This window comes from Lutra lutra, chromosome 4, assembly GCF_902655055.1.
Source record: "Lutra lutra chromosome 4, mLutLut1.2, whole genome shotgun sequence".
NCBI classification, from domain to species: domain Eukaryota; kingdom Metazoa; phylum Chordata; class Mammalia; order Carnivora; family Mustelidae; genus Lutra; species Lutra lutra.
This window is the reverse complement of record NC_062281.1, coordinates 124,438,451-124,492,694: the sequence shown is the minus strand read 5'-3', so window position 1 is coordinate 124,492,694 and position 54,244 is coordinate 124,438,451. Positions and strand designations below refer to the sequence as shown.

Sequence of the window (54,244 nt, the reverse complement as noted above, 5' to 3'; positions counted from 1 at the left end):
TGCCCATTTTGCAAATGAGAAATATTCTATACCTTTTCTCCCGTGTTCTTTATTAGGTTATCATTAAAAGTAGTTCTTGTTTTCCATTCATTTTGGCAAATTTTAGAGTTTTTTTTTTGTTTTTTTCAGGCATGAAATCATCTGCAGGGTTCTTGGCACAGTGAGGATGGGGAGGAGGCTTAACAGCAAGCCTAGGGGTGAAAGACTGCATCATGAGAATTAAAAGAAGTAGAAGTATAAGTGCTTCAAGTTCTGACACGGTGGTGACTCAGCAAAACTCCAGTGACTTCCCGGACTCTATCTGGACCACCCACTTCACTCATTTGCTTTGAAAATGAATGTAAGTTTGAAGAAAATGGGATAAGGGAGCCATGAAATGTGCCATCCGAGTCCTTGGCAAACTGTGCTTTATTCAATTTCTTACTCTTTACAATTTGTCTCACTTCCATTTTGATTTATCCCATAAATGTTGCAAAACTAAAGTGATCCACGGGCTTTGTAGCCCTGCCCCATCGTGAGCTTTCCTGTTCTAAACAGGATTGCTAAAGAGACAAAACAAAAGCCTGAGAAGAAATCACTCAAAACTTCTTTGGACTCTTCAAGACGTCAGATCTCCTGACTTCTCTGATACCAACTGCATGTTTTGCTCACTCTGTGGGTCTCTGCCTGCAGACTCCTGAAAACAGAGAGGCCTTTTGGGGCCAGGAAGAGCTGCAAATTCAGACAATGAACAAAGATGTGCTCTAGATTCTTCAGTTACTGAAATGGAATAACTCTTATTTTCTTGAAAGCAGATAAAAGCAGAGCAGATTCCTAGAATTGCTACAACTTGAAATAAATGCCTGAACATTGAATTCCCATTTTTCTTCACTTTGGGAATATTTCATTTTTTAGATAAGGTATGCGTGGTAAATATTTGGGGAATGAAAGGATAAATTGTGGGATTTGGGGTTACAAAGTCACACTTTATCAGAAACGGACATTCACCTCAGGAATGGCTTTTAAGTCCCTCAGCCAAGTCAATTTTAAGAGCTTTTTACTTTTGTCTCCTGTCAGGTTGGCCGGGTCAAAGCAGAAGGCAGAAAGAGGAGACCTTTAGCTGGCCTAGCCCCAGGCCTAGTTGCTGAGGGCAAAACAGAAGGGGGAGAAAAGGCTTTCGGGAGTGAATGTGACACCCCAGACAGGGTCAGAGAACGGGTCAGTGACTAGAATCCGCTAGGGACAGATGATGAAAGTGGATGCCAGTCGAGTGGCCAGATCCAGGCACTGGGTTCTAAACCCAAAACGCAAAAAGCAGGTAGACAACAATGGACATAGCTCGACCTTCAGTCTAGGAGGAGCAAAACCTGAGCGCACTTGTTCAGATGAAATGGGACAAGATTGCTCCCTGTAGCCGCTCTTTATAAAGCAGCATGCCATCCCAAGCCAACATTCCGCTCCTCGTGCTATAGTGGTCATTGTAACTATTGTCACGAACAAGTGGAGAGAGGGCTCTGTGCCAGTCCTCAGCAGCCCCTCAGCCAGAGAACGACTCACACAAGTGTGCACGGTGGCAAGAAGAAACTCTTCTCTCATCGTTGATGGAAAGCTACTCTCTGTACTGCTTCCGGCTTTCATTTTTGAGCATATTTTTACTGATGCCAATAATGTTTTTCTGAAAAGCACAAGAGACTGGCATAAGAAAATAAACTGTCAAGAAAAGTTGGAAATAAAGTTCATTTGTCTGCTCAACAAATCACAGTTACAGGCAGAGCCTTCAGCGTCCCCACACCTCTAGGCTTCTGCTCTGTCACATGGTGAGAGAGGGAAAGAACCCCCAGGGCTGGGAACCAGCCCCCAGAGATGAGAAAGCTAAGCTGACCTGCGAGCTGACAGAGTGAGTGCCGATGGCAGTCACGTGGTTACCAGAGACGGTTCATTCTCCTACACACCCAGGGGGACCACCAATACCCCAGGGCCTTCTGACAGGACAGAGCAAGAAGAAAACTGCTTCGGAACAGAAGAGATGCCTTCTAGAAGAGATACTTTGAAAGCTGGGGGGAGCAGGGACACCTGGCTGGCTCAGTCGGTTAAGCATCTGCTTTTGGCTCAGGTCATGATCCCAGGATTCTGGGATCCAGCCCTCCATCGTGCTCCCTGCTCATCATGGAGTCTGCTTCTCCCTCTGCCTCTCCTCTCCACCCCCACTTGTGCTCTCTGTCACTCACTCACTCTCTCTCTCACAAATTTAAAAAAAAAAAAATCTTAAAAAAATAAAGTTGGGGGGAGCATTTCCATACTATAATCCAGGGTTCTTCCGTAACTAGCTTTTATTTCCTTCTCCTCACTTCTTTCATTCATTCATTCAACAAATATTTATTGAGAGTTTCCCGAGCTAGGTGCTAAGGAGGTAGTGATAAAAACACACAGGGTAGAGTCCCTCGTCTCATATGCCTTTCATGGGAAGCAGAAAACCAATCACACAAAATGAATGTGAAACCATAACCATGATCATAGTTCAAAGGAGAGGTATGCGATGCTATGAAAGCATGAAAGAGGGGATTTGACCTAGTTAGGAAGCTCAGCTCAGGCTCCAGACCAGAACTGGAATTTGAAGGAAAAACAAGTGAAAAGAAGTCAGAGGAGAGGTTCCAAGCAGAGGGATAGCAAGAGGAAAATTTCCATCACTGTCCCTCAACGTTGAAGCTCTATATTTCTAATAAAGCTCACTTTATTTCCAGTTCCCTGGGAAAACAAGACAATGTGATATCGTGAAAAACAATGGAAATGGGAACCTATGGGTCTCATTCTAGCATTATGATGATGCTCATACAACCTTGAACAAGTCACTTAGATTTTCTGAGCCTTAGTTTTGTCACCCATAAAATAAGCATGATAAAAGTCATCACACAATAGTTTCTTTCACTGTTGGCTCATTTTCAGTCTTCCTGAGACTCAGTGGCTTCACTGAAAAAGAGAAGAGTTATGCCCACATCATAGAATTGACATTTAAATGGGGTCCTTTGTAAACTCTAAAGCATTAGGTAGTTATCAGGTAGTATTATCACTCCTAAAATATTTGTGACGCCTACTGTGTACCAGACCCTGTGATAGGTCCTTGGAAAATGGAAGGTAGACTGAGACAACAGCCTTGCCCTCAGGAGAGAGGTGCTGAAAGAGAAATGTATTCTTTCCCCTGGTCCAGCAAGAAGAGGCAGCAAGAGCAGAGGGAAAGGCGTCTGTGGTCTGCCCAGGCATCTAAGTTCCTGGCACTTGGCCCTTCCTGGGGGACATGTGATACCTTCCCCTCCGCCATCAGCTGAGAATTTGCCCAGATGACCTGACCCAAGGGCCCTAGGGACAGGGCTGCAGGATAGATTTCCAAATATTCCGAAGAAGCAGACAAGGGAATCTTACAACAAACAAAAAATGATGTGAGTGAAGTAGAAAAGCAGTAGAAGTCAGAGTGCAGCTGACGGATGGAGGAGGTTGTCAAGGATGAGGAGAGAAGAGTCACGACAGATTTCTCTCTTTCTGCTGGAAGTGGAGTGAACAACCCAGATCCTCTGATTTTTCAGCCCAGCCAGCCAGGCTTCCCTCTTTCAAGCTCCTTTTGTCTTATTTCCCCCTTCATTCTGAAAAGATATACTGAATAAGGAGTAATTTCTTGACCAACCGTGATTCAAAAGGAAGCTCAGCCACAGAACAGGCAAGTGTGGTGTTGCCTAGAGGAAAAGGACATGTAGAGGCAGGTCTCAGAGAGATCCACCCAGGTTTTGCAAAAAAAGGCACCTCCTTCACCACAAGGTCTAAGACCTTCCAAGTTCAGGAAGAAAGTATCAGCTCCCCCATGAACAAACTGGTGCAATGTACCCAGTAGGACCAGTGTGAGTGAACTGGAGGCTTCTCTACAACATGACCCATATGGACAACATGGGTCCCCTTGGCAGCCTGAAGTTTGTGACTCTCCTGGTGGCCCTAATTCCAGAACTCGTATTCCTGGGAGCCGGAGTGCAGCTTCAAGAAAATGGGTATGATGGATTACTCGTTGCAATCAATCCTCAGGTATCCGAGGATCAGAACCTCATCCCAAACATTAAGGTAAGTGACAGGTGTGAAATCAATACCATTATCCCATTAGAACAGGATTGTAGCCTTCTTTAAAGAGCTAACAACCTTACCTGGTCTGTATTGGGATAGTAAAGAGATCAGCATTTCTTTTAAGCACCAAAAATTATAATTATGGTCCAGCCAGTTTGTTCACTTAATTATGCGTAGTCTTGGCTCGGAGTGTTGAGCTAGCCCTCCTTGATTTGTTCTTGCCGGTTACTACCGCTTTTAGCTTTTTTTGTTTTCCTAACATGACTGTTTTTGGGGTAGCAACTTAAAAAAAAATAACCTATTGTGGTAACAAAGACCAGATGTTTGACTGATGAATAAGCACAATTGTGCTTATTAAAATCAAGTTGTTGAATTCCATCCTGAGGCTGAGAATTCTCAGACAGAAAGAGAGTCTGGGTGGAGTGCCGAAGAGCAAAATTCTTTTCACCTGAATGTTCTGTAAAATAATTGACTATTTTCCTCAGTGTGGTGGAGGAGGGTCATAGCTCCCTTACTTAAGATCCTCCTGTTGGGGGGCACCTGGGTGGCTCAGTGGGTTAAGGCTCTGCTTTCGGCCAGGGTTATGATCTCAGGGTCCTGGGATCGAGCCCCACATCGGGCTCTCTGCTCAGCAGGAAGCCTGCTTCCCCCTCTCTCTCTGCCTGCCTCTCTGCCTACTTGTGATCTCTCTCTCTCTGTCAAAATAAAATATTAAAAAAAAAAAAGATCCTCCTGTTGGCATTGCTTTAGAGAAAGCAGTGTGATCATAAGGTGTGGTCTTGAACATGCCCACAGGAGTGATATGAAAGGGATTTGTTTGGTAAAAGCTTAAAAGTCTTTCACAAAACTGGGAAAAATTACATAGGCAAACCCAGACTCACTGTTAGTGTCCTAAAATCTCTTACTGTTAACCATTTGAGGTTTATTTTACTCCCAAGTTTTCCCATAGTCTAAGGCCATCTCTGAAAGAAATGGGCTGCTTTAAAATATTTTCATTATTCTTTACTGCTGCTTACTTAAGTATAATCAGAAAACCAAAACATGAAAGATATACAAGTGCCAAGATAAGCTTTTCTTCTATTTGATTATAGGAAATGATAACTGAAGCTTCTTTTTACCTATTCAATGCTACCAAGAGAAGAGTGTTTTTCAGAAATGTAAAGATTTTAATACCTGCCACATGGAAAGCTAATAATTACAGCAAAGTAAAACAAGAATTATATGAAAAGGTAAGAATTCAGGGTTTTCTTAAATGAGCTTAACTCCAGAAAAAAAACAACCAAGATATGCTCTGTTTAAACTTTAACTGTGAAAACTTAAGCAAAAACAAGTCATTGATATTAACATACAACTAGTATTGGGAAGATTGTTATCACAAGATACATGGAAATATAATAAATGAGTACAGATTATGGAACAAAAAATAAGCGAAATGCCATTGTCTAAGTAGCCTCTCAGAAGGCCTCTTTCCTTTTAAGTCCTTTCTGAAATGTTTCCTTAACAACCAAAAGCTGGTTTTACTGTATATAAACTGTGCAGGGAACAATTCCAATTATGACTACCTTCTTCTCCCATCCTGTCAGGCAGGGGCAGTAGACATGCATGTCCAGACAGAAACGTAAGCTATAAAATATGACTGACTTCTCCCGCCAGAGTGTAAATTAGCAGATTTTCACAGGAGCCCACGTCCAGGACATGGTTTTTGAGGAGTATGGTGATTAGAAGGAAGGCAGAAAGGGGGAAGGGGAGGAGTGGCTGCTTTTTCTTTTCCAATCAAAAAGAACTTAACCTTCGAAGGACTCTCATAAGCTGCAGGTCATAGTTAAGCATCCATGATTATGTCTGCATGCTATAAACAAATGTCAAATACATTCAGCAAATGACTGTTTGAAGTTTCTGTGAACAAGTATCTGGGCAGCTAGCAGAAGGGGCAGGAACAGACTGGAGTCTCCACGTGGGAACTTAGTCTCAGACCCTGAGATCATGACCTGAGGCGAGTCAGATGTTTAGTGGACTGAGCCACCTTGGCGCCCCTAGAGAGAGCCAGTGTTTAAGCTTTCACTTAGCACCAGGCAGTCTACATATATTGTTTAGTTCTTACACACCTTAAAATTAGTGGCTATCACAAATTATTACCATAAGTTAGGAAACAGAAGCTCAAATAAAGTAAGGATTTTGTCCCAAACAGTTAGTAAATTACAGAGCCACAATTTTGATCTACGCATATTTCCTTCCCAAACCCATGCTCTTTGCACCAAGCTATGCCGTCTCTAGTTATCTATGTAGATAGTATTAATCAATTTGACCTCCCATGAAACAAAGATGTATTGGAGACAACTAGCATCAAAACCAGGTCATACTCCTGATCCTAATGGAGGGCTGAGAAATGAATAATTAAAATAAAAATGAGAATATTACTGAACTGAAAGATTAAAAGAAAGAATAATCATTTAGTGATATTTTTATACCTGTTGGATACTGATTTCTTTAGCCTCAAATGTCAATTAAGCAAACAGTGAACTATCATTATCTACAGGGGCCATGCTAGGCACTATAGAGGACCCAAGGACAAGCAAGGTGGCTCCTGTCCCTGTGAATCCACAGTCAAATGCAGGTAGGAAGCAGGAGAGGGGAGGGAGAGATAGAAAAACTGGGTAAGAGCTGTATTATGGTCTATATATGGTCTATAATAGAATGAAGCCCCAAACAGCCTCTGAGTACTCCATGCCCAGCAAAGCTCTCCTTGCTTTTAGCTTCAGGACAAATTTCCAGACATAGAAATGAGGTTTTGTCCATGTGAAAACTATCCAAGGGCATGACATTTGTAGCCCTTTTGTAGGTGTTGCTTTGCAAAGCTCCAGACTTGAATTCTTATCTTTCGAAAACTAATTATTTATTATAATTAATAAATTATAATTTATAAAACTAATTAATTATTATAAAAGTAATTCATGCTCATTGCAAAAACAAATCAAACACTGTAGAAATAATGGAAAATAAATATGAGAACATTTCCTTCCTCTACTCTGGGGTGTGCACATACACACACATAAAACAGTACACATATGGTACAGATAGTGATCATGTGATGTGTATTTATAGGATCATATTAGATCTATAATTCTAAAATCAGCTTTGCTTAAAAAAAGTTAAGGACATAACTTCTAATGGTAAGTCTTGAAACAATATGTTTGTTTCTTCCTAGAAATAAAAGAAACAATGTTGTATATAAAATTGTATTCTCTAGATGGTTATTTGAATAGATATTTTCTTTGGTTTTGGCAATAATTGTTGAAATGGTCAGGGTACAAGATGAAATATAACTTCATTCCAATGATTGTACTGCTGATCTAATTGATAATGGGAATGAAAGGATATGGCTTAAAACAAACACAACTTATTGTCCCATACTGGTGAAGTAACCTACAGAAAGCTGTTCACAACAGGCTGTGACACTTTACAGAACAGTCTGAATGACATTCATTGCTCTTAACATTTACTCAAATATTTTTATTATATTTTATAGGGTTTTATAATGTCAGAATTTCACAGTGTGGACTTTTGAGAAAATCCTAATCTGGAAAATGGGAAGGTCAAATGGAAACAATCAAACTCCATGGAAAGTTGCCAAGCTTTTAAAATATAGATATATATATATATATATTAAAGATTTTATTTATTTATTTGACAGAGATCACAAGCAGGCAGAGAGGCAGGCAGAGAGAGAGAAGGGAAAGCAGGCTCCCTGCCGAGCAGAGAGCCCTTTTATGCGGGGCTCGATCCCAGGACCCTGAGATCATGACCTGAGCCGAGGGCAGAGGCTTTAACCCACTGAGCCACCCAGGCGCCCCTAAAATATAGATATTTTTGAAAGTGCCAAATAATTTTACCGATATTTAGTTGTGCATGCATTTTAAACCCCACTTATAAGACATACCTTTTAAAAGATGTCATCAAATTGGAATACAATTCATACAGTAAAATGCACAGATCATAAGAGTACAGTTTAAAGTGTTTTAACAAATGTGTATGTTTATGTCACCAGCATCACAGTTGGGATATAGAGTATTATAAAGCCTTTCTTTTCATTTAGGCAAATGTCATAGTGACTGGCCGGTATGGGGCACATGGAGATGACCCATACACACTACAATACAGAGGTTGTGGAGAAGAGGGAAAATACATTCATTTCACATCTAACTTTCTCCTAAATGATGACTTAATAGCTGGCTATGGACCACGAGGTAAGTGTGATCAATCCAGAAACAGACATAGGACAAAACTATTTACAATATTCTGTGCTTGGTGCTGAAAAGCAACTCAAAGAACCTGAAACTTGCTCAGGACTTACCATCTGGATGGGGAGAGATAGGATACGTGTCCTTGAAAAGATAAGAAACAAAGTGAGCCAGAAAAAAGTTGGACACCAGCGTAGTGGCCCAGATGGTGAGTGCTATAGGAATTCAGCAGAAGGAGAGAACCTTTTGCCCTAAGGGTGCTCAGAAAGGGCCTCACAAAGGGGAGACTCTCCAAGGTTAACGTCATGTTGGTAAATGGAACCATGAGAGAGAACAGGGCAAAGAGTATGAATAAACAGTGGCAGCAGAAGAATTCAGAGCATGTTTGAGGGACAGGAGCAGTAGCCACTCTAATGGTGCAAAGTGACTGTGAGTAGTGAAGTAGTGGAAGAAACGGCTGAAATGCATGGGGGGATAGGGGATAGGGGATGTGGAGCCTCAACTGCACAAGTTAGCCCCACACCACTGAAGGTTTATGAGCACAGGAGTGAAATCAACATAAAAGTGTTTTCAGAAGATGAATCTGGCTGTATAATAATGATAATCTGGCTCCCTCAAATCAATGAGAGGGAAAGTGAGTATCAGGAGAATAATTGGAAGTCCAGGCAGGAAACGAAGACTTGAATAAGAATAGGAGAAGTGAGGTGAGGATAGGAAAGAGTATTAAGAACAACAAGAACTTTCTTTTTTTTTTTTTTAAGATTTTATTTATTTATTTGACAGAGAGATCACAAGCAGGCAGAGAGGCAGGCAGAGAGAGAGGAGGAAGCAGGCTCCCCGCTGAGCAGAGAGCCCGATGGGGTGGGGGGAGGGGGGGCTCGATCCCAGGACTCTGAGATCATGACCTGAGCCGAAGGCAGCGGCTTAACCCACTGAGCCACCCAGGCGCCCCAAGAACAACAAGAACTTTCTATGTGCCTGGTGCTGTGCTATTTGTTTTTCAAATGTTGTTTTATTTAATCCTAACAACTCTAAGTGACGGGAGATATTCCAGAGGGGAAAAAAGAGAAATAGAGGTCTGACTGCTACAGAGTGAAAGGCAAGTTGATTGAGAGGAGCAGCAGATTGTCCTGGTGGAAAGACCCAGCTTGCGGTGGGTTTGGATGGCTGGAGTTTTTTTTTTTTTTTTTTTTTTTTTTTTTTTACAGCTTTATAAACATATATTTTTATCCCCAGGGGTACAGGTCTGCGAATCGCCAGGTTTACACACTTCACAGCACTCACCATAGCACATACCCTCCCCAATATCCATAACCCCACCCCCCTCTCCCAACCCCCTCCCCCCATCAACCCTCAGTTTGTTTTGTGAGATTAAGAGTCACTTATGGTTTGTCTCCCTCCCAATCCCATCTTGTTTCATTTACTCTTCTCTTACCCCCTCAACCCCCCATGTTGCATCTCCTCTCCCTCATATCAGGGAGATCATATGATAGTTGTCTTTCTCCGATTGACTTATTTCGCTAAGCATGATACCCTCTAGTTCCATCCACGTCGTGGCTGGAGTTTTGAAGAGAATGCAGGGTTGTAGATTTAGGGACTGGTGTTTAGTGGATGAGATCTGAGGGGAAAACTGTCCAGAGAACAGATCAATAGGTCCAGGGCTAACTATCCCATGCTTAATTTTTTGTTTCTGATTTTAACAGAAGTAATGCCTTTCAAATGATGTTTTCACTTAACTCCATTTAAATCTAAATAGATGTTATTATCCTCTGTATGACTGGCGGGAACTGGGGCAACACTCTGTATAAAACACACTTAAAAAAAATCTTTTCCTCGTAACTATGAGGTGCTGATAATCTCTCTTCACCAGCACTTATAAATTCCCTGAGTAGGCACAAACTTGCCCTTAATACCTTCCCTTAGCTCCCTCCCTTCCTTTGTTCCCAAACTTGCGCAACACCTGCAGCCCCAGTCAGCTCTTCAAACACTTCCTGGTTCCCTAGAACTTAAAAGAATTCAGAAAAAAGGAAAAATGCACTTCTGGCAGAGAGTTAGTCCCAAAAGCTTCTCCTGGGGAGTAGTTTTGATTGGAACACTGAAGGAAATCCGAGATTTAGAGAAGTAGAGATAAAGAAATAAAGGATTTGATGCTGAGGATGGGGGTTTCCGTGAGCCAAGAGTTGGAGACAAATACAGTCATGGAGAATCAGAGATAAAATAAAAGAGAGCTGACTGTCCAGGCTGGAGTGGAGGCTTATGATCTTTTTTACTCCTTCATCCTTCTCTGGCCCCAGGGTTTCGATCATTGCTCTAAGAGGAGGATTACTTACAAGGAAAAAGTAGGTATGCTTGGATAACACAGACTAAAGAAGAGGAAAACTTTGTTTGTTTGGTATTTTAGTCTGTTTGGGCTGCTATAACAATACCGCAGATTGAGTGCCTTATCCACCACAGAAATGTATTTCACACAGTTCTGGAGGTTGGGAAGTCCAAGATTGAGGTACTGGCAGATTTGGGGTCTAGTACCTACTTCCTGGTACATAGACAACCATCTCCTCTCTGCGTCCTTACTTGATAGGAAGAGGATGGAGCTCTCTGGGGTCTTTTTATAAGGACACTAATCCCGTTCATGAGGGCTACACCTTTGTGACCTAATCTCTTCTCAAAGGCCCCATTTCCTAATACTATCACATAAGGCATTAGGATTTCAACATAGGAATTTGGGCGGGGGAGGCGGGTAATAAGCATTCAGTTCACTGTACTTCGATAACTTCTTTGTCTTCCTACAGTCCTGAAACGGTAGGCCTGTAAGAAGCTAAACAGAAATGTGTTAGGCAGCTTCACTGGGGAAATGAGACAATGTGGGGCTCATCACTAGTTTCAGGTATTTACATTTACAGGACTAAATATATTTTCAGAGTGCCTCATTTATGAGGGTAGAGGGTAAAGCAGGAGATGGGAATGGAAGGTGGGGAAGTGAAAAGTCGGAGAGAATTATACCTCGAGCCTTTGTAGTGAGGATATATAGTCAAGTGATGTTACATCTTCACTAGTTAGCAAAGCCCACTGCTGAGATTTCAGGAACACAAAACCAAAGCTCTCTCTTCCACAGGTAGAGTATTTGTCCATGAATGGGCCCATCTCCGTTGGGGTGTGTTCGATGAATACAATGATGAGAAACCTTTCTACATAAATGGGCAAAATCAAATTAAAGTAACAAGGTTGGTACTTTTCCTCATGTTTAAAATTCATTGTTTTTTTAACTCTAAAATGAAGTTGATAATGGTAGCTAAAACCTATCTCACAAGGAAGAGATCCTTTCATTTTTAAACTTTTAAATTTTATTTCATTTTTTTAAAAGTTGGTAAATATTTGTGGTTCAAATATGAGAACAATATAAAAAGTTATACTCTAAGATATTTTTTCCCACTGTTGTCTTTACCCTATTTCTCTCGTGCCCTCTAGGTTACCATTTTTATTAGTTTCTTGTTTATTTTTTAAGTATTTCTTCAGGCAAATCCAAATAAATATGAATATATAGTTTTTTCATTCTTTTTTTCTTAAAAATATTTGCTTAGTGTCCCACTGTGTGGATGTACCATCTCACTCATTTTCAACCAGTCTCCTATTGTTGGACAATGGGTTGTTACCAGTTTTTTTATTACCAATAACACTGCAGGTCATAATGCTATATATTATTTTTCATGTATGCAGGCAGATCTATATATCTATTGAATAACTTCTAAGAATTACTGGATCAAAATGTACCCACAGCTGTAATTTTGGTAGATACTGAGCAATTATCAGTTGATCCTCAATTGGAAGATACTTCTTTTCTAAAGGTTGTATAGTCCTTCACTCTCATTAGTAGGATTTGAGTTTGCTTATTTAGGAAGGAAACCTTTTAAATATCATCATTACATGTTCATTCTCTTCTGCTCTGATGTCAAATGGCAATGAGCTCAAAGAAGCTGTGACTCAGCATACTGTCACTTGTGCTCCTCCTGGGGACTCCAAAAGTTCCTGCTGATTTCCTGGCATCTTTTCCTTTGACCCTGTTTAGCTGGCAAAATCCTTGGCAATAGAGAATTCCTCATCGAGATCAAATGCTTTAAAACACAATGGAGTGCATATCTAAATTAATGAACTTTCTTAACAGAGCAGTTTTTAAAATGTTTTAATGTGTATCTAGCAAGCTACAAGCCTTGAAACAAATTATTATATGAGCCAATGAAGAAGAAACATAAGTATTTCTGAAATAGACCCAATTTCTCTTTTTATTTTTAGGTGTTCTTCTGACATCGCAGGCATTTTTGTATGTGAAAAAGGCCCTTGCCCCCAAGAAAACTGTATTATTAGTAAACTTTTCAAAGAAGGATGTATGTTCATATACAACAGCACCCAAAATTCAACTGCATCAATAATGTTCATGCAAAGTTTATCTTCTGTAAGTATGGCCTTGGAATGACAAACTCCTACAACATGCCATCTCTTCCCTAGATGGACTGATATATTTGAAGTATTTAAACAAAAAGGCAATTAAGATTCACTAAATTTTAGATCTTGGGGAACTTAGAGTTCATCTAGTTTTTATTTCACAGATAAAGCAAAGAAAGCCCCAAAAGATCATCACCCCCCCCCAAAAAAAAAATTCCTTTAGAAAAATGATTATTTGCTTTCTAGGGAAGGTGATTTAACAAGACAGCTCTGGAGACTTCAAAATAAATTGCTCATCTGGTAGTATTGAGGAAAAATGTATTGAGTCACTAAGAGTGATATAATACATGATTATATTTCTCTCATTTGAAGTAGCAAACCATTTCCCAGCATCTCCACCAAAAAGAAAAAAGAAGAACAAGTAGCAAACCACTTTTATTTTAATTGTGTTTCCTAATTCTCTTTCCCTTGTTTTGCATAGTACAGAAATTAAAAAGGAAAACCAGGTCTTACCAAGAGAAATCAACTAACCCTTAGCTTTGCAGGTTCAGAAATTCAACCTTGGCAAGAGACCAGTGTATGGATCTAGAATACCACTTTTTACATTATTACTTAAAAATCGTACTCTGTCATGGGGATCCAATACTTGCATTCTCTAGCCAGTTCATTTTTTCTCTGAAGGAAGCACCATGGAAAAGCCAAATTCTCACCAGAAGCCTGCTTGGAGGGAATGGAATCAGAGAGGAGGGAGACTGATGCAGAGACTTACTGGCATCACTCTTCATGACCTGATCTATCCATCCATTCTCACAAAGACCTAAAACTCATGTCTGTGCGTCATCTCCCCTCCACGGTGCCGGGAGCACATGAACACATGCCTCTGAGGTTTTCTGTTTCCATGGCTGACCAACGTCCATTAGATTGATGCATTCTTTTCTTTAAATACCTTTTTTTCTTCAGTCTGGTTTAGTCAAGGCTACAAGTCATTCTGTCACTTTAAAGTGATTTTTCATATTTGTCTGATCCATTATGTTTTTAATTTCTAGCTTTAATATTGGAAGCCAACTTAATTCCATGTATTTCATCCACACTGTGCATGATCCTTTGAAAGACCTAATCATTAATATCCCGTCAAAAAAATTTCACAGTCCTCTAACCATAGTCACAAAAGAGAGAAAAGAGTCAAAAACAAATAACAAAACCCAAAATGGGTTATATTCTCATCTCCCCATGCTACTGAGAAAACCATGTCCTTGAGCAAGTATCAACCTTCTGGAGCTTTAGCTTCCTTTTCTGTGAAGTTAGAGATGGGACAGGCAAGGTTTGTTCTGGCTCTAACTCCCATGGCTCTGCTAGCAGGAAGTACCTACTCTGCAGGAATACAGCCACTGGGAATAGGCGGTAACTTATTACTTTGCAATGCAAACCATACTTTTAAAAAGGGTGGCATATGTTTGGTATTATTAATTGAGTTATATCTCTATTTCCAAATGGGGAGAAAGATCAGGAAGTAGGTTTAAGTTGGGGTTTTTTTTTCCTTATCCTATTCTTACAGGGATCAATATTTGAACTAGATAGATTTATGTTGACTGATCAATAAATAAAGGCACAGGTGGGTCATTAACTATAGTTCCAAGGAATAGGCTGACCCAGATAACATCTTGTAGAGTGTTTTCTTTAACACTCTATCATACTAACAGAGGTGGAAGATTGTTTTGTTTTCTTAAGACTAAGAAAGGGTGCCAATGTTTCAAGCAAAGGGTGTGAAGGTATATTTGTAAACTGTCATTTTTGAAGTGATAAAGGACTGCTGATATCTCATGTTTCAGCTTACCATGCCTGTTTAACTTTAGTTGCTTGAGAAGGAGAATTATGTCTAATATGAGAGAAGTGTCTTTATTCTCTGATAGGCTTTATTCTTTTTCTAGGTAGTTGAATTTTGTAATGCACATACCCACAACCAAGAAGCTCCAAACCTACAGAACCAAATGTGCAGCCTCAGAAGTGTGTGGGATGTAATCACAGACTCTGCTGACTTTAACCACAGCTTTCCCATGAATGGGACTGAGCTTCCGCCTCCTCCTGTGTTCTCCCTTGCTCAGGCTGGTGACAAAGTGGTGTGTCTAGTCCTAGATGTGTCCAGTAAGATGGCAGAGGTAATAATTTGAACCAAAATGACTGTAAGCCATTCTTTTTTTTTTTTTTTAAGTCTTTAATTCTTTTCATTTTCAGAGGTTAAGGGCAGAGGAGGAGAGGCCAAAGGTATGGAATCGTCATGCATTTCATCTTTTCTTGGGGACAGGAGGAACAAATTTAGAATGTAGGCCAGAAATTGAGATAAGGCAGATAAATGAAACCCACAGATAATCCCTAGCCCTGATTTTTTGCTACTAATTGCAACTTTTTTCCAACCAAGACCCTTTTCCAAAACTCTGACGTGTAAGAGAATCTCTTGTCTGGCCATATTTTGCTCACTGGTACACGACCTTTGCTGAGGTAAGAGATGGTGAGTTTGCAAAGAGGTACATATCCACTGTGTGTGTATTTTCCATGTCACCATGAATAGAAAACCATACCTCAGTCATGCAGGAAGCTCACAGCCTTCCAGAAACCCACTCCTGAAAACCCAGCACTCTCAGATAATGGTTAAAATTTTAGTCTCTCCTGGCTTCTTCACTTGCTGTCTATAATCAGGAGCAAAATAATCTTCCTGAACTGTTTTCTCATCTGTAAAATAGGGAGTATAATACCTACTTTTAGTGTTGTGACAGAATCAGCTTATACTAGTTCACTGGAGTCAACTGTTAAATTTTAGGAAATTTGCAAGCCAGTAGTTAAATATAGCCATTATTAAAAATTAAACTCTGTATATTTAGAGTTAAGTAAAATGTATTTTTAAAAAACATAATACATGCTTAAAACTCATTACTTCTGATTGTTTTCCTACTATTTTTTACTGTTATCATGACCAGAGTCAGGTCAAATTTGGCCCACCACCTGTTTTTGCATAGGCCATAGGCCAAAAATGGATTTACCCTTTAAATGGCTTAGAAAAAAAAATCAAGAAAATAATAATATTTCATGATATGTGAACAAATTACATGAATTTCAAATTTCAGTGTCCATCAATAAAACTGTATTGGAACACAGCAACACTCATTTATTTTCATCTTATCTCTGGCCACTTCAATGTTAAAACAGCTTAGTTGAGTAGTTGCAACAGAGACCATATGGCCCACCAAGCCTAAAACATTTAACTTTCTGGCCCTTTTCTGAAAATGTCTGGTGATCTCTGATCTATGCTCTTAAGATTATTTCTTAAGTATGGTCTACTACTACACATCTCTTCCCCAACTCTGACTTCAGTGATGTCACAGTGACAGCTTGAAATCAGCCATGGTGGGAATATTTGCCCCACAGAAATTGTCAATTGCAACAAAGTCTCTCTCTTCTCTCTTTCTTTTGCCAGAAATCCAGTTTTTTAAAATACATTTTCCAGCATACCACCACCTACTTCATAAAGCTATTGAGGGGGAATAAATGAGAAAATGAATATGAAGGTTTTGGTTCAGAAATGGTAGTTACTATTTTATTATAGTACTTATCCTAAGGAAGAGTTTATCCTCTTGTATTCTCTAGATCAATAGTCCCAGAAAATTTGCCTTTCTTGGCTTGTTTCTGAAATATTAGGAGCTCCACTAATACATCCAGCATATGGATAATTTTGTAATCTTGCTTGCCTGCAGTTGACTAGGGCATGATCTTCTAAAATATGGTCTCAGGGTAATTTATATTGGCTAGCTGCCTCTATTGAGGAAGAATAAGTACAGTGAAAGTGATCATTTTATTTGAGAGAATACGTAAAGGAAGTAGAAGAGAAATAAGCCTAAAGTCATAGCAAAACAAGCTTCCTTCCCTTTTCCTGCCAATATTGTCCTTGAACCATCATGGCCATTCATTCATTAGGTGCCTGTACTGTTCTGGCTTGGGGGATGCAAAGATGACAGAACATAGTCTCTACTTCAAAATGCTCACAGTCTGGGGCACCTGGGTGGCTCATCTGGTTAAGTGTCTGACTGTTGATTTCAGCTCAGGTCATGATCTTGCGGTCATCAGATGGAGACCCACAACATGCTCCATGCTCATCAGGGAGTCTGCTTGAGATTCTTTTCCTCTGTCCCAACCCCCCACTCTCTCTCTCAAATAAATAAGTCTTTAAAAAATGTTCACAATCTAATGACGGATCCACAACATGCACATGTGAATAAATATAATACAATGTGACAAGGCTCCAAAGAGGTGTGAGTTGCTGTGGGAACATTGATGAGGAAGTATCTAGTGCCGTAGAAGAAAGTGACTGATAAAGACTTCATTGAGAGGATGAACTTGGAGTTAATCTTGAAGAATGAGAAGGTACTTGCTAGGTTAGATAATGTGAAGGAGAAAAAGGGAGGAAGGCCAGGGAAGGGATGAATTTGTACAGTGGCTAACAGGCAAAATTAGAAAAATGTGTTTGGGGGAAGTACATCAGCTAGTGTGGTTATAACTAACATTGGATGTGTCTAAGGAAATGGCAGATAAGTTGGAGGGATAATATGAACTTGAGAGAAATTTAAGACAGTGAGCTGATAGGACTTGTTCAAGAATATGGGGGCTGATAACAGAGGGGTAATAAAAGACAGCTCCAGGCTTTTAGCTTAACTAGTTGAAAGTGGAAATCCTGATTAATAAGAGTGAATTAATTATAAAAAAGAATGATGACTTGATGACATGGTTAGCAAATAGGTGCTATTTACTGAGTGCTGACTATAAATCCGTTTTGCAGATGAGAAAACTGAAGCTACAAAAGATGAGCGATTTCTCTATGGTCACATAATTAGCAAAAGTTGAAGGCGGGTGTCAAAGTTCTTGCTTCATCCACTCTACCAACTTCTTTCCCAATACTGTAAGGGAAACAGCATTTGGGAAGGGAGGCAATGAATTCAAAGTGTGTCAAGTTTGAGACACCTGTGGGATGTTAAATTGGTGATGTTTCCTAAGCAATGTGAAATGTAGGTCCAGATATTAAGGAAGATGTCTGGGTTGGAGACAGAGACTACAGTGATCCCTGAGCAGGTAGTCACTGCAGCTCAGCTTGCTGCTCTCACAGCCTTCAGAACAAGTGACCCTGCTGAACATCAGGATTATCACCTGCCCAAACCTGGTCGTTAATACCACTCTGTAACTGGTTAACACTTCGAAGTATAACTGTACTGCCATATATGTATCTCAGTTGATCCTCATAGCAATTCTATTTTCGTAAATAAGAAAAATACTATTATGCTCACTTTATAGATGAAGTGCCCAGCCTAAGATGACCACTGTAACAGAGCATAGTGGCAGCACACATATCCTAACTGCTACTTCTCTCTACTATCAGGTCTCTTGGCAGTGTTTCCTGTTACCCAGACTGGATTTTAAAAGAAGCAATTACAGGGTGCCTGGGTGGCTCAGTGGGTTAAGCCTCTGCCTTTGACTCAGGTCATGATCTCAGAGTCCTGGGATCGAGTCCCACATTGGGCTCTGCTCTGCAGAGAGCCTGCTTCCTCCTCTCTTTCTCTGCCTGCCTCTCTGACTACTTGTGATCTCTCTGTCAAATAAATAAATAAATTCTTTAAAAAATAAATAAATAAAAAAATAAAAGAAGCAGTTACAAATCTGGTTTTAACTGGTTTCATAGATCTTGAATTCTGAGCTGGAGAGAAAGAGTGGGATGATGTGTTCTTAGGTAGTGGTAAAGATAAGCAGCTTATTGGGGGCAGGGTTCTAAACCACGCCCCCCTCCTTGAAAAGCATTTTTTTTTTTTGCAATTAATCAAACAAGATTCCAGCATTGCATCACACTTTTACAGCTCAAAAAATTACAATCTGACATTGCTAAATGATTTCCATAAATATTTGCTGATGAAGTTGTTTAGTCATACTTTCATCTACAATCAAATGTTATTCTTTTTCTTTCTTTTTCTTTTTTCTTCTTGGGACATAGGCTGACAGACTCCTTCAACTGCAACAAGCAGCAGAATTCTACTTGGTGCATATTGTTGAAATCCTTACCTTTGTGGGCATCGTCAGTTTCAACAGCAAAGGGGAGATCAGAGCCCAGCTACACCAAATTAACAGCGATGATGACCGAAAGCTGTTGGTTTCACATCTGCCTATGACTGTGTCAGCAGAAGCAGAAACCAGCATTTGCTCAGGGCTTAAGAAGGGATTTGAGGTACAGTAGAGCACCCCATGCCTCAAATCACCATCACTTTCTTTCCTTCATTTTGTGGTTATCTGTTTCGGGGTTATCTGTTCTGATAACAGATTTTGACTTGGGGTTATCTGTTACAGTGTGGTCATAATGGCCTTAACTGTAAGATAGTAGTGATGGATTATTTTTAAGGTCAGGAACCATATCTTATTTAGCATTAAGCCCTATGTGTCTAGCAAAGTACCTGTCACATAATAGTTGCTCCATAAATGCTTATTGAAGGAATGAGTAAACAAATAATAAATAACAATGGTCAAGACTGGGGGACTTCAGCATCATCTGGACAATTTCTAACACTGTCCCTATCCATTCTGGGACTGTCCCAACTGTAGCCATTTTTACTCAGGTTTCCCGGTCAAAATCAGCTTGTCTGTCTTCTGTGTGTAGTCATTCTAGACCTATCTAATTCTAACGTATAGCCAAGGTTGAGAACCACTGCTCTAAGTCCTCTTGGTGGTCATTCACTGGACATCAGAGGGAGTGATAACACATAAGAATGTGCCCCCATATCCTCTATCATGGACCCTATTCTAAACCAGGGGCATGCTGTGATGATTCGAACAGGAAGAGTCCCTCTCTACAAGCAAACCAGTAATGGCATGTAGGGTGACAAGTCCTGTGTCCTGGAATGGAGTGAGTTGAGGACAGAATGGGGATGGGCATGGAGAGCAGCAAGCCACAGAAGACCTCAAAGAGGCATATGCCTCACAGGCGGGGAATCTGGAATGAGTTAATTCTTCTGTTCAATAAGACGATTTTATTTCCTTCCAAATGACTGATACTTTGTGTTCAGGTGGTTGAAAAACTGAATGGAAAAGCCTATGGCTCTGTGATGATATTAGTGACTAGTGGAGATGATGAGCATATTGGCAACTGCTTACTCACCGTGCTCAGCAGTGGTTCAACCATTCATTCCATTGCCCTGGGTTCATCTGTGGTTGAAAATCTAGAGGAATTATCACATCGTACAGGTAAATATATTTCTACAAACTTATAGTTTAGAGCACTTCCTTCTAACTTGAATATTTAAAGCACAACCATGAAGCTCAGATTATGTCAATAAAATGTGTGGCCTAAGTGAAAAAAAATTGAAACAGTTATCTTAAGGAAAACAACACAGAAATCATTGTTAAAATCTGCCAAAATTTTGCAGACTTTTTTTTTAAGAGAGGGAGAGAGAGAAGGGGTAGGGAAGGGGTAGAAGGAGAGGAAGAGAGAGAAGAGAGAATCCCAAGCAGATTCCACTCCCAGTGGACTATCTCAAGACACTGAGATCATGACCTGAGCCAAAATCAAGAGTTGGACACCCAACCAACTGAGACACCAAGGTGCCCCAAATTTTCCTGACTTTTAAATATTTTCCTTAGAAGGTGCCAGTTATATAGATACAATGAAAATATAATTTTATCATTTCTTTGTTAAACCAATCTGAGCATGTATAATCACAGAGGTAAAAATATGTTTAAGATTAAATGCACTAACTTCCATGATAAGGACACATACCATATTGTAACATAGATATTTTTTTGTTCCAAATGAGGCATGAAATAATTTTATCTACTATTCCTTATAATTAATAAAAATGACTATTGCTGACTTAAAAACTGAAAACTGGGTTTTATTGAATTATTATTGAAAGCAATGTTTTCAGAATATAAACGAAAAATGTAAATATATAGCAATGATAGATAGCAATTACCCTAGGCTGTCTAGAAATTACTTTAATTACAAGAATATTTAATAATTATCTATCCTATACCAGACAGAGACTTAGACCTTGACATTACGGTTGTGAACAAAACAGATAAAACCACTCACCTCTGCTGCTTACCATGCGGCCGGAAGGATACCATGCAAAGCAAGTCAAGCCCAACTCCTTCCCCACAAGAAAGGTTGTTGAAAAAGACCTAACATGTTATTTTTTGTTTTATTTTATACATTTTAATAGTTAACATCCTAATCATGTATTTCAGGAGGTTTAAAGTTCTTTGTTCCAGATAACTCAAACTCCAACAGCATGATTGATGCTTTCAGTAGAATTTCCTCTGGAACCGGAGACATTTTTCAACAACATTTTCAGGTCAGGTTTTGCTTGGTGTTACACCTACAGATGGGGCTGGAGGGGCAGGGAGGAGGAAGCAAGAAAAATAGATGAATTTTGCAAACTGCCTCATTAATCTTATTTAAATACGTAATAATTCTTGCACAGAAGGCTTTCTTTTTTTAAAGATTTTATTTATTTATTTGACAGAGAGAGAGAGAGATCACAAGTAGGCAGAGAGGGAGTGATAGGCAGAGAAAGAGGGGGAAGCAGGCTCCCTGCTGAGCAGAGAGCCCAATCGGGCCCTGATCCCAGGACCCTGAAATCACTGACCCTGAAATCCCTGAGCCAAAGGCAGAGGCTCAACCCACTGAGCCACCCAGGCACCCAGACAGAAGGCTTTTAATGAGCTTCTTGGTCTCACCAAAGCCCAGATTCACTTTTACCTGATGTCTGTTCTTCTTCACCCTAGGAGTAATCTCCAATTGCTATCTCAGTCTTTTAAGGTCTGGAAGCAGAGCGTGCTCCTTCCTAAAAGCTCAAAATGAGGGTGGAGGTGGGGTGGAAGTAAGGCCAAGAAGAAAAGTAAGAAACTGTGTCTTCAGTTTTAGTTCTATAATAACTTTCATCAGTCATAATCTTTTACCATTTTTGGCTTCTTTAAAAACTTCTTTGAAGCTTCTCCCTCATATTAACGGTATCAACTATTTCATTAAATTCTAAAAAAATTTAAATATCTCTTTGACTACTGCAATTTACTAGATTTTGCTCACAAAGGCTTTCTCGAATCAAGCCATTTTCAAAGGGCCAGAGTTTTTCTAGGTGCTTTAAAGATATTTTGAACCTAACTGAGGGTTTGGACAAAATTTTATCTGCTGTTTCCTTACAGATGGTAAGTGAACCTGCCAAGTTAATGACTTGATGTGAACAACGGAGGCAGTTAAATTATTCTTAGAAAATATTTAACATGAAGATTATGTGTACACTGTAAGGCAATAACCACAATTCCATCATTAGAAGTGAGAAAAAGTGAACCATAAATGAGAACATATATTATAAATTAGATTGCAATGGGCTCTTCCAAATAATCTACCATGTAATTTCTTCTTTAATAATGTGAAAAAAAAACAAATGTTCAAAAAATTTTTTAAAATTTTAACAAAATATTATTCATATGGCTCAAGCTAGCCTCATGTTCCCAAACTTGGCCACCTCTCCCCAGTTGTATGTCATTAACCTCACTAGACCTTGGGCAGAAACTATACCTAGATCCCCTTCAACAGCTCAGGCCCAGCACAGAATGTGTCCTGGTAGTCAGCAGTCCACAAACACTTGTAAAATAGACTTGAACAAATAATCCACAGTGTTTTTGCTGTCATCTACCAAAAATTTTACATGCTTTCAAGTTTGAGCAATATTACAGAACATTACACAGTATGTTTATTTAATAAATTAAAATTTTCCAAGTTATTTACTGACTTGTGTCTGTTGTGACTACAGAGTGATTAAATGTGGGGTCTCTGATGTCAGCTTGCCTGGGCTCTATCCCGGTGTCAGGTCCTTGCCATGTGACAACTGGACACATGACTTCTCTAAGTTGCGGTCTTCTCATCTGTGGATGTGGATAACAACAGTACTCACCTCAGAGGGTTTTCATGAGGATTAAGTGAGATAACATATGTAAAGCATTTCGCACAGTGCTGTCATGGGCTTGCACTCTGTATGTGTTGTATGCATACACATACACACGTGTGTACATGGATTATTGTGAATGGTTAAATAATTATTTCAATGTACCCAAGCCTCCTGAAACTCAGTGTTTTATTCCTTATTAAAATATATAAAAGTAGGGGTGCCCAGGTGGCTCAATCATTTGAGAGCTGACTCGATCTCAGCTCACGTCTTGATTTCAGAGTCATGAGTTTAAGCCTCCCACTAGGCTCCGTGCCCATAAAAGTATCTGAAGAGATAATGTATAAATTAAACCCTTCAGCACATTCACAAAAAAATTTTTAGAAGCTTGTTATTATAATTGCTGATCTGAGGCTAATGTTGATTTGGATGAGAATTAGTATGGAACAGCTAAAATCTCTCTGTAAAAAATAATGAAGTGACACTTGCATTAACTGTAATATCTTTTGTACTCCTATAGTATACAATATTTTGCTTTGGCAAAGTGTTTTTATGAAAAGTAATTTATCTAAATATAGTACATGTCAATAAATTATCTTTATTTTTGCCCACTTATTTGGTTTGCCCAGAAATAAAGAAAAAGATGAAAAGTTTATGCCTACACTAGAAACTTTCACATATATGTGTATTTTCTCAAACAGCTCCAAAGTACAGGTGAAAATGTTAAACCTCACCATCAATTGAAAGACGCCGTGACTGTGGATAACAGTGTGGGCAATGACACTACCTTTCTAGTCACATGGCAGACCGGTGGCCCCCCCGAGATTTTATTATATGATCCTAATGGAAGAAAATATTACACAAATAATTTTACCACCAATCCAGCTTTGCAGACTGCTCGTCTCTGTGTTCCCGGAACTGCTGAGGTAGGTACTGTGAGCTTGTTCATAATGATGACTCATAGTTAAGAACATAACTTTCAGCTGAATCACATAATTAAGTGCACTGTATAAAGAAATCCTACTCTGATCAAAATTTTACTTTAAATTCATACAAATGCATTTTGTGAATGTTAAAGATTTAAGAGAAACAACTAAGGTTCAAAACATCAAATAATGGATTTCAAAGTCTTTTCAACATTGGAAATTAACATGTGCATAGTACAAATAATTTTTTTGCTTACTTTCTTCTTTGCAAAATTCACAGTTATCTATATGCTTAGCCAAAAAAAAACTATACCTAGAATTTATAATATGAATATATGTAATACATGTTTTTGAGAATCTGCTATGTGCTGGGTCTTTTTCTGGGTGCTTTACAATAAAATACCCTGGTAGGAATGAGAACAGCATACTCAGCATACAGGAATGATGCGCAGGCTTCAGGGGAAGGTGACTGCTTCCTGAAGTAGAAACATCAAAATGGAAATATGAAGGATAAAGAGGCCCAGAGGTGTCAACGATATTCTCAGCAGAGAAAATAGCACATAGAAAGGCTCAGAAAAAAAGAGAATATAGCTCTTCATAGAACTACAAGTAGGTCAACATGGATGAACTACACAGCAGCATGGAAGGTGGAGATTTAGGGGAAAGAAAGAGAGGAAGTGATAAGGTTAGACACAAACAGAAGCTATGTCAGCAAGGGCTCTGTATGCCCATAAAAGCAAGAAAAGCTTGAGTCCTAAAGCAAAACAAAACCACTAGTGGTTCTCAGCAGGGTGGTGAATTAATGAGGTCCATTCGTACACTGCCCGAGTGCAGTCCTTCCTCAGCACCATCGGTTCTCCTGGGTCCCAGATCCCTGTTGCAGCCTCTGCTGGGGCTTCCCTGCGTCTGGGCTTCACCTCTACCCCACTGATTCTTCTGAAGCATGAATCTGATCAAACCTATCTCCTATTCAAAACTCATTGGTGGTCTCAGGATAAAATCCATGTGATTACTGATATATATCAGGCCGTTTATGTTCTGACTCTTGCCCAAGCTTATTTCTTAACCCTCTTCCCAAACACTTTCTGCTCTGCTTCTCCTTACTTTTCTCTCAACTCATCATGTTCTTTCCACATCATATTCTTTGTAAAAACCAAGAACACTTTACCTATTTTTTTGCCTTTGCCTGACCTCTTAGTCTGCATTAGGTGCCCTGTAGCAAAACACACATTACATCCAAAGAGAAGGTTTTGATATGGAGATTTGTATTAAGTGTCTGTTACTGATGTTATGATTACAAAAAAAAAGAAAGAAAGAAAGAAAGAAAGAAAGAAAGAAAGAAAGAAAGAAAGAAAGAAATAGAGGATCTTAATACTTGAATTATGACCTCAGAGGAAAATGGCCAAGCACATGAATCCCAATGAAGAAGGCTGGGTAGGGTGTGGTGGCATCTTTACTTTCCACATTGAGTCACAACTTAACCACTTGCTGCTTTCTCTTTCCTCTCAAGCTCTACTGTGTTCCTCCTGTTGCTTCTAGGGTTTAATAAGAAGCAGCAGTGGAGTGTGTGGGTGGCTCAGTCAGTTGGGCCACCAATTCTTGGTTTAGGCTCAGTTCATGATCTCACGGTTGTGAGACAGAGCCCTGCATTGGGCTCCATGTAGGGTGTGGAGCCTGCTTGAGAGTCTCTCTCTCTCTCCCCCCACCATGTGCCCCTCCCCCCACTTGTGCATGCTCACTCTCTCTTTCTCTCTCTAAAAATTAAAAAAAAAAAAAAAAGCAACAGCAAGAATGGGAAAAAAGGATATTTATATTAATCTTATCCAAAGAACAAATTTCTGTTATTTGTAGTTTAAGCTTTTTTTTTTTTTTTTTCTTTCTGATATTCTTTTGCAGGTTGCCCCAGGCAGCCTAGACAGGTAAAAGACAATGGTAGTTAGAAATATTTCTATATATTCCTCAACACAGACATTGTAGAATCCTGGCTTATTAAAAAACTGTGTTCCATTTCTTGGTCTGCAGTAGTGTATGTGGGTTTTGTTGCTTGAGATTTCTGGATATTCAGGGTGGGGGTTGAAGGACATGAAAGGAAGGAAGGATACTATTGCTTTTTAATCCAATTCACATAAATCATAATCATCAACTTAGTTTGCTATAATTTTCTCAATTGTAGAAAAGGAATAAAAACATTGAAATTTCTTTTGGATGAAGGGGCTCAAATTAATATTTACAAAATACTTTGAAGCCAGACACTTATCACTATTTTCTAAAAATGTGAATTAAAATATGTCTTCCCCACAAAGAAGTTCATGGTATAATTCCCTAAAGAGTTACCTAACAATAAAAGTGGGTTGTTCTGTGAAAGCCATGTAAACAGTGAATTGTTATCCCTTAACAGATATTACTTTTCCTGACATTCTTCTGTAGTTACTTCAGAAGATACAGCATCAACAAAATAAAACCCCTAGGAGCTTAGACTTATGTGCTAAAATTAAGGGTTGGTTTTTTGCTTCACATGTGACAAAACAAAAAGACTTTGTTTTGCAGCCTGGGCTCTGGACCTACACTCTGAACAATACCCACCATTCTCGTCAACTCTTGAAAGTGACAGTGACCTCTCGTGCCTCCAGCTCAGCCATGCCCCCTGCTACTATGGAAGCCTTTGTGGAAAGAGATAGCACCCGTTTCCCCCATCCAGTGATGATTTATGCAAATGTGAGAAAGGGGATTTATCCCATCCTTAATGCTACTGTTACCGCTATAATTGAGCCAGAGGCTGCAGACCCTGTTGCACTGGACCTTTTTGACAATGGAGCAGGTAACTAGGAATGTCATGCCGTTTTTGTCTTTTTTCGCGTACTCAAGAGCTGTTGTTGTGTTATCAATCTTAAACTTATCTGTAAAAGTCCTTCAATTCGATTATTTTTCTCATCGAATTATTTGAGATTTTCAAGTCCTGAAGAGAGTCACTGACATACTGAGTAGTTATGGGTCCCGACTGCACAAGGAAAGAGAATGTGAACTTGGGAAGTGTCCTTCAGGTTCCTCGGTGTGGCTGTGGGGTGAACAAAAGGGTGGGAGGAAGTAGCTTGACACCTAGGTCTTAGTTTTTGTTTGGCCAGTGACACTAGCAGCTCATCGAGGTCACAGAGAACAGATTTTATGTCCTCAGGACATGTCCATATTCCTCTAAGATTTGCCAGCTGTATTATTCACTGAAATAACAAGATTGGACAACTAAAATAGCAAATGAAAACCCAAGAAGTAAGATGCAGTGTGGTCTCCTCAGGCCCAGAAGTGAAGAGAAAATTGGAAACTGCTCGTATGACCCAGGAGATAACCCCAGACTATTCTTTAGCCAAGGAGCAGGGATGATAAGAGGGAAGAGCCAGTGTGTTTATGTGTTTACATGTGTGATTTGTTCACAAGATGATCAGGCCAGCAAGGCTAGTGGAATCATGATGGAGGTTTTCCCACCACTGGGAAAACAAAGTCAAAGAAAAAAAAAAAACCCTACTTCAAGCACTCATTCTGCACATGGAGTTCAGAGCCTCGTCATCACACCTCACACACAGCACAGCATCAGACCAGGAAATAGCAGCTTCTAGATCTTTCAGACTCTTTTTGACTTAAAACCAAATTCCTTTGTTGTTTTATCCTTTCTGTTCTGTTCTTTACCTAAATTAAATTCTCAGAAGGACAACAGACCTCAGAATCTATGTGGGTAGCCACAAGTGTTTGATCTCCTAATAAACCATACTCCTGCACTCTGGTGTTTGAAAGATAATGATTTTTCAATAGTATTGGTTTTGGCAAGCCGTTAGCATCTTGCTATGTCAATCCCCCACGACGTCTGTGAGACAAAAGTTCATTCAAAGGATTTTAGTTCAAATCTACCTCAGAGGAACAACAAAGAAGTCCTCTCATTTTGCCTGTTGGAATGGATCCAAATGAATGTCTCATGCTCTGATTGCTTATCCGTGGCCACACCTTTTAATTTCTGTATATAGTCCAAAAATACACTTTGCAGAACGCTTCTCCTTTGCTTCAGCCTGCGGGCTGGCCTGGAGAATAGATCCTGTTCTCTTAGGAGAGATCACCTGAGTCAACTCAGTATCTTTTATATTTATTCCCTGGAACCATTTCATTTATTCGATGTCTAAATTTATACTCTAGGGGTGCCTGGTGCCTCAGCTGATTGTCAGACTCTTGATTGTGGCTCAGGTAGTGATCTCAGCCTGATGAGATCAAGCCCAGTGTTGGGCTCTGCATTGGGCATGGAGCCTATTTAAGATTCTCTCTCTCCCCCTCTCCCTCTGTCCCTCCCCCTGCTCACACTCTTTCACTCAAAAAAAATTATACTCTAATGAAAGAAACAGTGGAAAGTATTGCCTAGGCACCCAAACTATAAATTTAGGTTTGTTTTTTTTCCCCAATACTTAACACATAGCTAAAACTTATTTTTATAATGGAAGTAGTATTTATATGCTGTCAGATTCATGAACAATAATAAAATGTACACTTATGGAGTGCCTTATAATTTAAAATGTGCTTTCTCATGAACACTCTGAGATTTAAAAATGCAACAGTCTTGTGAGATAAGTTGTCCCTGCTTTATAGATGTAGAAACTGAGGGTCAGAGAGATTATTTCACAGCTACTAAGTCGTGAATCCAGACCTTAAAACCAAGTCCCATGACCTTCAAGCTAGTGTTCTTTCCCATTTCTTTCTGAATCAGGAATTAAAAGAGGTGGATGTAGTAACTGTGGCTTGGAGAGATTTTCCTTTATCATTTCTTAACAAATAGGTTGACCTAATTAACCAGTAAACCACTAAATACCAAGATTTTATTACTTTCCAATAGGTAAAAAAATTTTAGACCTATTATGAGAATAAGTTGCTCAGCACTTTTTATTTTAATTCAATATACTCCTACTTTTCTCACATTAAGGAGTAGCCCTGCCTCTGCAGTGGGGAGTTGAGAGCACTTTAGTAGTGATACAGAGCTAGGGGCCAAGGCTGAGTATGTGGTGTGAACTGACTCAGAGACAGGACAAGCCATTTGCCCGGGGTGGGCAGGGGGGGCGGTGCGACTGCACTTGAAGAGTTCTGCACCTGGGCTAAGCTATACCTTGCACTGCTATCCTGAAGTCTGGGCCTCCCCGCCATTTAGTCATGGACTTGGTTCGGAATTGAACTGCTCTTAAGGAAAGTCTAGCACTGGCCAAGCTTTCCAAATGCCTCCTGAAGCAAAGCACAGTGGATGGAACCAAAGCCTGTCAAACCCCAAGCCAGCAAATCCCTCAGAATCTAGAACAACAGTTCCATGTACCCTCTAATGAGGAAATTAATTTCACATTACCTTTTAAACTACCAGATTTTTTTTCATCAGGGCTGTAGGATGTTTATAAATCCCTTGAAATTATATGAAATGTGTATATATGCATCTATATTTATTTCCTGGAACAGAATAGCTTTTATCTTTAAGAATCTATAACCATAAACAAAAAGAGAATGTTTGATTTCCATGAGAAACTAGTATTTTCAATGGTAAGAAGGAGAGCTCTAAATGTGATTATTAAATGTTTTATTAGCACTGAAGCCCAACTCATTCACCTTCAGAAAATAATTTTTTAGAGGTTAAGGAATCACAGGGAGAAGTTAAGGAACTGTTGGATTTTAATATTAAAAGTAGCTATGACCATGACTGGATTTGCTAAAATGGGAAGAAAGAAGGGAGTGTAAAGCTTATTATTTAATGATTTAATCAAATATTAGTAATCAACTGTGATGACAAGTGGTGACATTGAGCTTTCTTTTTATATATGCAGGTGCTGATATTATAAAAAATGATGGAATTTACTCGAGGTATTTTTTCTCCTTTGCTGCAAATGGTAGATATAGCTTGAAAGTGCATGTCAGTCACTCCCCCAGCCTAAGCGGCCTAGCCTACTCTATTCCAGGGAGTCGTGCTATGTATGTACCAGGTTACATAGCAAATGGTAAGAATCATGAGCACCATTATTTGAGTAACATCATTTAATATATATATCTCTGGTGTGTGTGTGTGTGTGTATGAGAGAGAAAGAAGAGAATGAGAAAGAGAAATGGAATTTCAAAATCCTTTATGCTTGGGGTGCCTGGGTGGCTCAGCGGGTTAACCCTCTGCCTTCGGCTCAGGTCATGATCTCAGGGTCCTGGGATCGAGCCCCGCATCTGGCTCTCTGCTCAGCAGGAAGCCTGCTTCCCCCTCTCTCTCTGCCTGCTTCTCTGCCTACTTGTGATCTCTCTCTCTCTCTATCAAATAAATTTTTTAAAAAACCCTTTATGCTTAAGTCAATATATAATTTGTGCTATCTCTTCAATCCTCAGTGATTCAAAGTAGTCAATCAGGAAGGCAATAGATAATTCCCACAGATATTTGGTATATTCATTTTAGTCATTATTTTGACCTCTTTCTTGTGGCTGTTTCATCAGAATTATTGGCAGTTAAAAGAAATTTATTGGTTTTTTTTCTCAGTCATAGCTCCTGTATTTCCTCTATAGAGGTTTACGCAAGAAAAAGAGGCAAAAGTTGATAGCAGTTGAAAGAAGGAAGCAAACAGCCCAAACAATCCACACAAAAATGAGTTCCTGAATAAATATGAATTTGGATGTTACAGACAACTGACCAATTCCTGAAGATGTGCTGTCTTCCTTTAAGGGAAAAGCACCAAATAAATAGAAGATATACATCTTTTCTTAACACCATTGTTATAGTTCCTGAAGGGAAGCAGTGGTTAAAGTATTTAGTGGCATGAAAACAGAGCAGCTTCCTTATCTAATGAAGTGTCTGAAGAATGAAGACAAACAAAAATACTCTGTAATCTCAGAAAACATTCTGAGAATGTTTTAAATTATTTTAAACAATCTCAGAAACATTTATTTCCAAAACTGCAGAATCTTTATGAACACTTTTCATGAATTTTAGCAGCTTATAACTAATCATAACTATTCCATAACATGATTCTATATTTTTGGTTTTTAAGTACCCTTAAGTAGAAAATAATCAAGATGTTCCAGTGAATTTGCATCTCCTGATAATTTTAGTTTTTCCTAAAATATAATTTACTTTCCTGTGTATTTACTTTGATTTACATCAAAACCTGTGTAAATCAAATTGCAAGGTAACATGGCTTTACAGCATGGATATGATTTCACATATAGATATAATACTGCAGTTATAAATAAATATTCCTTCTTTCATTTATACCTCAAACAGTTTTGAAGGCTTACTAGGTGATAAGCTTAGTCCTAGGAACTTGGGATAGCTAGCAGAATAAGATGTGATTCCTACTGAAGAGCTTGAAGGCTTCTTTTTTGTCTAGTATCTTTCTAAAATCTATGAGTTTGAAGGATACACATATCAGCAACTAGAATACAGTGAGATTGGAAAAGTAATATTCAACTGTCTTTTTATCTGTGTATTTTGTAGAGGCTCTTAGCAGCACAGCAAGAAAAAGGTAGGCTGGGGTGTCTGGGTGGCTCAGTGGTTAAAGCCTCTGCCTTCGGCTCAGGTCATGATCTCAGGGTCCTGGGATCGAGCCTCACGTCGGGCTTTCTGCTCAGCAGGGAGCCTGCCTCCTCCTCCTCTCTCTCTCTGCCTGCCTCTCTGCCTACTTGTGATCTGTCAAATAAATAAAAATCTTAAAAAAAAAAAAAAGAAAGAAAGAAAAAGGTAGGCTTCCCTAGGCATGTCTACTAAACATAACATTCACTTTATCAGCTCACTTTTAGAAGACCACTTTGAGCACACACTTCATTAAATAATGGGAGCTGCTCTATTTTCATGCCACAAATCTCCAGACACAAGAGTGCACCCTTCTCCTCTCCAAAGGCCAGAGTCTCTGCTGGATCTGCTCTGGATCCCATCCAGAGGCCTTGAGAGCTCAGCCTTTCATGGTCCCACTCTACAGACCCCTCTGAGCAGCATTCAAGCATGAATTATCATCCCGTATTTTTAAAAAAATTTATTGTTTGTCTCCCTTCAGATACTGTCCACCTCCCTGTCATCAACTTCCTTGACATTAGTCTAAACCTGCTGCCTACATTTTCTCACCTCCAATTTTGACTTTGTTCACCACAATCTGACTTCCACCCAAACCACCCCACTGGAATGGCTCTGGCCCTAGTCACCAGTGACCATTCTGCTGTTAAGTCCAAAGAATATATGTCAGTCCTCAGCAGTGTCTGACACAACTGATTGATTTTGTCTTTGTCATCTCTTGGCTTCTACAATTACCTCTTATGCTCTGGATTTTCTTTTTTTTGGGTCGGGGGGAGTCAGGCTTCTTTTCTGGCTCCTCCTTTTCTATCAAGCCTCTAAGTTTTGGCAGTTCTCAGAGCTCATGTCTAAACTTCTTACCCTATCACCTGGAGCCACTCTACCTGGGTTCAGAACCTCGCTCCTCCATCTACTGCTAGCTGTGTGACTTTGGGCAAGTTACTTAGTTTCTCTTTGCTTCAGTTGCATCATCTTGAAAAGGGAGGCTATAATAACTGTACTCTCCTCTAGCATTGCTAGGAAAATTAAATAGTCGATACATGTAAGATAAATAAGTACCTGAGAAGTAGTGAGCCAGGGACTCAATAAATGCTATTGATTGCTACAGTTGAAATTGTTATTAGGTAACCTCATTAACCCGTATGGGTTTTATAATATCTATAGGCTTATAACTTCCCAATTCATAAGTTTAAAATTATTAAATCTAAATAAAACCTCTTTTTTGAGCTAGAAATCCATGTCCAACTGGTTCCTTGTTAGATATTTTAAAGGAATCACAAACCAGTCTCCTTCCCTTTAGCTTGCTTCTCCTCCCAAGTTGCTCATTTTAGAAACCTGAGAGCGGTTTCTTTTTCTTTTCTTTCTTTTTTTTTCCTACCAACTTTCTCTCCTTCACCATTCCATGCTCAAACCTATCACCAGCTCTTATTGATTTTATTTCCAAATTACATCTCAAAATGCCTACTTCTGTCCTCCTCCCCACTGCTGTCACCCAGCCCACCCTGCCATGTTACCCTGTCTGGACTGTTGCAGTGGCTATCTCAACAGCCCAGTGTTTGCCCATTCTCTAATGAGAGTAGCCACAGTGAGCTGTCAGGAAGAAATATGGTCATGTCACTGCCCTGCTTCCCCACAGCTTGTAAGATTAAACTCTAAAATCATTAGAGTAGGCTGCAAGGGCCTCTACGAGCCTCTATGAGTCTTCTCTGGTCTTATCTCAAACTACTTGCCTCCTTGCTTTAAATTTTTTCTAATTTGCAAGGCTCTTTAGGACCTCAGAGTTTTTACACAACCTGTTCCCTCTGCCTGAGATATTATTACCACCACTCTACCTGGCTGACTCCTACTCACCCTTTAGGATGCCTTTAAATGTTACTTCCTTGAGAACACTATAAATTATGTACCTGTGTTATTTTTCTTCACAGCACCCTGTCTTTTTTTCTTATGTTTATCACAACTTATAAACATAGTTTTATTAGTATGACTATAAATTCTAAGAGGGATACTCTTTTATCTGTGATTATTACCCTCAAAATATTTATTTAGTGAAAGGATGGATGAAAGAATGAATGAACGAACGAATGAATGAATGAATTGTGGAAAAAACAAATTCAATTATTCTAAGGATGTTGTAAAGAAAAAAGTTTTTATTTTTTTTTTAAGATTTTATTTATTTATTTGACAAAGAGAGAGATCACAAGTAAGCAGAGAGGCAGGCTGGGGGGGAATCAGGCTCCCTGCTGAGCAGAGAGCCCGATGTAGGACTCGATCCCAGGGACCCTGATTTCATGACCTGAGCCGAAGGCAGTGGGTTAACCCACTGAGCCACCTAGGTGTCCTCCAAAAAAAGTTTTTAAAATATCTCTCTAGAACCACTCAAAAACAAGCTATTTGGGAAAGGGTCACTTGTTGTTTTGGCCATTCTTTTCTTGGTCACAGGCAACATTCAGATGAATGCCCCAAGAAAATCAGCAGGCAGGAGTGAGGAGGAGCAAAAATGGGGCTTTAGCCGAATAAGTTCCGGAGGCTCCTTTTCCGTGCTAGGAGTTCCAGCCGGCCCCCATCCTGATATGTTTCCACCATGCAAAATCACTGACCTGCACGCTGTCAAAGTGGAAGAGGAGGTGACTTTATCTTGGACAGCACCTGGAGAAGACTATGACCAAGGCCAGGGTAGGTTTCTTGTTTCACTCCCTGTGTTTCTACAAGGTGGCATTTCTAATAACTATGTCAGGGGTTTGCTGGGTAAAAATAGCTTTGGGGACTTCGAGCCAACCAAGCTGCAGAGGGCTATTATGAAAAGCTTTGAGCTGTTGATAGGGCCTTATATGCTGGAGTGTAGGAACGGGAGCTTGTCAGCTTCTCCAGAACTGAGAAGGCCCTAGTAAAAGAACTGACACTGATCATCTAGCAATCTTGACTGGAAACATAAATACCGTATGTAAGAGTAGTGTAGTCAACAGAAATGGGTTCTGCATTACAGAGCACGGGCTTCTAAATACTGGAGGTTATTTAGTTTTCTGAAGATTAGATAGTGGATAGTGAATTCAAAGATTTACAAGTCACAGGGGAATAATTCCCATAAGTCATGCAAAACTTGGTCCATTTTCCACCCCCACTTCTGGACATCACTTTTGTTAGGGAGACTAGACCCAGTTCTGTTAGGTGGGCTTTCTTACCCTTGTATGCGTGAACACTGATGAAGTTCTTTCTCAACATTCCTTTTTCCAAAGTCTACACTAGGTTCAGGCTTCCAGAATCATTTCTTGATCCCTGTAGCAACTCAACAAAATAATTTTCCTCAGAGAATAGTTTTTCTAACAGCTTTGCCATCACCAAAACATGGTTATCATTGATTATACATTAGATACTTTCTTTCCTGTTGCCTCTGATTGAGGTGCCTGTAGGAACCAACCTTCTCTACTGAAAGCTTACTTTTTCAATATCAGTCAAAGTGACCACCTTGGGCCTTTGCCAGTCTTTTTCCAACTTGGGTCATCTTTATTTGGTTTATAATTCTTTCCCCATTTACTACATTCACCAGAAAGCATCTCAATTACAAATAATTCTGTGCTCCTGAGGAACATCTCTATTGTAGCTTTGTCTTCCTGTTCTTTTATCCAAAATCTGTCTCTTCTGGTCAGAGAAGAAAGAGTGAAATACTTTACACTCTGAATTAAGGATTCTCCTATTTTAAAGACTGGAGATGTGCAATGATTGAAACTCTGGGATGGGTATGTCCTTTGTATAAAGGAAAAAGCTGTAATTTTCATGTCAGGAAAAAAATTGGCTTTCAGTCCAGCTGTTTGATCTTTGGCCAGTTGCTTAGCCTCTATTGGCTTCAGTTTCCTCATATGGAAAATAGGACTACAAATATTTATTTCAAAAGGTATCATGAAGAGGAAACGAAGTGACGCATATAAAATCAGAGAGGGAAGAGAAAGTATGTCAAGTTTCCTGGGCCGCTGGTTTGTCGCTACTGTCTTCTATCTACCTTTTTATTTAGATTTAAGGAGCCACAAGCGCTCCCACCAGTATTTAACTTTTTTTTTTTAAGGCTTTTTATTTATTTATTAGTCAGAGAGAGAGAGGGAGAGAGAGCACAGTCAGACAGAGTGGCAGGCAGAGGCAGAGAGAGTAGCAGGCTCTCTGCTGAGCAAGGAGCCTGATGTGGGACTCGATCCCAAGACGCTGGGATCATGACCTCAGGTGAAGGCAGCTGCTTAACCAACTGAGCCACCTAGGCGTCCCTCCCACCAGTATTTAAAGGTAAGAGTGGTGCCACCTAGTGGCACCTCGTGAGAACCTAGTGTTCTCACTCTTGCCTCAGTGCCTCCCTCAGAAACACCTTGTGTACTGAAAGAGACAAAATCAAGTTCAGTCTCCCATTTCTACTGGAAACTGTTCCTTTCAAGAGCCCAGGAATTTCAGCTACACTGCTGAATTAAAAGAGGAGAAAGAAAGTGTGCAGTGTTAGTGGTTATTAACGTCTTGAAAAGAAGAAATACAACCATATGGGACTTCAGAATTGGCATCATAAATGGCATTAATCAAGGGAATAGAGAGATCTTCATGCACCTTCACTGATGAGCAGGATGATTGAAGTAGACCTGGCTTGTTATAATATAAAAACCATAAACCACAAAAGATAAGTGGTGGGGGGCGGTGCCTGGATGTGTATTAAGTTGCTAAAATCACTGTCATAACTGATTGATGACTCAGCAAAAACAAAATTGACCAATTAGTCATGAATAGACCAACTAACAAATAGGTACCTGTTTAATCCATAAACATGTGGTTTCATTGCCTATTTTCCCTCACAAGTTATTGTCTAGAAAGGCGTTCTCACCTTTATGATCAGAGGTAAAAATAATGGGGGTATGTCTCTGGCTTCACAATTATAAAAAATGTGACTATTCTTAGGAACCCTGTTAGCAATAAATGAATATCATATATGGACAGGTATATCAGTATTTATCCAGGTAGCAGCCCTTTACTATACACAATATCCTAGAAAAGATGACCTGTTATGTGGAATAAACAAAACATTATCAGATCGCCATTATGTATACAGACTAGGCATTGTCTGGAAATGGGTCACCTCATTGGGTTTTCATTAAAAGTCTGGGGTAAAATAATTGCTAAAACTGAGTACCAAGCATGTTCTGCATCTCCTTTTTATTTCTTTTATAGAAATTAGGAACACCTGGGTGGCTCAGTCTATAAAGGGTCCACCTTTGGCTCAGGTCACCATCCCAGAGTCCTGGCATCGAGTCCTGCATAAATAAAATCTTTAAAAAAGAAATTAAAATGAAAATATATTTATTAAGTACTATTCATGCCCACCACAGCACTAAACATTATATAAGCATAATTTAAGATGGTCATTGCACTCTAAGAATTTATAACCGTACGCTGAGGAGAAAAGGCACAAAATGGTCAAAAACCACAGTTTAACACAGTGCCATTTGTATGGCTTGGAAGCCACAGAAATTAAAAGGCTGTAGAGATCAATGTGGGTGGGAGCAGAGGAGAAGCCAGGTTCTTACACCAGGGCCCAAGCAGAGCCCTTGGAGTGGGGCCAGACTCCAAAAAGTGCCAATCTTGTACCTCCTTCCCGGCATTGACTACCTTCCCTATGTGCCTAACAGCCTGACATTCACACTCTTCCTCTGACATCGTTTCACCGTGTTCTTATATAACCATTGCTACAACTTAGTATCTTTAAAAATTGTTGAAAATGTGCTGCTTCTGAAGAAGCTGTTCCATGACAGCAATTGTTCTTTCTACTAGCCCTCCTCTATCCCTCAGTTATACTATAAGCTGGAAGAAGACTTAATGTAGGAGAGACCCAAAATAATCCTTAGGGGATGAACTGGATTTCAAATGAAGAGAGGAAGTAGCAACTGTTAACAGTTGAGAGAGCTTCCTGAAAATGGGACCAAGTCTTCAGCTTCCTGCCCCAGACCTCAGTCCAAGCTCAGAACTTTCCCTACTAGGAATTTACTGATAAAGATGCTAATTGAGATGTAAGCCTCAATAACTGGAAAAGCAGCACAGTTACTGGGAAATAAGAAACAGGAGGGAGTGTAGCCAGGGAGTATAGCCTAGTGGGAGGCTGCACAGCACAGTGCTAAGGTATTGGGCTTTGAAATCAGACACCACATTTTACCAGTGTAAACTGAGGCAAGTTACTTAATTTCTCTCACCTTCTGATTATTAATCTGCAAAAGCAGATAGGACGAGTAGCTATCTCAGAGTGTTGTTAAGAGAGTTGAATGAAGTAAGGCACAGAGAGGGATTAAAACGATGTCTGGGGGGGCGCCTGGGTGGCTCAGTGGGTTAAGCCTCTGCCTTTAGCTCAGGTCATGATCCCAGAGTCCTGGGATCGAGCCCCACCCACATCGGGCTTTCTGCTCAGCAGGGAGTCTGCTTCCCCCTCTCTCTGCCTGCTACTCTGCCTACTTGTGATCTCTGTCTGTCAAATAAATAAATAAAATCTTTAAAAAAAAAATGATGTCTGGTCCATACAAAGTATTCACTAAATGTCAGCATTTGTAACAGTTTGGAGACTGAAGAGATCTTAAAGATGTGCTAGTTTGACCCCGTTGTTTCAAATGTAAGCGAATGACCCAGAGAGTCTAAGTGTCTTGTCGAAGGCCATAGAGCTATTTTCATTGGCTAAAATACACTGTGAAAAAAGAGAGACCAAACCTAGAGATATATACCCAAGAGGTCAAAAACGCAGAACCAGTCTGACTTCTCTTTCTCACAAGGAGAGAGGTACATAACAAGTACTGTAAATGGAAGGTGCTTCTCCATGAATGCATGAACTGAGTTTGAGTCTTTGCAGTTGCATAGCTGTTCTGCATAAAGTTTAATAGGTGCTCATAGTAGAAAGGAATGGGATTTGGAGTTGGAAGAAATGAATTCATTACCAGCACTACTATTTCCTAACTATTCATCATGGTAGCACATTTAACTTCCCGAGTCCCTACCTTTTTATTTAAAATGAGATGATCAATTTCACATAGAGAGAGCGTTGGATGTGGAAAATCTTGGTCAATGCTAAGACTTATGAAATATTACTTGTTTCATTATCTAGGAGAGGACTCTGGGAAAGCACCATGGAGAGGGCTTTCTCCAGAGAGAGCAATGGACATGTTCCACTGTGAGTATAGAGAGGCTGGTCAGCCTAGCTTCTCACCCATGTCTGTCCCCCTGTATTGGAACCACCTATAGTGAGGAAGCCCAGTGGGTTTACTCAGAGGGAATCAGCTGATTGATAAATTTGAATATAAAAGCTATTTTGTTTTGACAACTGTCTCTAATGGTGTTTTATTCTAATTACTAGGCAGGATAGAAATAGTCTACCAAAAATTATTATAGATTTGGAAACTGCTCAAAACATAGAATATTTTCACTTTTTAACTAAACTTGAAATGTCCTATGGTTTTCATTCCTCAGAACAAAATCCTTCTTTGAAGCTGCTCTATTCATTATTAAATTTATTTTTGGCCATTGTAGATAAGAATTATGATATTATTAGAGTGGGTTAGTACTACAGGTGGCTTCCATTTTTGCATAATTATTTATTATTCATAATTTTAGTTTTGAATTGGTAATACATTCACATGGTTGAAAATCAAAATGGCACAACAATGTGAATGTAACCCTTAAAAAGCACTGAACTATACCTTCAACTATACACATTAAAATTGGTTAAGATGATAAATTTTATTTTATATGAATCTTACTCCAATTTTGAAAAATCAAAACAATATAAGGAAAATCAAAATAATAAAATTCCTACCATCAGCTTCTCCAAATTTAGCTTTTCTATAACATGCAGTTTTTTTTAACCTATCACAGACTTGCCTGAATTAATGTCATACCACTTCACATAAAATGTGAGAATCTTTCAAAAGTATAATTCCATGTACCCTCCATCATCTTTTGTGGGGCTGCTGTCATATATTGTGCTGCTGTATTTTTATAAAGACCACAATGCATTGTTATGGCTTCTGTTTTAAACAATCCATTGTCTTTTTGATAAATTTTAAAGAGAAAAAATTGACCCTTTTTAGTAACCCATGTAGTCACCATTTCTAGTCTTCTTTTCTGTAGGTCTGCATTTTTCTCTATCACCATTTTGCTTGTAGCTCAGGTCTTCAGGTGAAATTCTCTGAGGATTCAATTATTGGAAATGTGTTCATTTCACTTTCAGTTTTAAAGTACATTTTCACTCTTTAAAAAAAAGTACATTTTCACTAGATATAAAATTCTAGGGCAATAAATTTTTCTTTCAGCACTTTAAATATGTTATTTTATCATCTTATGGCTCCATTTTTTTTTTTTTTTTCTGATGAGAAGTCAGCTATCATTCTTACTGTTATTCTCCTGAGTGTAAAGTACCTTTCTTTCCCTTTGGCTGCTTTAAATTGTTTTTATCTTTGGTGTTCACCAGATTGACCAAGATGTGCCTCAGTGTGGTTTTCCTGATGCCTATTCTATTTGGGGATTGCTGAGTTTCCTGGATCTGTATTCTTTTTGACCAGATTTGAAACATTTCCAGCTAACACATCTTCAAAAAACTTCTGTTCTATTCTTTTTCTTTTCTTCCTAGATAATATTGATATGATATGATATAATATGATGTGATATGATATGATATAATATGATTATATTATACCCACATACACTAAATGGGTATGTCAGTAAATCACAAAAATCATTGAAATTGTATTTAATTTTTATCTTTTTGTCCTGAGTGTTCCAGTTTGATTTTTATGAACTTGTCTTCAAGCTTACTGATCTTTGCCTTCTGTTGTGTCCAATCTGCTATTAATGTCAAATTAATTTTTTCATTGTTTTTTTTTCCAATTCTAGAATTTCCATTTTCTTCTTTTTTTAACTTTCCATATCTCTTCTCAAATTTCCTATCTCTCCATTTGTATATCCAACTTGTCCTACTGACTTTTCACATACTCATCATGGGTTTGTTTTATTTTTTAAGATTTATTTATTTGACAGAGAAAGAACAGAAGCAGGTGGAGCAACAGGCAGAGGGAGTGGGAAAAGCAGGCTTCCTGCCTGATGTGGGGCTCAATCCCAGGACCCTGGGATTGTGACCTGAGCTAAAGGCAGAGGCTTTAACCCACTGAGCCACCCAGGTGCCCCTCATCATGCTTACTTTAAAGTCCTTATCTATTAATTTGAAATCTCAGTCATTTGTGACTCATTTTATTTCCTGATATTTTCCTGATATTACATTTTCGACTTCTTTGCATGTCTAGGGATTTTACTGTTGTATATTGGGCATGTGGTAGTAAATTACAGACTCTGGAATCTGTTATACTCTTCTGAAGAGTTTTGAAATATTTTCTCTTCCTTCTTTTTTTCCTTCCTTCCTTCCTTCCTTCCTTCCTTCCTTCCTTCCTTCCTTCCTTCCTTCTTCCCTCCTATCTTTCTTTTCCTTTCAGAGAGAGAGAGAGAGAGAGCGCACACAAGAGTGGGGAGGGGCGAAGGGAGAAGCAGGTTCCCTGCTGAGCAGACAGCCCAATGCAGGACTTGATTCCAGGACCCTGAGATCATGACCTGAGCCAAAGATAGATGCTCAACTAACTGAGCCAGCCAGGCACCCCAAGAGTTTTGAAAAATTTTTTTTTAAAGATTTTTGTTTATTTATTTGACAGAGAGAGATCACAAGTAGACGGAGAGGCAGGCAGAGAGAGAGAGAGGGAAGCAGGCTCCCTGCTGAGTAGAGAGCCTGATGCGGAACTCGATCCCAGGACCCTGAGATCATGACCTGAGCCGTAGGCAGTGGCTTAACCCACTGAGCCACCCAGGCGCCCCTGAAATTTTTTTGATATATAGTTTGGTTCACCTTGAATTTGAGGAGGCTTGGTTTTGCTTTTGGCTAGGGTTTGTCTATTTCAGTTCTGCTCTTAATCCAGGGCATATCCCTTAATTCTGAAACCCAATCTTTATTCCAAAAGCATGGCTCTTTCAGTGTTTTAATGGCTATCTTCACATATTTACCATGCTCCTCTAATTTGAGAAGACCCACACTCCAAACTCTATACCCTTGATGAGCATTAAAATAAAACTCTGTTCAGTTTTTCAGCCTTCTAGCTGTTGTTTGTCCCTTGAGCCCTTATTGTTTCATACATACATGAATAATTAGAATTAGAAGTCTTCCAATGGTCTGAAAAAAGTCAATGCATAGATTTGGGGGTGATCCCTCTCCAGCAACCTTAACTTTCAGTTACTCAGGCAATCCCATATTCAGTCTTCTGATTTCTCAGCTCTAAAAGGTAGCAGCTTTCCATTCCAGCTATCAGATCTGTACAGGAGAGGGAAGTTCCTTAAGAGGAAAAGCTGCACAAACATGAATCATCCCTACTCTGATTTCCTTGTTTTAAGGATTGTAACACCTCTGGTTTCTGCCTATTTTTACTTGAATCCAGTGCTTTAATAGCTTTGTGGGGTTTTTTTGGGGGGGGGTTGGTTGTTTTTTTTTGCTTTCTTCAGATTTCATACCTGTTATCTTCTGGACAGTTAGTCTAAGCCACGTAACCCTTACCAGAATTCAGAACTAAACTTTTACCTTTGACTTAAATGACATATTTTTTTATTTTATTTTAAGATTTTATTTATTTATTTGAGAGAGAGAAAGCTAGAGAGAGAGGGAGCACACAAGCAGGGGGAGGAGCAGAGGGAGAAGCAGACTCCCGACTGAGCAGGGACCCTGATGTGGGGCTTGGTACCAGGACCCCAGGATCATGACCCCAGCTGAATGCAGACACTTAACTGACTGAGCCACCCAGGCACCCCCTAGAGGGTTTAATAGAATCATGTAAAATTTACAAATAACTTAGGGAAAAATAACATCTTTATTACGCTGAATCTTCCTATCCAAAAAACAGTAAGTTTTTCCTCTTGTCTAGGTTTCAATATGAGTTTTTTTTTTAAAGATTTTATTTATTTATTTGACAGAGAGAAATCACAAGTAAGCAGAGAGGCAGGCAGAGAGAGAGGAGGAAGCAGGCTCCCTGCTGAGCAGAAAGCCTGATGTGGGGCTCGAACCCAGGACCTGGGATCATGACCCGAGCCGAAAGCAGCGGCTTAACCCACTGAGCCACCTAGGCGCCCCTCAATATGAGTTTTTATGTAGTGTTTTAAAGTTTTCTTCATATGCAATTTTTGTTATGTTTATTTCTAGGTATTTTTAGTTTTGTTGCTATTCTCTAGAAAATTTACCCAAGTGACTTAACCTTTCCATTTATATTTTTTATTTTCAGCCAACAGCTATGAAATAAGAATCAGTAAACATTTACAGAATATTCAAGATGACTTTAACAATGCCATTTTAGTGAATACATCAAAACTAAATCCTCAGAAAGCTGGGACCAAGGAGGTATTTACATTCTCACCAAAGTTTTTCACAAATGGACCTGACCACCAACCTGATGGAGAGATGCAAGAAAGCCACAGAATTTATGTGGCAATACGAGCAATAGACAGGAACTCCTTAAAGTCTGCTGTATCTAACATTGCCCAGGCATCTCTGTTTATCCCCCCATATTCTGCTCCTATACTTGCCAGAGACAATCTTATATTGAAAGGAGTTTTGACAGCAGTGGGTTTAATAGGAATCATTTGCCTCACTATAGTCATAACACACTGTATTTTAAACAGGAAAAAGAGATCAGACAAGAAAAAGAATGGAACAAAATTAATATGAGCAAATGTACAGAGTACCTTCCTCCTTAGATATAAAATCCATGGCCTTTACACTTTACAAAAACATACCAGTAAAGTCAAATTAACACCAGAACTATTAAAAATGCTTTGAGTTTTTGTATAATACAAGTCAGATTTTTACATGGTAAGCAGACAAAAATTCTTTTATAACACTATTTTTGAGGGGAAATTAGGAAACCCTTAAGCTTTGGTTATGGACAAAATAATAAAAATTATTCTCCAAGGTAATGTCTTTAAAAGCAAAGGCAAGGGCAAGGTTGAACCAAAGTAAAAGAAAAGCTTGTTTTATTGTAGAGGAAAAATAGCCCCAGATAAAGGAAAGGAGGTTGGTATAACTGTCCATATGAGCGGTTGCTTAGTTACTTCGATTAATTTTTATTTCCCCTTATCTTTTCAGAATAGGTTGCTTTTTTATGACTAAAGATCAAGCTGCATTTTATATACAAAGCCCCTATTGTAAAGTTCTTCACCTCTTGACATTTGGTTAATTATACAACAGATCAAATCCCACTGGAAGTGGTCAAAGAGATCTTTGTTCACTGTAAGAGTTATTATTAAAATGTGGGTATTATCCCTGTCCCATGACATTAGTTTTGTAACAGAGGTCTACTGAATTTATTGCATATGAGATTGTATTCTTATCAAAGCAGGTTTCCAAGTTATTGCCTTGGTGCTATTTGATAAAAATGGTTATAACTCTCATTAGGTTTTAAATAAAGCATAAAAGACATAGTTCTGGGCTTATCTTAATGCATACACAGGCTATATGGTTTTATTTTATTTCAACTACAGAAGAGGCCATGGGGGACCCTGGGGAAGGGAAAAAAGTGACCTTTGGAAATGGTTAACTGATACTATCTTTTGTTCAAAGAAGAGTCTAGGAATCCTTTCTCCATCAAAGGTTATTTATCTATGGGTGTGGGGGGTGAATAGAGAGTGAAGCATGGGTCACAAGGAAATAAAAATCATCTTTCATCTAATTTTACTATCCTTATTTTTTTAAAGATTATTGAGCAATAGAATAATTTGCCTTGTATATTAAAGAACTTCAAACTTTATTGGATAATAGAAATAATAATGTGGAATAGATCTATTTTAAAACCAGGGCCAATTAAGAATGAAAATTTGATTAAATTCTGGAGAAGAAGGGAGGGAACTGTGGAAAACTGGGACAAGAAGAAAGAGAAAGAAACCTGAGTCAGAGACTCAGAGCAGTGTTGAAGAGTAAAATGACCAGTAAATCTCTGTTCCCAAGCTGCCTCCTTACAGCTTAGACTACATCCCAAATCTGACTTGTTATTTTCTTTCTTTCTTTCTTTCTTTCTTTCTTTCTTTCTTTCTTTCTTTCTTTCTCTTTCTTCCTTCCTTCCTTCCTTCCTTCCTTCCTTCCTTCCTTCCTTCCTTCCTTCCTTTCTTTCTAACATATAAGGTATTATTTGCTTCAGGGGCACAGGTCTGTGAATCATCAGTCTTATACAATATTCTAAGTCTTACAGTGCCTAAATTTTTGCTGATGCAGACTCAAGTCCCTAGGCAGTGAGTCCCTCCTCCCTCATTGCCATTAAGCCTGCTAGCCTGGTATTTGCCTCTCTGTAGCTTCAGTGAGTTGATACTATATAGTACTGAGATGGGGTGTGGTGGGTTTTAAGCCTTTGAATGTCTTCTTCATTTTATAGATAAAAAAATTAAGGTTAAGGGAGTAATCCAAAGCACTGTGAGGGTTAACAGCAGAGATATGTAGGAGTATAGCCAGGTACTCATACTGCTTCTTCATTTCTATTTAAGAAGGTGTGGGAAGATAGTGGGGATTATGCCTAGAAATATTTAACTCTTCCAAGAACCACATCCCCAGACTGAAGTTATGCCCTAGAACAAGAGCAAAACAGATATAGATCTGCTCTGACAAAGCCTAAAACCAAGTCTCCACAGAATCAAGATGATTTGTGAATAAACTACTGCTAGAACATAACTTGGAAAAAGAAAACATATACAGAGTCTCTGCAACACATCATGTAGTATCTAATAAAAAATCAACAGACATGCCAACAAGCAGGAAACGTGTCCCATAATTAATAAGAATAGAAATCTGTCAAGAGAACGTGCAAAATTTTTCCAGAATTGGAATTAGCAGACAATAAGTTGACAATAGCTATTATAAATATGATTAAGAAATTATAGGAAATGATAGGTATAAGTAATGAATAGAGAAGAAATTTCAGGAAAGATGCCAAAATTCTTTAAAAAGAAGCAAATGAAAATACTAAAACAGAAAAATACAATATATGAATGAAGACTTTTGTAATGGATTAACAGCAGAATGGAACTACAGATGAAAGGATCAGATGACTTGAAAACAGGAACATAGAAATCATGCAAACCGAAACATTTCATTTTGAAAAACTGGAAAAGTCAAAATGACCCGTGGAACATTATCAAGGTGTTTCACATACATATAAATGCGTCCCAGAAGTAGAAGGAGGAAAAACAGAGCACAAAATATTCAAAGACATACTAGTTGAAATTTTTCCCAGTTTAACTTAAACTCTCAACCCGTGGTTCTAAGATGCTCAGTAAACCTAACATAGGATCTCTGCAAAGAAAATAACACCTCAGTATATCATAGGAATAATGACTGATTACTCATCAGAAACAACTGAGGCCAGAAGACAACAAAATGACATCTTTGAGTGCCAAAAGTAAAATCTGTCAATGCAGAACTCTATATTCAGTGAAAATCCCTTTCAAAATGAAGGTAGATAAATAAAAGCCAAAATCATGTTCACCAGCAAGAAATACCAAAGTAATTTCTTTAATCTAAAGGAAAATGATGTCTGGTAAAAATACAGAGCTACAGTATGGAATGAAGATCACTGGAAATTGTAAATAGGTAAATGCAATATATTGTTGGTTTTCTTTACTTTTAATTCCTTTAAAAGGCAATTAACTGTTTAAAGTAAAAACAAAAACAATGTGTTATTCTATTAATAACATAATTAAGTAAGATGTATGACAGCAAGAGCAGAACAGACAGATGACAGATGGACTTACACTGTTAAAATGTATTTACACTACTCTTAAAGTTGTATATTCAAGTACACTGGGATAAATTAAGGATGCATTTATAAACCCCTTGCCACACATTAATAGTAGAGAAAGATATATCTAAAAAGATAATAAATGGGATAAAAATGGTCACTAAAACTAACCAATTAACATAAAACAGGTAAAGTAGAAGAAAGAAACAAAGAACAGAGGTAATTAACAGAAAGCAAATAGCAAGATGGTAGACTTAAGGCCAGCTAAATTAATAATTATATTAAATATAAATGAACTAAACACTGCAATTAAAAAGCAGAGATTTTTTTGGACTTGATAAAAAAAGCAGACTCAACTATATAGAATTTACAACAGATTCATTTTAAATACAATGACATAGGGGAGTCAAGATGGCAGAGGAGTAGCAGACTGAGATAACATCAGGTAGCAAGAGATCACCTGGATAGTTTATCAAACCATTCCGAACACCTACAAATCTAACAGGGGATCAAAGAGATGAAGAGCAGCAATTCTAGAAACAGAAAATCAACCACTTTCTGAAAGGTAGGACTTGCAGAGAACTGAATCCAAAGTGACGGGAAGATAGACCGCAGGGGAAGGGGCCAGCTCCTGGCAAGCAGTGGAGCAATGGAACACAAAGTCAGAACTTTTAAAAGTCTCCTCCATGGAGGGACATCGCTCCAGAGACTAAGCAGAGGTGGAGCCCTCGCAGGGACAGGGTGGTCTCAGGTCCCATGGGGTCGCTGAAGGATCAGGAGTGTCTGAGTATCACAGAGCTCACATGTATTAGAGCAGGGAAACCGGTAGAGAGATGGAGCTGAGGAGTGAGCTCTCAGCTCAGGGCACAATGATCCGTGGCACAGTTAGGCCACTGCTCTTTGAGCAGGGACCCCACAAATGGCAGATCCGGGGAGACATCCCTGGAAAAGCAGCAGTGATCTGCTGGATTTGGAGACTCCAGGCAGGGCTGTGTGCCAGAGACAGAGATGCTAGATCACAGGTTGGGTGAGCTCAGAGAGCAGCCAGAGGCCAGGGAGATGGGAGATTGAGCACTTTTCTCTGAGGGCGCACTGAGGAAGGGGGCCCCAAGCTCTCAGCTCCTCGGGGCCAGAGATTGGGAGGCTGCCATTTTCATTCCCATCCTCCAGAACTCTATGGAAAGTGATCAGGGAACAAAAGCTTCTGAAAGTGAACCCAAGCGGATTACTTAGCCTGGCCCCTGACAAGGGCGGTGCAATTCCACCTCGGGCAAAGACACTTGAGAATCACTACAACAGGCCCTTCCCCAAGAAAATCAGCAAGAAATCCAGCCAAGACCAAGCTCACGTATCAAGGAGAACAGCGGAATTCCAGAGGAGGAGAAAGCAAAGCATGGAATTCATGGCTTTCTCCCCATGATTCTTTAGTCTTGCAAAGTTAAGTAATTTATTTTTATTTTATTTTTTTCTTATTCTAATTTTTTAAACTTTTATTCTTTCCTCTTTCAACGTTTTTTAACTAGTTTATCTTAACAATACCTTTCATAAAAAAATTTTTTTGAACCTTCCTTATTATAGTCATATTTTATCCTTCATTGTATCTAACTTTATTTTTTGTATACACATAGGGTTTTTTCTTCTAAAAAACAACTTCTTCTAATAGATCAAAATATACCTTAAATCTAGCACAGGGCTTTCTTCTAGTCTCCAGCCTGAGTAAATTCTCTCCACTTTTTCTTTCTTTTCCCAACCAGCTTATCTTATCAACTCCTTTTTTAGAATTTTTTTTTTAATTTTAAATTTTTTTAAAATTTCATCTTTACAGTCATATCCCATCCCTTCATCATGTTTACCCTTATTTGTGTGTGTGTTTTTCTTTCTTTAAAATTTTGGGAGGTAGTTTCTTCTAAGAGACCAAAGTCTCCCAAAATTAAGTGGGTGGCTCTGTTCTAGTCACCAGTATAATATCTTCCTTTTTTCTTTAAAAATTTTTAACTTCTTTTTGCCCCCTTTCTTCCCCCCATGATTTGAGGTCTCTTCTGATTTGGTTAACACACATTTTTCTGGTGTATTTGCCACCCTTTTAGCATGTTATTCTCTCCTTCATATATTCTTATCTGGATAAAATGACAAGGCAGAAAAACACCACAACAAAAGGAACAAGAGGCAGTACCGAAGGCCAGGGACCCAGTCAATACGGACATTGGTAATATGTCAGATCTAGAGTTCAGAATGATTATTCTCAAGGTGCTAGTTTGGCTTGAAAAAGGCATGGAAGATATTAGAGAAAACTGTGTGGAGAAATAAAAGCCCTTTCTGGAGAAATAAAAGAACTAAAATCCAACCAAGCTGAAATTTAAAAAGCTATTAATGAGGTGCAATAAAAAATGGAGGCTCTTACTGCTAGGATAAATGAGGCAGAAAAGAGAATTAGTGATATAGAAGACCAAATGACAGAGCATAAAGAAGCTGAGCAAAAGAGAGACAAACAACTACTGGACCACAAGGGAAGAATTCAAGAGATAAGCAATACCATAAGACAAAACAACATTAGAATAATTGGGATTCCAGAAGAAGAAAGAGAGAGGGGAGCAGAAGATATATTGGAGCAAAGTACTGTAGAGAATTTCCCTAATATGGCAAAGGGAACAAGCATCAAAATCCAAAAGGTGCAGAGAACCCCCTCAAAATCAGTAAGAATAGGTCCACACTTCATCACCTAACAGTAAAACTTACAAGTCTTAGTGGCAAAAAGAAAATCCTGAAAGCAGCTGGGGACAAGAAGTCTGTAACATACAATGGTAAAAATATTAGATTGGCAGCAGACTTATCCACAGAGAACTGGCAGGCCAGAAAGAACTGGCATGATATATTCAGAGCACTAAATGAGAAAAACACGTGGCCAAAAATACTGTATCCAGCTAAGCTATCATTGAAAATAGAAGAAATAAAAAGCTTCCAGGACAAACAAAAACTAAAATAAAATTGTAAACACCAAACCAGCTCTACAGGAAATATTGAAAGGGGTCCACTAAGCAAAGAGAGAGACTACAAATAGTAGACCAGAAAGGAACAGACAATATACAGTAACAGCCACCTTACAGGCAAGACGATGGCACTAAATTAATATATCTCAATAGTTACCCTGAATGTAAATGGGCTAAATGCCCTGATCAAAAGACACAGGGTAGTAGAATGGATAAAAAAAAACAAAACCCATCAATATGCTGTCTACAAGAAACTCATTTTAGACCCAAAGACACCTCCAGATTTAAAGTAAGGGGATGGAAAACAATTTACCATGCTAATGGACATCAAAAGAAAGCTGGGGTGGTAATCCTTATATCAGATAAATTAGATTTTAAGTCAAAGACTATAATAAGAGATGAGGAAGGACACTACATCATACTCAATTTTAAATATCTATACCCCTAACATGGGAGCAGCCAACTATATAAACCAATTAATAACAAAATCAGAGAAACACATTGACAATAATACAATAATAGTAGGGGACTTTAACATCCCCCCCCCCCCCGAAATGGACAAATCATCCAAGCAAAAGATCAACAAGGAAATAAAGGCCTTAAATGACACACTGGACCAGATGGACATCACAGATATATTCAGAACATTCCAACCTAAAGCAACAGAATACACATTCTTCTCTAGTGCACATGGAACATTCTCCAGAATATTTCACATCCTGGGTCACAAATCAGGTCTCAACCAGTACCAAAGGATTGGGATCATTCCCTGCATATTTTCAGACCACAATGCTCTGAAGCTAGAACTCAATCCCAAGAAAAAGTTTGGAAAGAACCCAAACACATGGAGACTAAAGAGCATCCTTCTAAAGAATGAATGGGTCAGCCAGTAAATTAAAGAAGAATTGAAAAAATTCATGGAAACAAATGATAATGAAAACATAACAGTTCAAAATCTGTGGGACACAGCAAAGGCATTCCTGAGAGAAAAATATATAGTGATACAATCCTTTCTCAAGAAACAAGAAAGGTCTCAAATACACAACCTAACCCTACACCTAAAGGAGCTGGAGAAAGAACAACAAAGAAAGCCTAAATGCAGCAGGAGAAGAGAAATAATAAAGATCAGAGCAGAAATTAATGAAATAGAAACCAAAAAAACAGCAGAGTAAATCAACGAAACTAGGAGCTCGTTCTTTGAAAGAATTAATAAGATTGGGGCGCCTGGGTGGCTCAGTGGGTTAAGCCACTGCCTTCGGCTCAGGTCATGATCTCAGGGTCCTGGGATCGAGCCTCGCATCGGGCTCTCTGCTCAGCGGGGAGCCTGCTTCCCCCTCTTTCTCTGCCTGCCTCTCTGCCTACTTGTGATCTTTCTCTCTGTCAAATAAATAAATAAAATCTTAAGAAAAAAAAAGAATTAATAAGATTGATAAACCCCTGGCCAGACTTATCAAAAAGAAAAGAGAAAGAACCCAAATAAATAAAATCATGAATGAAAGAGGAGAGATCACAACCAACACCAAAGAAATACAAACAATTATAAGAATATATTATGAGCAACTATACACCAGCAAATTTGACAATCTGGAAGAAATGGATGCATTCCTAGAGACATATAAACTACCACAACTGAACCAGGAAGAAATAGAAAACCTGAACAGACCCATAACCAGTAAGGAGATTGAAACAGTCATCAAAAATCTCCCAAAAAACAAGAACTCAGGGCCAGATGGCTTCCCAGGGGAATTCTACCAAACATTTAAAGAAGAATTAATTCCTATTCTCCTGAAACTCTTCCAAAAAATAGAAATGGAAGGAAAACTTTCAAACTCATTTTATGAGGCCAGCATTACCTTGATCCCAAAACCAGACAAAGATCCCATCAAAAAAGAGAAATACAGACCAATATCTTTGATGGACACAGATGAAAAAATTCTCACCAAAATACTAGCCAATAGGATCCAACAGTACATTAAAAGGATTATTCACCACAACAAACTGGATTTTTTCTGGGGCTGCAAGGTTGGTTCAACATCCACAAATCAATCAATGTGAAACAATATATTAATAAAAGAAAGAATAAGAACCATGTAATACTCTCAGATGCTGAAAAAGCCTTTGACAAAGTACAGCATCCCTTCCTGATCAAAACTCTTCGAAGTGTAGGGATAGAGGGTACATACCTCAATATCATCAAAGCCATCTATGAAAAACCCACCGCAAATATCATTCTCAATGGAGAAAAACTGAGAGATTTTCCACTAAGGTCAGGAACATGGCAGGGATATCCATTATCACTGCTGCTATTCAACATAGTACTAGAAGTCCTAGCCTCAGCAATCAGACAACAAAAAGAAATTAAAGGCATCTAAATCAGCAAAGAAGTCAAATTATCGCTCTTTGCAGATGATATGGTACTTTATGTGGAAAACCCAAAAGACTCCACTCCAAATCTGTTAGAACTTGCATGGGAATTTAGTAAAGTTTCGGGATAAAAAATCAATGCACAGAAGTTAGTTGCATTTCTACACACCAACAACAAGACAGAAGAAAGAAAAATTAAGGAGTCAACCCCATTTACAATTGTACCCAAAACCATAAGATACCTCAGAATAAACCTAACCAAATAGGCAAAAAATCTGTACACAGAAAATTATAAAGTACTCATGGAAGAAATTGAGGAAGACACAAAGGAATGGAAAAATGTTCCATGCTCATGGATTTGAAGAACAAACATTGTGAAAATGTCTAGGCTACCTAAAGCAATCTACACGTTTAATGCAATCCTTATCAAAATACCATCCATTTTTTTCAAAGAAATGGAACAAATGATCCTAAAATTTATATGGAACCATAAAAGACCCTGAATAACCAGAGGAATGTTGAAAAGGAAAGCCCAAGTTGGTGGCATCACAATTCCAGACTTCAAGCTCTATTACAAAGCTGTCATCATCAAGACAGCATGGTACTGGCACAAAAGCAGACGCATAGATCAATGGAACAGAATAGAGAGCCCAGAAATAGACCCTCAACTCTATGGTCAACTAATCTTCGACAAAGCAGGAAAGAATGTCCAATGGAAAAAAGACAGCCTCTTCAACAAACGGTGTTGGGAAAATTGGACAGCCACGTGCAGAAAAATGAAATTGGACCATTTCCTTACACCACACATGAAAATAGACTCAAAATGGATGAAGGACCTCAATGTGAGACAGGAATCCATCAAAATCCTTGAGAAGAACACAGGCCTCTTCGACCTGAGCTGCAGCAACTTCTTCCGGAACATCGCCAAAGACAAGGGAAGCAAGGGCAAAAATGAACTATTAAGACTTCATCAAGATCAAAAGCTTTTGCACAGCAAAGGAAACAGTCAACAAAACCAAAAGACAACTGACAGAATGGTAGAGGATATTTGCAAATGACATATCAAATAAAGGGCTACTATCCAAAATCTATAAAGAACTTATCAAGCTCAACACCCAAAGAACAAATAATCCAATCAAGAAATGGGCAGAGGACATCAACAGACATTTCTGCAAAAGGAGACATCCAGGTGGCTAACAGACACATGAAAAAGTGCTCAACATCCCTCAGCATCTGGGAAATACAAATCAAAACCACAATGAGATACCACCACACACCAGTCAGAATGACTAAATTTAACAAGTCAGGAAATGACAGATGCTGGTGAGGATGTGGAGAAAGGGGAACCCTCTTACACTGTTGGTGGGAATGCAAGCTGGTGCAACCACTCTGGAAAACAACCTGGAGGTTCCTCAAAAAGTTGAAAATAGAGCTACCCAACGACCCAGCAATTGCACTACTAGGTATTTACCCTAAAGATACAAACGTAGTGATCCGAAGGGGCACGTGCACCCAAATGTTTATAGCAGCAATGTCCACAATAGCCAAACTATGGAAAGAACCTAGATGTCCATCAACAGATGAATGGATAAAGAAGAAGTAGTAGTAGTAATACACTCACATACACACACACACACACATATATATATATGTACATGCATATGATGGGATCAGGAGGGAGACAAACCATGAGACTCTTAATTTCACAAAACAAACTGAGGGTTGCCGGGGGAAGGCGGGTAGAGAGAGGTTGGTGGGGCTATGGACATTGGGAAAGGTATGTGCTATGATGAGTGCTGTGAAGTGTAAACCTGGCGATTCACAGACCTTTACCCCTGGGGCTAATAATACATTACATGTTAATAAAAAAATTATTTAATTAATTATAAATAAATTAATTAATAAATACAATGACACAGAAGTCAAAAATGAAACAAGGAAATAGTATATTATGCAAATGCTAAGCATAAAATGGCTGGTATTAATATATTACTATAAGACAAAACAGGCCTTGAGAAAAGAGAGAAAAGAGTGTCATTTTATAAGGACAAACATAAATTTGCTAAGAAGATACACAAATCCTACATATGCATATACCTATTAACAGAGCTTCAAAATACCAGAAATAAAATTTGGCTAAACTAAAGGGAGAAATAGACAAAATAACAATCAACCTTGGATATATAAATCTCCCACTGTCAAAAATTGTGGCAACTAGATGGAAAGACTCAATAAGATTGGAATATCATTCAACAATGAAACAAGAATTTGAACAATGTTATCAACTAATCCAACCTTGACATTTATAAAATACCGCGACCAACTACTGCACAGTACACATTTTTTTTAAGCACTCATGTAACAGTCACCAAATGAGATCATGAGGTAGGCCATAAAACATCCCAGTATGTAAAGCCCAGAAATAGACCTATACACATATGGTCAATAGATTTTCTTCAAAGGTGTGTGGGGAAGGCAAATGGGGGAAGGCAACTCAATGGATAAAGGAGAGTTCTTTTCAATAAATGATGTTGGAATAACTAAATGTAGTTTGGGAAAATAATTTTACTCCTACCTTATAAAAATACAAATTCATGATGAATCACAGATATAAAATAGAATTAAGATATAAACTTCTAGAAAAAATATAATGTCTTCACAACTATAGTGTAGAAAGGTTTCTTAGAACAGAGAAAACACTAAGCATAAAAGAAAAAAAGTTGGACTGCATCAAAACTAAATATCTGTGCTCATGAAAGGACACTGCTAATAATGAAAAGGCAAGCTAGAATGGAAGAAATATTCACAAGATGTATATATGACAAGTCTTATCTAGAATATGTAAAAATTATTATAAATAAAATATGTAATATTTTATAAATTATAAATAAAATATATAT

The 54,244-nt window shown here is 38.8% G+C and overlaps 1 protein-coding gene across 1 annotated transcript; it reads left to right on the top strand.

Moving 5' to 3' along the window:
* The first annotated feature begins 3,374 nt into the window (after positions 1 to 3,374).
* LOC125099172 (calcium-activated chloride channel regulator 2-like) lies at positions 3,375 to 43,231 on the top strand. Its single transcript, XM_047728559.1, has 14 exons — positions 3,375 to 4,080; positions 5,172 to 5,309; positions 8,174 to 8,324; positions 11,431 to 11,539; positions 12,606 to 12,765; positions 14,684 to 14,911; positions 18,781 to 19,011; positions 19,844 to 20,021; positions 21,024 to 21,130; positions 23,425 to 23,649; positions 26,197 to 26,467; positions 29,481 to 29,651; positions 33,632 to 33,865; positions 42,496 to 43,231. Exons 1-14 carry the CDS (start codon positions 3,895 to 3,897, stop codon positions 42,936 to 42,938), a joined length of 2,832 nt encoding a protein of 943 aa, XP_047584515.1. The 5' UTR covers positions 3,375 to 3,894; the 3' UTR covers positions 42,939 to 43,231.
* The last annotated feature ends 11,013 nt before the right edge of the window (positions 43,232 to 54,244 follow it).

What these genes read in the sequence shown, in the direction of transcription:
- LOC125099172 (XM_047728559.1), top strand. Translation starts at nt 3,895, where the DNA reads ATGACCCATATGGACAACATGGGTCCCCTTGGCAGCCTGAAGTTTGTG. An exon ending in TGTCCAGTAAGATGGCAGAG is followed by an intron (nt 14,912 to 18,780) that starts GTAATAATTTGA and finishes CTTGGGACATAG; the next exon opens with GCTGACAGACTCCTTCAACT. An exon ending in ACCAGGTTACATAGCAAATG is followed by an intron (nt 29,652 to 33,631) that starts GTAAGAATCATG and finishes TCTTGGTCACAG; the next exon opens with GCAACATTCAGATGAATGCC.